The sequence below is a fragment of the Mustela putorius genome, unplaced genomic scaffold, assembly GCF_011764305.1.
Source record: "Mustela putorius furo isolate JIRA1106 unplaced genomic scaffold, ASM1176430v1.1 tig00003858_pilon_pilon_pilon, whole genome shotgun sequence".
In the NCBI taxonomy this organism is placed as follows: Eukaryota; Metazoa; Chordata; class Mammalia; order Carnivora; family Mustelidae; genus Mustela; species Mustela putorius.
In genome coordinates, this window is record NW_025422010.1 from 4964190 (window position 1) to 5034119 (window position 69930).

Here is a 69930-nt window from a genome sequence, read left to right on the forward strand (position 1 = left end):
TCACATGTTAAAAACCAAGCTGTAGGGTTATTTTATGGTGTTATTACCTTTGTAAAGAAAGGGTCATGTCTTGCCTTCCTTAGTTCTTGTGTTCTTCCTCCCTTCCCACCACCTTTACGGACACACGAGTTCCCTTGTAAGGGTGTTCCCTCCCTGTGTATCAGTGACACGTGCCCACAAGGCTGACACCCATCCTTTTGTTCTCATCAAAAGGATGCCCCACAATGCCCCTTGACCTTTAACCCCAGCGGTGACATTGATTTTATTTTTTTTTAAAGATTTTATTTATCCCTTTGAGGGATAGAGACAGAATGAGAGCACAAGTAGGGAGGAGCAGAGGCAGAGGCCAAGGGAGAAGTTGACTCAGCGTAGATCTTGGGAGCTTGATGTGGGGCTCGATCCCAGGACCCCGAGATCACGACCAGAGCTGAAGGCAGATGCTTAACCAACTGAGCCACCCAGGCGCCCTCAGTGGTGACATTTAGGGATGGCCTGAACCATCTTTATCAGGGGGTACAGGATGAGTCCCTGGTCCAAACCAACCCCAACCCCCCGCTCCAAGGACCCAGTGGGCCAGGCTTGCTCTGCCCTGGCCTCTGAGCGACCCTCAGCCAGACCTGGGGTGAAATGCCTCCCATGCAGCCAAGGAGCCAGCCCTCCAGAAGGCCTGAAGCCCTTGGGGCAGCAGGCGGGATCAGAGGCCTCAGCCATGCTGTGTACAACTCCTTTCCATCCCTACTTTATCCAGGGACCCCGTGTCAGGGATCCTCGTGAAAGTCCTGATGCACCTATTGGGGAGGCAGCGTAGGGAGCCCCTTGCCTCCCCACTATGCCCAGAGCACCACAAGAGGTCTGTTTGGCACCCTTAGTTTGGAAGCTGGGACTGATGGTGACTGCTGGAGGTGGGCTCATCCCTACATGGTTGGAGGGAGAAGAAGGGTATGGGGTACCCATGGCAAAGGGTCAAAAATCAAAAGCCGAGACTGTGAGCCACCCCCCTGGGGCACTCTGCTCCCTAGAGGGGCAGCTCAGGTGGAGTCTGGCTGGTGGTAGTGGAGGGCGTACCAGTTTCTCCATCTCCAAGTTTCACTGTGACCCCCTGAGGCTCCAGCTTTCCCTCACCGAGCCAGAGTCCTCCGCATCTCAACTCAGCTGTTGCCTCTAGGAAGCCCTCCAGTCACTGTATGGTTCCCAGGAAACACAGCCAGCACTGAGGCCCCGGCTGCCTGCCAGCTTGGCATATACAGCCAGGCCTGGCCCTGGGGAAAGAGGAAAAGCTTATCCCTGTACACTAGGGGGCACCTGCCTTGGGAGGACAGACCGCCATGGGCAGGGAGTAAGACATTCTACTTATGTGAGGCAGCTGGCTGGGCGAGGGCCATTTCTACCAGTATCCAAAGCTATGAAAGTCTGGTCACGTAATCCAGACTCAGGCCAGCCTCTCACGAGCGTCTAGGACTTCAGCCAGAAGCCACTGCTTTGCTTTTTCTTTCTATGGCTGTTACTTAAGCACAGTACATATATTTTATCACAGAAGTCACACATGCTTGTTGGGATAAAAAAAGGTAGACAGAGGGACGCCTGGGTGGCTCAGTTGGTTAAACAGCTGCCTTAAGCTCAGGTCATGATCCCAGCGTCCTGGGATCGAGTCCCACATTGGGCTCCTTGCTCAGCAGGGAGCCTGCTTCTCCCTCTGCCTCTCCCTGCCATTCTGTCTGCCTGTGCTCGCTCTCTCTCCCTCTTCTCTCTGACAAATAAATAAAAAAATCTTAAAAAAAAAAAAAAGGTAGACAGAGATATGTAAAGTAATCAGTGGTTGTTTCTGTCCCACCACACTCCCAGGAGACCCCCCCGACGGGGCTTAGGCACAAACCCACCAGAGCAACCTGCCACAGGCGTCTTTTTGTATCCTGCCCCGTGGCTTTGGGGGAGAGGTCAAGTGTGTCCCCAGGGCTCTACTCCCTGGGGAAGTCTCCACCTGAGCTGGGGTCACCATCACCAGGCTGAAGCTGAGAGGGTCTGGCTGGCCCAGTGTCACTGAGTATACCAGCTTCTGGTCAACCCCACAGGACCCATGGGGGCATGTCTGTGACATCCTGCCCAGATCTACAGTTTCTCTCTCTGTGTGGGGCCCCTCAGAAAGGGCTGCAGGGAGGCCAAAGTCAAACTCCTTAGGATAGCTTCATCTCCAAGACTTGGCCCAGAACCTGTCACAAAGGTCCAGGTCCTTGGTGACCTGCCACCTCCCCTCAGGCAACCAGCCACCATATAAGAAGCCTGTTGAGGGTGGGGGCTCTGTCACTTTCTTGTCCTCAGGTCTAGGGCCGGCAGCAAATATCCTCTTCCACGTGGGGCCCCTGAGCTCTAATCTGCTCAATTTCAAACCCTGCCTTGATCTCTCCAAGGCAGCAGCGAGCTTTCCCCTGAAGCTCTACCCAGCTTGTGGGGACCCTGGTCTCCTGAGGCTTCCCTGCACCTCTCAGGCCCCCACACAGGTGGCAAAGACACGGGTCTAGATTGTCAGGAGCTTAGTGGGTGCCAGACCTGTGCTAAATACTCCTTGGCCCATCGACTCTTGGCAATGACCCCAAGGGATGGGTACGGTTCCCATGCGTACTGTTGGGTACTGTTGGGTACAGATGGGTACTGTTCCTGTTCTCACTTCCCATGAGAAGTCCCAGACTCTCTCTGGTCCTAGATGTTGAGCTGCAGCCCAGCTCTGTCATCCATGCCCTCCGGGTGCAGGGTTATGCCTGGGTCATAATGGGAGCTGGGGTGGCCACTGCTGTTATTTGCAGTCTTCCTGTGGCATGCACACCTACTTTATCCTGTTAAGGCATCCTGAGCCGGGAACCCGCCCCCCTTCTTCATGTGCAGAATTCTATTTCATTTACCACAAAGACATACATGTTTATCCAGCCTCAACCCTATCATTTTTTTGCTTCCCTTCTGCTGCCAGGGGCTGAGCGTACTCTGACCTTGGCCCCCTCTCAAGGACTATGCCCCTCTAGGGCTCCCACATTCCTGCTTCCCCGGCTGGGATCCAAGTGCCTTTTCTCACGCAGGCATTGAAAGTGACCAAGCAAAATGGCAGGTGTGCCAGAAGGGGACTGCGTTCATATAAACACAGTACAAAGGATCCAGCAGACAATCTTAACTTCAGGAAACACAATCATGTTTTACTAGCTCTGAAAACAATGAATAACATCCCTTAGCCAAACAAAGCTCAAGCAGAGTCTGCGAATTCTGGCGTGGAGTGGATAAGGGGATAATGGGCCGATGAGGGAATTTACACGACAGGGGAGCAAATACTGGCCTGTGTTTGGTGCAGGCCGATAACGGGAAAACAAGCCCCAAATTAAACAAATGTGAATGAATTCCTCTGCGAGCAGACAGAGCAAATATATCAGTAAAAATGGGTACAGAGCAAGTGGCGAAATGCAGTAAATCAGACTGAATTCTGATGCGGGGGCCACGATTTGGGTAGACGGATGTTTCAGGAAATATGGGTAAGAGGCATGCAGCAAAATCATAACTTTGACAGAGTTCCAATGTCAAATTCATGGCTGAAGTGAAAACAAATATTTTACTGAGTATCCATATGAGACAAGACACAGGAGGAGTTCAGAGGGAGGGCTGTCGGGGAAGAGAGATGGCACATGACTGCAGCAAAAGGGGGGTCTGTAAGTGTCCTGTGATGGCTGGGCAGGCTGCCTGCTAAGGTCTGTCTCCTGGCTGGTTCCTCCCCGGGGAACCCCTGGACCTGCTGGCTGGCTCAAACTTGATGGGGCGGGGTGATCAGCAGGTGACTGCCACATGACTGAATCCACTGAAGTCTGGCCCTCTTGGATCCATCTCCGTCTTCAGAGCTGGAGGACAGGAGCCCAGCCCTCTGCCCCCACGCAAACTCCCACCAGGATCTCTGGACCGGGGGCCTTCCTTCCTTCAAAATATGCCAGCCACCATTCCCAGCAGAATTGGTGTCTTAGCATTGGCTGAACACCTGTGAAAAACTCAGTTGTTTTATTTATGTACATATTCAGCTGGCTTCTTGAGGGCCAGCCTCGTCTCTGCAGGGACACTGAAGGGTAGATCAACCGCCCTGGGGACCTGGTGCACGGTGATGCTCAGCCCCACCCTGCCTCAGTCTGGAGGTGAGCGGACCATCTCACCAACCACCATGTGTCCTGCTTCTGTGCCCTCTCCCCAGCTCACAGGCTTCCTTGAAGCAAATGCCCTGTGAACACTTTCCCTTTTATAACAATTTGCGTACTATACAACTCACCCATTTCAAGGGTTCAGCTTAATGGTTTTTAATATAATTTGCCAGGTTGAGCAAACATCACCACTATCGAGATCGGGAACCTTTCATACCCAAAGTCCATACCTATTAGTAGCAACCACTAATTTACTTGTGGTCTCTATAGACTTGCCTATTCGGACACTTCATGTAAATAGAATCACATAACCCATGGCCCTTGCATCTGGCTTCTTTCACCTAGCATAGTGTTTTCTAAGTTTCTAACATGCATCAGTACTCTATTTCCTTTTTCTGGCCAAGTAACACCCCACTGTGTGAATGTGCTGTACTTTGTTTCTCTTTCGCTCATCAGTGGACACTTGGCTTGCTTCCACATTTTGGTTATTGTGAATCGTGCTGCCAGGAGCCGGAATTACTCGTCACTGTCTCCAAGGCTGTTTGCCCCTGGCTGAGGCGTTGGTAGATGCTGCAAAGAAGGTGGAAATTGACTGAAATGGACTGAAATTTACCAGCTTCTTCATCCACCTGTCCCCTGGAGACTGCAAGTGGTTTACTAGGCTCCAGAGTCCCAAAATAGTTGCCTGAGACAGTTCAGTTGTTCATTCATTGGGGAGATGACTTCCTGGGGGCTCCCTACTCCACTGTTTTGCTGCCACCATCTTTGAATCCTTCGCTTTTGAGCCATAGGTTACAGAATGAATGTTTTACTGTAAGGCGTGAGGTGATGAATCCAATGTGATCTTCCACCTGCATGAGGCTGGACTGAGTAAGCCTAGGGATTGTCCCAGGTGGCTAGGGTGCTGGTGCCAGGATGGGCCCTGCCACTGACCACCGCCTGACAATGGCTACCTCATCTGTGAGTTTTGCCTGGACCTAGCCTTGACCTTGTCAACTTTGTTTTGGCTTAGATTCCACTCTGGTATTTCCTGAGTCAGAGCAGGAGTGGAGATGCCTGGCATGTTGGGGGAGATGCATGGGACCGTTAGACTGTGGGCATTTCATGTGCTCAATCATTTTGCCAAAAGAATATGTGATACGGATGGTCATGAGCCTTCTCCATTATCAGGACAGTGACAGGTGCCACAGCTGGTGGTACCAAGGTACTCCTTTCTCCCTGTCCTGCTCCCTGGGTAGGAGCAGATAGAATCAACAGGATTATTCCCCAAATGGGCTGAGCATGGTACTGACTCCTGGTGGGGAGGGTTAGGGTTAGGGACCTTCTCCTGCCCCGAGTTTGCTGGCAGCATGTCGCCAGTGTTGACTGGTGTGTGCAACTGAGCAGCAGGCACAGTCTTGCCTCATGGACAGTGTTGACTGGTGTGTGCACCTGTCCATGAGGCAAGACTGTGCCTCCTGCTCAGTTGCACTGTTTCCCCTGATGCACAATGCCTGGCGGGAGGCTGATTGCTGAGAATCTGGGTCCAATGTGGTACCTGGGTACAGATGCTCTTGGGAGAACACTGCACATTGGGCAGTTGGTATCACAACAGAGGAGAGAATGGAACATCGAAGGGATGTCTGCATGGAAAGCAGGAGTCAGGATGCTGGGCAAGGGCTGGGTTTGGTCCACGGTGATTCAGGGGTCAGGGCAGGCCCAGAAGTTGCATCTCAAACCCACAGCCAGCAGCCTAGAGCCAGAGGGTCAAGGTTCCCACGTCATACGTGCTCGCTCCCTCCTTCATTCAATAAGGACACATTAAAAGGCAGTGTGGGGAACAGGGCAGCTGGCTGGGGCTTGGCAGGCAGGGTCACCAATGTGAAAATTAATAATGTTGCATGGAGCACTGCGAGTTATATTCAAACGATGAATCACGGAACACTACATCAAAAACTAATAACGTACTGTGTGGTGACTAACATAAGAAACGAATAATAATAAAAAAAAATTTTAAAAATGACCTAGATAGATAGATAGATAAATAAATAAATAAATAAATAAATAAATAAAATGAATGGAAAGTGGTTTAGAAATGGAGTCAGGAGGCCAGCAGGGGGCGCTCTCACACCCAACAGGAAGAGGAGCTTCCTGCAAGGCTGGGCTGCTTTAGCTGCCTCAGTACCCCAGTAGGAGGTTTTTCTCCTCCTCCACCAACGCCCAGGGAAGGAGAGTGTCGCAACTCAGCCACTATACTTCAGACTCCCTGTTTATTTCAAAGGACTTCTTTGTTCATAACCGTTCCTTCCCAATTGCCCTCTCTCCTCTATGAAAGAGTATTCCGTTCCTTTGTTCTCTCCAGACTTGCCTATGGTTTTGCCCCATCTTCCCTTCCCCGAATTGCCATTCTCTGCTTTTCCAGAATAAACCCATTTTTTGTTGGCAAAATAACTGGAAGCTTTATTTTTAAGGTTTAAAGCCTGCAACTAATGCAAGAAGAGGGAGTTGTAGCCAAGCCGATGCCTAGCCAGGGACATGCCTGCCAAACGGACCCTGAGGAGTAGAAGGGAGGAGCCTGGGGTGCAGGGGGAAGGACAGGTACCTGAGAGCAACATGCAAACAGTGGCTTTGAGCTCAAGGGAGGGGGTTGGGGGGGCTGGCAAAATGACCAGCGTGGGTGAGAGAGGGATGGAGGGTGTGGGCAGGGGCCCAGCTGCTGATGATGGGTGAGCCAGACTGAGCCATGCAGCTTTGCCATGATGGCAGTAGGGAAGCCCTGAAGGGTTTTCAGGAGGAGGGAAGATCATCCCTGAAAGGAAAGAGGGGGAGTCCGGTGGCCACCCCCAGCTGCCAAGGCTGACCTGCTCTTGGTGAGCTAAGTTTCTAAGCTGCTGAAGGGATCCCTGAGTTCCTGCCTCTAGGTCTTGACTCACCTGTCTCTTTTGTCTCTGCTTTTTTTCTCTCCAACCTCAGCAGGAGCAAAAGTGCGCAGAAAAACCATGACTGCTTCAGAAAGCCTCCCTCAACCTAGAGCAGTGATGATGCTGTCCCCCAGGAAGCTGAGTAAGGTGTGGGGGAAGGAGGAATCGGGTGGGTAGAGGCCACTGATAAACATCTGCAGTGCCCAGATCTGCCCCACAACAAAGAATTATTCAGCCCCAAATGTCAACAGTGCCCAATGACATCCAATGCACTGAAATGCATGAAGCATATAGTGAGCCTGTCGAACAAGGCAAGTGAGGCTGAGCGAGGCTGCCACCTACAGTCAGACCCAGCACCTGCCCGGGTGCCCGAAAGTCCTGATGAGATGTAGGAGGGGCCAAGGGGCGAGTGATGGGGAAGAGGGTGCTCTGGTTGGCAGTCAAGACAGGTCCCTCCCAGGAGATGATATTGGAGCTCTGTTGGCACGTCACCCATGATGTTGGAAGGGAGGACATCAGAAGCAGAGGGGCAGAGAGGGGGGGAGGCTTTTAGGAGTGAAGGGAGGCCTGAGGGAGGTGGCAAAGCTAAGGCTTTGCTGTTGGCCCCCATGCGCAGCAGCACTGAAGCGGTGGGGCTAGGAACCGTGGGGGCTGCAGGGGTTTCCAGGGGAACCTGGAGGTCCATGCTTGTGCGTTGGGTGGGCAGTGGGACTGGGAAGACGGAAAGAACAGAATTGCGCAAGCCCCTAAGGAGCCCCCTTCCCCTCGCGCCCTAGGCCTAGGAATGAGGAAGAACAGCTTCCAAAAATGCCCCTGTATGGGAGAAGCGGCACCGCCTTCCGGCCTTGCTGGCTTCTACACCCTCCCCGCCTCAGCAGAGGAGCCCGGGTGTGCAGGTGCGCGATGGCGCAAATGCGCGGGCTCCGGACCCACAGGGCCAGCCTAAGGACTTGGCATACCCAGAGGGAAATCGTATGACTGGTTGCGTATCCGGTCGCAGGAGGCGCGGGGTCTCCTAGGGGAAATATTGAATCAGGAATAAGCAGCCAAAGCGACAGGGTCTCTTTCGGGGATGTGGCCACAGGCTGAGAAGGAGGGTTTCAGGTGAGCTTGGCGCCGCTGGGTAGCGGAGGCTGCCGCAGAACACGCTCCCTTCGGGAACTCGCAGGGGTCTGGCCTCCTAGGAAGGGGGCGCGGCTTGGAGCGCGGGGCGGGGCCACCCAGCGGAGGGCAGTGGTCCTAAGGCGGGGCGGGGTAAGACCTCCCGAGGAGACCTAGCGGCTGGGGGCGCTGGGCGCGGTTTTCATAACAGTGGGTAGGGGATCTGGGGCAGGGCATCTGGCGCAGGGCGGGGCCGCACTACAGCAGGCGCGACTCCGAGCGGCTCTGCCCTCCAGACTTGGGGGTCCGGCTCAAGGGCGCGGGGCGGGGTCTCCCGAGGAGAGGGCGAGGCTCAGGGTGTGGAGCGCGGTTTCTCGGACAGAGCGCGGTTTCTCCAACCCAAGGCGCGGGCTCTGCGGCGAAGCAGGACTTCGCTAGACGACTCTGCGCCAGGGATGGGGCGGGGCCTCCCAACGAGGAGGCGTGGCTCAGGGCGTGGGGCGGATGTCCACAGGAGGGAGGGCGTGGCTCAGGATGGGGGCGCGCGTTCTGGGGCGGTGCAGTGTCTCTCGAGGAGAGGGCGTGGCTGGGAGCGGGGCGGAGCCGGCGGGGAGGGGCGGGGCCGGAGGGAAGTACTTAAGAAGTCACGAAGTGAACGGATGCCCCGCCATGGCTGTGAGGCGCATCGTTTCTGCGTTGCGCCGCGGCACTTCCCGCATCGCCCCGCTGTCCACCGCGCCGGCGGCTCGCGAGCAGACTGCCGCAGGCCGGGAGGCTGCGCCAGGATGCGGGACTGCCGAGGCCGCACGGCCGCCGGTGCCTGTCGTGGACTTCGGCAACACTCAAGAAGCGTACCGCAGCCGGCGCAGCTGGGAGCTGGTGCGCAGCTTGCTGGTGCTGCGCCTGTGCGCCTCGTCCGCGCTGCTGGCGCACCACGAGCAGGTGGGTGCGCGGGCGCGCGGGCGGGCGGGCAGGTGGGTAGGTGGGCAGGTGGGCAGGTGCGCACCAAGGCGTGCAAGCAGGGACACGTGCCGGATCCTCTGTGTGTTGCGGGAAACTTCATGAAGTTTTACTGTAAAGCGCGGGCCCCTTGAGCATCGCTTGTAGCCGGGAAGTCAGGAAGGGAGGTGTTTCCTGCATTCCTTTTTGGGCCTCGTGAATTTTCCTATATTCCAGTCACTACTAACTAAAAACAAAGACCAGTTTCTGAAGCTTTAAGGTATATGCTGCTTGCAGTAATGCAAAGTTGTCACCAGAAATTTAAATGGAGTGTCTTCCGTGTGGCCCGAAGGGAAATCTTGGTGATGTCAAAGGGCTCATGGCCTGGGAACCCAGAGTTCTCAGAAGATGTGACTCAGGAGTTCACTAGATACAGCCATTCCGAACAGTGTTGGGGGAAATGGGAAGCCACTTGAACTACAGCTTTTATTACTTCAACATAGTGACTTGTGGAAAGTGTGAGGGCTTTGGGGAAGTAAAAAGCAGAACACCGTCTTAGCCACTGTCAGTCTGGACGTATGGAAAAGGCAGTTTTTCAGGATCCTGGGAACAGTTTGCAAGGGTGCTGTTGTTGGTGCTAAGGGTCTGGAAGGCTCTTCCTCAAGTGAGACTGTGCTGAGTGTGTGGTATTGCCTATCTTGGCCCCTGGAGAAGGCTGGGGAGGCTGGACCAAAGAAGAGCACCAAGCCACACTTGAGGCTTAGGTGAAGATGAAACCACAGTGGGTGGGAGGTGAGGGTACAGGTCAGAGTCAGAGTTGGGAGGGTCTGAGGGCATGGTGAGGCCAGCAGAGTGTTGGACTGGCTCTTTCCAGAAGTTGTACTCTGATGCAACCTGGGACTGATGGTAGTGGAAGTGGAAGGGGAATGTGGAGGAGGAAGGGATAGAACTGGAGAGGTAGAGGCTTCTGGGAAGCCATCTGTGTTTGTGGTAGACGCGGATGCCCTTTGGCAAACTGGTGGCTGTGGAGTGTCAGGCCAACTGGTGAGGAGGGTGGAAAGGGACACTCACCGGTCAAGGAACCTGGCTGGGGGGATGGTGAAGGTGATGAGAACCCTCTGGGGAGCACCAACGTCTGAGGGGCAGCCTGAAAGGAGCAGCAGGTTCTGGGGGTGCAGTGGTCAGGAGGGAGGAGGTGGCTGGGGGGTGGGAACACCTAGGAGAGGGAGTGGCTGGCTGTGAGGTCTCTGTGGAGGGCAAGGGCAGGGACTTGGCTCCTCAGTTGAGGTGTCATGGGACTGCTGGGTGGGACTGCGATGCAAGGGGCAGGAATGGCGAGGGCTGCCGTCGTGTGGCTGGAAGGGAGGGAGTGAAGGCTTGGATCCATCCAGGCCGTATTTCTCCCATCTCAGCACCAAGCATTCTTCCTTTGGATCAAAGCCAGAGGAGAAGCTAGCAGAGCTGGAGACTGTTGGGTACTGTGGGTGACCGCTGCCCAAGGGCCAGAAAGTGCTGGAGTGCAGGGACCCCGGTGGGTACCTGAAGGTGTGGGAAGGCTTCTCCCAGGCTTCCCTCCCATCCCACCTGTGCCCTGAGGACACCTTCAGGGAGCCCACTAAGGGTGCTCTGTGTGCCCCCTGGAAAACCTGTTCCACCCCAACATTGCCAGTGGTCACACTGGTGTCGGTGGCCTTGGTGGCTGGCACTGGAGGAAATGGGGCAATGGGGCAGACACCAGGCTGCAGGTTGCAGAACCAGTACTTACTTACCCTGTCCTCTGGCCTGGGGTAGAAATTCCTCCTGCTGAGGGGCACGGGTCTGTGGACCTCCTGGGGAGGGGGGCAGTTGGGGAATCATCAAATCTCTTCCCAGGGAGTGTCAGCCTAAAGCAGCCCTGTTTGAGCTGCTGCATTGGTTTGGGACCCCCTCCTTTGCCAGAAGATAAAGGTTCAGAAAACTCAGGTCTTTCATGACGAAGTCTCCTGTGCTTGGGTGTAAGCCAGTGCAGACGGGGGTAAAAGAAGAGGAAGGGGACAGCCTGGATGGTGTTGGTGGCCTTGGAGGACAGGGAGGAGAGAGAACCGGCTTTAGCTCTCCTTACTCTGCACACACCTGTTTGAGTCTTTTTCAGTGAGAACAAGTATATGTGTTCCTAGGGCAAGTTTCTAAGCCCACGAAGGATGCCCCCATCTGGAGAAGAGTGTGGGCTGCCTTCCTCTCAGGCTGTGCCCCCCAGGGATACACCTGATGCTAGGAAGTTTTTCAAGGGATGGCTTTGCTCTGGAGTTAGCTTTGGAATCGCCAACCCCACCCCATGTGCTTCCATAGCCTTCTGTGATGGGCTGGCTTCCTATTGCCAGGGTGGGAGGGTGAGTGACCTGATCAGTGACCTGGGCAGCCTTCCCTGCCATTCCTTTTGAGCCCGCCTCCCCTTGGGGAGCTGGTCAGTGCAAAGTGTGGGGGCGGGGGAAGGTGTGGGAGTGGGAGGTTACCAGCCCAGGGCTCCCCTGGGCCAAATTCCAACATCTGCCTGGATCCTGCTTCTTTGATTAACATTGGCTGTGGCTGCTTTCATGCTTCACTAGCAGGGTGGAGTAGTTATGACCATTACCGTGGAGCCCACACAGCCTACGTTATTTATCATGTGGCCCTGGACAGGAGATTTGGCTGGCCCGAGAGTAGACAGCTGGCCTGTTTCTGCATGGGGTGGTTCCTGACCCCTCTCAGGACTAACACGTACCATAGCCAGGTGATGGTATTCAGGTGTCCGATTGTGCCCCACCTACCACTGGGGTGATCTTTGATATAATCAAGACCCTGCTTTTCCTCTGGCCAGGCTGTTGTGGCCCATGGATTCCCTGACCTCTGGCCTGGGCTATGTGGGGCCAAGGCAGTCTTCTCCGTTCTCCCTAGTCGGTCTCTCATTTTCCGTTACTCATCCTCTTTACAAAAACAGTGAGATGCAGTGGAACGGAGTGCACAGAGAGGCTGTGGCAAAGCAGAGGGGATGGCCTGGAGACTCAGGTTTATTCCTAAGGGTCTCGACCAAGTGCCAACCTGTGATTCCAGCCATGTCTCCCCTCTGGCCAGTGTGGGGCTGCTAAGGATTGGTTTGGGTGTGAAGGTGTTGGATTTGCGCATACTTCTTTTTAGACAAGGGATTGTCCCAAAAGGGGTTCTGTTATCCATTGGGTTTGGCAGACCTCAGGCTTTTTCTGTCTCAGAGCTAAGCCTGGGGGACAGTGGACACACAGGAATTCCCAGATGTGCTCTCCCATTAGCCTTCCCTTCCAGCCTCAGAGGACTCCGCTGTCTTCATTCCTTCCTGCCCTGGCTATCCCAGTGCAGGGGATCTGTGCAACTTCTGTGTCTTGGCAAGCCCTCCTCTCTGGATCTAAGTTAGCAGACATCTCCCACCCATCATGCCCTCACCACTGTTCTGAATCACTTTGTGGAGGTGACTTTCTTCTTCGAGGTTCCTCCCCTGCTGGGATATAAGCTCCTTATCTGTTTTGTTTAGCCTACTGGGCACAAAGCAGCGGCTCAGGACTTGGAATGAATGACAGCAGAAATTGGGGATGTGGCAAAACGTGATTGGAGGAGAAAGCTGAGTGGTTTATGGGCAGCTGTCTTCCTCAGGGGCATGTCCACTCGAGCTGTGGGTTTGCTGTGGCCCTGGATGATGGTACTGAGTCCCCAACTGGTCCTACAGTGGGCTCCCATCTCCCAGACTCCGTAGATGCTCACCTGGCTTATTGTTAGCCCAGGGCTCACTCCAGCTGAAGTTAGACTCCTGAATTTAGCCTGTGCTCCTCTGCTCGGCAACCACTGGAGGGCTGGCCCCTTGCCAGGCACTGTTTTAGGGACTTGGAATAAGCAGTGAACAAAACATTGAAAAATCTGGGTGCTCGCCTGCTAGGAAGCTGTATCAAAGTCTCCTCCCACCCGGCATAACCCGCTGAGGTGTGGATACAAAGAATGTTAGGATGAACACGCGCACTGAGATTCCCAGAGAGACCTGCTATTCATTTCTTTATCCACTGAGTGATGGTCAGACACCCGCTGGGTGCTGCTGGGGTCACCTGTGAGCATGCAGGGCAGGGAGGTGAGTGGCTGTTGGCGGGGCTGGGGGGCGTGCCCTGGGACCTTTTCCTCCATGAGGAGTGGATTGACAGTAGCTACAGGTGGAGAAATGAGCTGCTGCCAGTGGTGTCCACTGCTAAACCAAGGCCGGGAGTCGAGTTTGGCCCAGGGGAGAGTGTGCCAAGGTTTTATGGTTGGAGTGAAAGGGGTGGGGGAAGCAAGTGTGTCCTGCTGGGGACAGGGTAAGCCGGGCAGCCAGGACAGCCCTCTCCTTCTGCCTTGCAGCTGCTCCATCTTGCCAGGAGACTTCTGGGGCAAAGGCTGTTCGAAAAGCTGATGAAGATGACCTTCTATGGGCAGTTCGTGGCCGGCGAGGACCAGGAGTCCATCCGCCCCCTGATCCGGCACAACAGGGCATTCGGAGTGGGCTCCATCCTGGACTATGGGGTGGAGGAGGATCTGAGCCCTGAGGAGGCTGAGCGCAAGGAGATGGAGTAAGGCGCACCTGGGCATCTGGTCGTTACCCTGAGGCAACCTGGGGCCAGCTGGGGCTGGGCTGGGAGAAGGCTCCCCCCAAGGCTGGGAGAGCTTGGTCAGCCTACTCACCAGCGGCCTGCCTGGGCTCTGCCCGGGCTCTGCCTGGGGTCCTGGCAGTTTTGTGCCGTGAGAATGACAGCTGTGGGCTTTCTCAAAAGGCCTCCTGTGCACAAGGCTGGAGGAGGGGCGGGGACTGGGGAAGGCAAACCACAGTCCAGGGCCCGATGTGGCCTACTTGCCTGGTTTTGTGCAGTTTGCAAGCTGAGATGGGTTTTTTTTTTTTTTTCTTAAATGATTGAAACAAAGCAAGAATAATATTTTGTGATACGTGAAAAGTATTTGAAATTCAAATCACTTTGGCTCTAGAGGGGCAGAGTTGAGTAGCTGTGGCAGGTGCCATATGGCCCACAAGGCTGAAGATAGATGCTGCCTGAGCGTTTATGAAAGATGTTTGCTGACTCTGGCCTAGGAGGAGCTCTGGCTTCCTGTTCCTAAAACATCTCTTCAGAGGGAGCGCTGACCTGCTGAACAGGGGCCCACTGCCTCAGCCTCGCCTAGCTCCTTTCTGTCTTCTTCTTCTTTTTTTAAAAATTGTCTTTGATTTCTTAATTTTCTTTTATTTTATTTTTAAAGATTTTATTTATTTATTTGACAGTGAGAGAGCACAAGCAAGGGGAACAGCAGGCAGAGGGAGAGGGAGAAACAGGCTCCCCACCGAGCAAGGATCCTGATGTGGGACTCAATCCCAGGGCCCTGGGATCATGACCCGAGCTGAAGGCAGATGCTTAACCATCTGAGCCACCCAAGCACCCCACCCTGCCCCTTTTAAAGACTTTATTTTTTTTTAAAAGACTTTATTTATTTATTAAAGAGAGAGCATGAGCCAGGGAGAGAGAAGCAGACTCCCTACTGAGGAGGGAGCCCAATGCAGGGCTCTATCCCAGGACCTTGGGATCATGACCTGAGCCAAAGGCAGGTGCTTAATCAACTGAGCCACCCAGGTACCCCTTTTGGAAGGGTTTTCTGATCAGAGGGTGGGCTCTGCCTGATGAGTGTGGAGCCTGGCAGGCCTGGTGTGTACCCAGGGGTCCCAGAAGGGAAAGGCAGCCAGGAGCAGTGTGGCAGGCTGACCTAGGGTCTCCTCCTGAGGTCACCAACTTGCTGCAGGACCTGTTCTCTGTGCAGTGAGCATAGGGACAGATAGGTACCTCCCTGACCGACCCTCTGGGCCACAGAACAAAATTAGAGAACGAGGCCACCCTCTGCTTCCTGGAGAGGTGGCCGCACAGGAGATCCAGACAAGACCAGCCCTTCCTCTTTGCAAAATGCCCATTTCTTATGCTGGTACCTGCACCCCTCCATGTCAGGCCTTTGCTTGCATTTGGGGCCCTTAGTTCTGAGAGCAGCTGTGCCTGATCATGTGAGGCTTGGGACAAACCTGCTGAGTAACCTGTCCTGTCTCAGGCTGGGGTGTTTGCTCTGGCTTGGGGACAAGAGAGGCGGGGAGTAAGGAGAAAGGCATCACATGAGGCTTCTGCCCTGGGAACGGAATGTCCAAGCCAAGCAGCAGCAGCAGAAGCAGCAGCGGATTGGCCTGGGGAGCCCAGCCCCTGCCTTGCCATTTGCTGTCTTAAAGGGGGGGTTCTCCAGCTTGGCACCCCTCTGTGTACTCCTTGTGGGGCTGCTGCCTTCAGTGGGGCTGCCTGTTGAATGAGTAATGAGTTCTCTGTCCCTGCTGTGTCTGGGTTGAGGGCTGAGTGGTTTCACAGTGGGATTTTCTCCCTTTGGTAGGAAGGCTCCTTTCCCAGGGCAATCCAGCTGGCTGGCTGCCTGTTCTGCGGGGGGAACATGGGGAGGTGGGCCGGCCTTGCCCTGTCATGGAGCCAAGGAGCCTGTGGCCTAGGGCGACCCTGATGTTTGTGCCTCTGATGCTGTAAGAATCCCCACTTGGTGGACTTTGGGATGTGAATGTTGGCTCCTCCCATCCTAACATGGGGACCACCATCCGTTGTTGGTGACAGGTGTCAGAGACTCACACCCGGCTCTGCTGCCAGGTAGCTCAGTGCCTTTGGAGAGCTATACTGTCAAACTGCCTGGCTTACTGGGTGTTCCTGTTCTGGAGGGGCTCTGAACCATGCAGTCCCCATCCACACAACCCCCATGCGGAGAATTGCTTCTGTGCCCTGGTAGGGCAGGGAGCAGAGGTCTGTCTCGATAGTCTTGTCTTGAGGCCCATAGACCCTGCTCTGGGGAGTGATAGAGAGGCTACCACCCCAAGTTAAGGCCATAGGAGTTGGGGAAGGGAGGGCACAGGTGGCATTGGGCCTGCCCTGGGCATGAGCATGCAACGCACAGAGAGGATGGACATGTCTGAATGCACAGGGTGCCCAGTAGTCTCCCCGAGGGTCTGAGTAGGGGGCCCAGGAAGCAGGAGATGGGAGGCTGTAAGTGCTGGACAAAGAGAGTAGCCATCTAGGACTGGGGTGGGAAGGTGTTTCCCAGAACACCTGCTAGAAGGCAGCGGCCTGGGCCCTGGCTCTAGAAGAGCCCCGCAGAATCTCCCCAGCAGGCTGAGAGCTGTGGGGAACAGGGGCTAGGGTATCTCCCGATAAGTGGCTGTGAGAAGGACCCCCAGGGACAGTGTGGACCGCAGGTGTGTCTGTCGTGGCTCTGCAGACCCAGGGCTAGCTGGCAGCTCAGAGCAGTGGCAGCTCTCCCCGGGGCTGGTGGTGTAGGGTGCACAGAGCACTTGGGTGCTGCCTAGAGTCAGGGTCTTGGGGGGCCAGGGAGGTAGGTGTGCAGATGGGAAGGAGCCCCATTGGACTTCTCTGCGCTTCTCTCCCTCCGGTCACCTGCATTCCCCAGCGGAGACCCAGAGAGGGTTCTCCTCACTTTTTGCTTTGTTCTAAAAGGCATCCGACCAACACATCCCCCAGTGTAGGAGGTGGAGCTTGGAGGCGGCCAGGGGGATGGACGGTCAGGCCTTACTGCCACCTGTCCCCTGGGCCCCTGGGATTCACCCTCCTCTGCGCTCTGCCCCTAGGTGCGTTCTCTTCTCTCTTTCACATCCTGGGCTTCGCAAGTGTGTGTGTGTGCACAGTTGCGAGTTTCCCCTGGTGATGTGACCCTTCTCCCCTCCACTGCGCCTGGCAGCTGCCATCTTAGTCTTCTCGTGACCCACCCTCCAGGCCCGGTTGAGAGTGTGGCCTGGATCCTTGCTGGTGCCATCTGCTTGGATATAGGCCGCTACCCTCTGACCACACGGCAAGGCGGCCAACCCGGTTCTCCTGCTCAGTCCATTGCTGAAGTGCTTCCTGTCTGGTCTGTGCCCGGGAGGCTCATTGATGGAAGCAACCACAGCCTCTGCTTTCCTGCCGCTGGGCCTGCTGGTGGCGAGGAAGGGAGTAGCCAGTGCTCCCCTGTGCCTTTGGAGCCTGGCTGGGCTTGGAGGGTGGGCAGGCCAGTGCTGGGCTACTGGGGGCCTTTTAGATAATGATTTCCCATGTGAATGGAATGCAGCCCTGCCTACAAGGCAGTAACCTTGGAGAAGAATACCTGTGTTTCTCTGAGCCATGGGCTGTGTGGTTCCAAAGATGATGGGGCTCGAGCCATGCTTCTGCCTGTTTGTACCTGGGCCAACAGCCTGGGGCTGTTCTTATGGGGCCCCTTGTTCCCGGTGGAGATGTTATTGCATGGGGCCGACCTCTCTCTCATGTTACAGAGTCAAATGTTGTCACACAGTGATACCTCACCCTCTTCTCTTCTGAGCATCAAGCACGTGTGTCTAGCTGGCATGAAGTGGCTCCTGTTCCCCATCCCCAGGTTACGGCCTTGTGGGCTGTGCAGCAGGGTGTGGGGGGCCTCCTGCCCCTGGAGTCCTGGGTCCTGACCTGGGGCATCCTGGCTCAGAATTGCTAGGTATGGGCACTGGGGTCACGCAAGAGCCAGGGTCCAAAGGGAGGGCTCTCTGGAGGGTGGCCAGCTGCCCCCGACTTGCTGTAGGAGTAGGGAGGTCAAAAGCTCCCTAGGTTGGCTTTTTGACTCCACTTGAGGCCACTGCAGGTGTGGTTATCTCTCAGCAGCATCGCTAGCTTTACCTCTGTTTCAAGTGGGTGGGTGGGGCAGGCGGGAATAGGTCTCCTTTTCCTGTGAAGTATGAGCAGAGCCTCAGGGACCCCAGGGTCTGAGCCTCTGAGAGGTCACTGGATAGCCACAGGGCTTTGGCTGAGCTCTTTCTGTGGGAACTGACTTAAGAGCCTTTAAATACAAAGTCACATGATATATGAAGCCCCTCGAATGCCACCCCCCAGGCCTGGGTAAGAGTGATGGTGAGCTGCTCCTTCCTCTGGGTGGGCTTAGCCGGGACATTTGCTGTCCCAGACAGCAGGACCGCTGAAGGGTGGACAGTGTCCACTGTGATTCTGGCAGGGGTCCAGGATCGGGGTGCCGTAGGGCAGGGGCAGGCCTGATGGGGGTGGTGAGGGCACAGCTGAGGGACTGCAGGGAGGCCAGGGTGGCGGGGCTGAGCCTGAGTTCTGGGCAGAGGAGCCATAGTCTCAGGCTGGCCTCACTGTCCTGTCCTCATGAAGGTGGGGGGTGTTATTTGAGTATGATGGGAGGGCTTGCATTTTAAAAGAAAAATTCTGGTTGTCGCTTGAAAGATACACTGGAGGGGCAAGAATGAAGCAGGGGGCTGTCAGGTACTGGCCGGAGGTGGAGCTAGCTGTGGGCCCACCCAGGCAGGAGTCCAGAGCCGGGCCTAGGGCTCCTGGTGGTTGGAGGGGCCTGGATGTAGGGGGCATGGAGCAAAACGAGGAGCCTTGCTCCTCACCTTTGGGAATTCTGTGCACTGGTGGTTGCTCAGGTCCATGCCTTCTCAGCGCTGGCTGGCCCCCGAGGCTCCATCTTTCTTTGAGAAGGAATGGCGCCACAGCTAGCTTTCTTCAAGCACCTGTTCCATGCTTTGGGCTGTCAGCTAGTTGTACTCACTCCTCACCTACCCACGAGGAATCTGAGGCTTCTCCAGGGTGTAGGGCTTGTAGGCCCAGTGGGTCTGTGAGGCTGCTGCCCCACCCTGCTCAGGGAGGTGACCCTGCAGGCCTGGGTTGCGTGTGTGGGGAGGAAGGTGGGGCACGTGAGTCACTCTTAACCTGCCTGGGCTAACCCAGCCCTTCTTTTCCAGCCCTCCTTGTTGGGTCAGTTTCAGTGCTCAGCCTCTGGCTTCCTCTCACCCGCACCTGCTCAGAGGGAACCTGTGCTTGTCACTTGCTGCCTGAGGTGGCCTGACCCACCCTCACCCTCTTCTTCCTTCCCACAGGTCCTGTACGTCAGCTGTAGAGAGGGAGGGCAGTGGTGAGTAAGAGGAGGCTGCTCAGGACCAAATACTCTCTCTACTTGTCCCCTCCCCTGTTCCCAACCTCTCCCTGGGAGACCTTGGTTCAAGGGCACAGGTGAGACTGGGGGCCGAGGCTTCTCCCTGCGTACGCGTGACTTCTCCCTGTACGCTCCCAGGCTGTTGCCCTGAATCTGCTGACATACTCAGGACGCTCCCAGGGGTCCTGGTCCCCTTGGCCTTTGGGGGGTCTGGCCTCTGCCCTTTTGGCCAGGTTTGCCATGTGACTAGGGCTCAGCCGGGGAGAAGGAACAGTGAGCGTAGAAGCAGGGAGTGATGGGCAACACGGTGCAGGGAGGCCTCATGGCCGCCGGGGAGCCAGTCCCGAGGGCAGGGGGCTGGGGACCTTCAGCAGGTCCTGCTAGAGGCCGGGGAAGCCCTGTGTTTGCCCAGAGTTGGGTGGGACCGAGAGCACTGTATGCAGCCCGTGTGTGCTCAGGCCACATGCTTGCCCCTCCAGGTACAAGTAAGAGAGAGAAGCAGTACCAGGCCCACCCGGCCTTTGGAGACCGCAGGGACGGAGTCATCAGTGCCCGCACCTACTTCTATGCCAACGAAGCCAAGTGTGACAGCCACATGGAGACGTTCTTGGCCTGCATTGAGGCTGCAGGTGGGGCCCCCCCTCTCTGCTGGCTGGACACCTGCCAGGGAGGGCTGACCCCCCATGTGTGGAGATGCTGATGGCTGAAAGCGAGGCCAGGCTGGAGCACTCGCCTGGGGCTTCCCCTCTGGGTGGCCTAGACAGTCAGTCATGGGGATGACTGTGGGTGACACCGGGGAAGCCGTAGGCTAGGCTACAGTCATACCGGGGTCACGCCTGAGTCCAGCCCTGTCCAAGGAGCTCGGCACCCCCTGCCTCTTCCCAGTGCCTGGATGGGAACCTCAGGAAGGCTGTCAGCCGGCTGAGCTGCCTTCTGTCTGGGTCAGGAGCTCGAACCTAGCCACATGTGGCACTTGGGTTTGCCAGTGGCAGCATTGTTCCAGGAGCTGGTACCAGGGAGGACTCCTTCCCCACCCCTGCCCCCACCTCTGGGAGGGGTGCTTGCCTAAGGAGACAGTCAGGTGGGCATGCCCCAGCCCCACCGTGTGGCCCCAGCAGCCCTTCCGTCAGTGGGCTCTGTACCTGCTGAATGTTGGAATGGGTGGGAGTGAGTGGTGCTCAGAAGCGCCCTTGTGCGAGCAGGGCTGGGGAGATGCCGGCTGGTCAGGCAGAGACTTGGCTATGCGGGTCCCGAGCAGGGGGGCGCCTCCTTCCTCTGTGCCCGCTCTGCCTAAAGCAGACATCAGAGAAGTGAAGACAGGTCATGGGTTTCTGGAAGGGAGAAGAGAGGCAAGTGTGGTTGAGCACCCTTTGTGTCCACCCTCTATTCTGCTGGGTGGTTCTGGGTTCTGTGAACCCTAGGGCTCCCCCCCAGCCCCATGGGCAGCCTGGGTGGATGGTATCATGGGAGAGGACTTGAGGCAGGGGCAGCATGACCCAGTCTTGTTGGCTCCTTTGTCCACTGGCTTCCGGGATCCATGTGGCTAACCAACCCTGCCAAGTTGCCTGTTCCAGCCTCTGAGGTGGGGTGCACCCATGTATTTATGGGCTCAGTAGGAACATCGTCCTTCTGTCTATAAGTGGTTAGGAAGCCAGCCCAAGATACTTGGCCACTTGGGCTCTCCCCTCATGTTCAAGGCTGGGTGGGGGGTGGTGGTGGCTGGGAGGGGCCCCTGGTGCCCCTCAACCTTAGCCTGAGCTGGCCGAGCTCCCACTAGGGCTGCTTCTGGGGAGGGTAGGAAGGCCTGTTCAGGAAGTGTGGCTGCTGTGGACATGGCCGCAGCCCCTGCTAGGGCCGGGTGGGGAAGGGAGGAGTGATCTGCTGAGGCCTTGGCACCGTTAGCAGTCTGACTACTGGATCATTCAAGGCACCGTGGTGGTCTTGGGACCCATCTGGAAGGGAGACCCAGTACTGTGTATGTGGCAGCTGATTGGTAGGAAGGGGGCCATGCCCAGCTATTCGCAGTCCGTCACCTGTCTGGTGAGAGCTAACTCTTGAGGGGCTCGGATGCTGGGCCCAGGCTCCTGGACCTCCCCGTCCCCATCTAGAGCCATAATGGTGTGGCTTCTGACAGGCCAAGCCAGTGAGGACGGCTTCTCAGCCATCAAGCTTACTGCACTGGGGAGACCTCAGTTTCTGGTAAGTGCCAGAACCTTCCACCCGCAGAATTGGTTAAGAACTTGGGGTTGCTGGGAGCCGGGCACATAGGTGGAACTGGGAGGGGGCCCAGGGGCTCTGCAGGGGTCTTGGGGGTAGGAAGCTGGGCATGTGCCCGAGACGATGGCTCAGGCCTGCACTCGTAGCTGCAGTTCTCAGATGTGCTGACCAAGTGGAGACGATTCTTTCACCAAATGGCTGCAGAACAGGGGAAGGCTGATGTAGCTGCCGTGGATACGAAGTTGGAGGTGGCTGCATTACAGGTGGGACAGCCTTGCCCTGGTGGGTGTGAGTGGGTGGGCACTGTTGGGGCTGAGGGGATGGGGGGAGCCCTGCCCAGGAAGAACTGGCCAGGAAGTGTTTGAGGTGGGTTTCCAGAGACCTGTAGCGCGCCCTGCCCGCCCGCACTATGCTGGGGGCTGCTGGGAAGGAATCTGAACACAGGCTGAGGGCATGCTGGGTGGGAGGGTTCGGGGAGAAGGGTTTGCCTTTCAGAGTACTGCAGAGCTATGGGTCCAGGGAGGGGCACCAGGAATGGGTAAGAATAGACCTGTCTGTGAGGCAGGAACACCCAGACTGTATCCCGTTCACATTAATGGTGTAATAAAGTCAAAAGAGCAACAGAGACGTATGGAGGTTGGGGTAGGGGTGGGTAGGAAATGTTAATGAACGGGACTGGGGCGGGTTCATGGGCCTGGCAACTCCTTACTTCCCAAGGAAAGCGTGGCCAAGATGGGCATTGCATCCAGGACGGAGATTAAGAACTGGTTCACTGCAGAGACCCTGGGCGTGTCTGGGTAAGAGTGGGCCCCAAGCCAGGAATTTGGGAGTATCTGCCCTGATTCAGCCATGGTTTCAGCAGAGCCCCAATGGCTTCTCCCACTCCTGGTTGCCCTCCTGAAGAGCATGGGCCTGGGGTGATAATGCTGAGGGACCTTTTCCCTGAGACGCACAGGAGTTGACCAGGGAGCCTGGAGTCCCCGGGACCGGGGCTGCAGCTAGCCCGGGGCTGGTCCAGACTATAGCTGGGTAGGAGTGCCCCTGAACTAGCAGGGCTGCTCACAGAATTGCTTGGTTCCTGAGTAAGGGTGCCACACTCGGCTCTCCCCGGGGCCCACATGGTAGGCCGGCAGAAGGTTGGGACAGCTGAGATCCTGCAGGGGCCCACACCTTATCCCGAGGGGTCTGGAAGCTGGGACTGAGATCACCAGGGCCCTCAGGGTGGTAGCAACTGTCCCCTTACATTCAGGGTCTGTCTTCATCCTGGCCTCCCATGTTTGGCTCTTTCCCAAGCCTGACAGGGCCCATGGTGTTCTTCGTGTTCAACCCTGGTTTTTTTTTTTTTTTTTTTTAAGATTTTATTATTTATTTGATAGGGAGAGACACAGCCAGAGAGGGAACACAGGCAGGAGGAGTGGGAGAGAGAGAAGCAAGGTTCCTGCTGAGCAGAGAGCCTGATGCAGGGCTCGATCCCAGGAGCCTGGGATTATGACCTGAGCTGAAGGCAGACGCTTAACAACTGAGCCACCCAGATGCCCCTCAACGCTGTTTTTTTTTTTTTTTTTAATATTTTATTTATTTATTTGACAGAGATCACAAGTAGGCAGAGAGGCAGGCAGAGAGAGAGGAGGAAGCAGACTCCCTGCTGAGCAGAGAGCCCGATGCGGGGCTCGATCCCAGGACCCTGAGATCATGACCTGAGCCAAAGGCAGAGGCTTAACCTGCTGAGCCACCCAGGCACCCCCAATGCTGGGTTTTTAATAGCTGTTGCTGCCCCAGTGCAAGAAGGTTCTTGTTTTGGTTTCCATTTTTATCTGTCTTTTTTTTTTTTTTAAAGATTTTTATTTATTTATTTGACAGAGATCACAAGTAGGCAGAGAGGCAGGCAGAGAGAGAGAGGGGGAAGCAGGCTCCCCACTGAACAGAGAGCCTGACGCGGGGCTCGATCCCAGGACCCTGGGATTATGAGCTGAGCCGAAAGCAGAGGCTTTAACCCACTGAGCCACTCAGGCACCTCCATTTTTATCTGTCTTAAAACTCAACACCGAGGTGGGTTTTGTGGGGGTTGGGCTTGCGGAACTCTTTTAAGGTATGGGCTGGTTTGGGAACTGGGCCCCCCAACATCCTAGTGCCCCTGAGCTGATGCAGCTTCTCCCACAGCACCGTGGACCTGCTGGACTGGAGCAGCCTCATTGACAGCAGGACCGAGCTCTCCAAGCACCTGGTGGTCCCGAATATGCAGGTGACTGACCACGCCTCACTCTTATGTCCTGTCTCATTGCAGTGCAGGGCTGAGAAGGGAAATGTTCCCTGTCCCTTACCCTGGGGGGTAGCTGCCAGGGACCCAGTTGGCTGAGACCAGTGTCCTTCCTGGCCGCACAACACCCCTGTAGTCCAGAGGAAGAGTCCAGATCCTCGAGTGCCCTGCACAGGGGGACAGAGGACCCCATCATCTGTCTTTGCATGCTGGGTCATCCCAAACCTCAGTGGCCTGAAATGGCGGTAATCCTGTTATCCCCCATCACAGTCCTGGACTGATGAGCTGGCTGGTTGTAGCTCAGGGTTTCCCTTGCCATTCTCAGAGGGTGGTGGGAGCTGGGGTCATTGCGGAGGGGTCCCACTATGGGAACAGATACCTTGGGTGCAGGCCTGACCTGGGGCAGTTAGCCCTGTGAGTCAGAGGGTGCTGGCTGGCAGTAAGGTTCTGGGGTACCATGGTGCCAGGTGGCCTCAGGTCAGGGCACAGATGAGGGAAGGGGTGGGGATGAGGGGCCTTGCTGGTCCTGGGGACCATGCCCTGGGTATTGGCGGGGACCTGCACACATGGGCAGGAGGGTGCCCTGGGGCTGGGGGTGTGGTGGCTTTCAGAGGTGGGAGCTTGGAGCCCTGCTGTGGCCTGACTCCATGCTGCCCCAGACAGGACAGCTGGAGCCACTGCTGTCACGATTCACCACGGAGGAGGAGCAGCAGATGACGAGGATGCTGCAAAGGATGGACGTCCTGGCCAAGGTCGAGGACCCTGGGATGTGCACAGAGCGCGGGGTGGGGAACCTGTCTCACCTGACCCCAGTCAAACCCTCTGTCGGACCCCTGTGCCTCTCAGAGAGCCACCGAGATGGGCGTGCGGCTGATGGTGGACGCCGAGCAGACCTACTTCCAGCCGGCCATCAGCCGCCTGACACTGGCAATGCAGCGCAAGTTCAATGTGGGGAAGCCACTCATCTTCAACACGTACCAGTGCTACCTCAAGGTACAGTCCCTGCCCGCCAACTCCCTGCCAGCCCTTGGCTGGGGGGATGCCCCTTGTCTAAGTCCCGTGCTGGTGTGGGGAGAGGCCTCTACCTGAGTGCGACTGACTCTGAGCAGGAAGAAAGGCCCAGGGCCCTGTCCCCATCTGTGTACCAGCCCCTTTTCTGGGACTTGGATCCCAGAAGGGGTGTCTAAGTGGTAGGGGGAAGGTGAAGGAGCCTTTTTACAGTCTGCTTGATGTGCCTTAAGCCCCAGATTTTGAAGGCCTCACAAGTCACTGGTTTTTGCTGCCATTCTTTTACTTTGGGTCCCATTGGATAGATGAAAGCTCTGGCCCCTCCCTATAAAAAGACTAGCTCAGAATTTTGCATGTACCGGAGGCAGCCGGGGTGCTTCTGGGTGGGATTGCTGAGCACAGACCTAGCCTGGGTTGCTCTGGGACCAGAGCATGGTCCCATGGTTGGAAGACATGGTGTGGGATGGGTGTCAAGGCTCTGGGGGAGCGGGGATGTGGGTGGGTGGGTGGGGTCTAGGCTAGTGTCCACAGCATGCAGCACCCCTGCCCTCGAGTCGGTCCAGGGGAGACTCTCGAGTGCACCGTGGCTGCTGGCATGTCATCTATCCCCCAACAGGGTTGTCCCAGGCTGCACAGAAGAATCCCCATTTCTAAGAAACAGATCAAGGGGCCTTCCTCATCCCTGCTTGTCTCCCGGCTCCCCTAAGCACCTATAGGTCAGGTGGCTGCTGCTGGCCCCGGTGTCCCACGGTGACTGTACCCTGTGAGCACCTGGGCCTCAGCGGACACAGGCTGGAGAGGGCCTCATCCCGGTCCTCCTCAGCTGTTGGCCCTGGTCCCCCAGGATGCCTATGACAACATCACCCTGGATGTGGAGCTGGCTCGCCGCGAGGGCTGGTGTTTTGGGGCCAAGCTGGTGCGGGGGGCATATATGGCCCAGGAGCGGAGCCGCGCTGCAGAGATTGGCTATGAGGACCCCATCCACCCTACGTACGAGGCCACCAATGCCATGTACCACAGGTGCGCCAGCCCTCCTTGGCCCTCAGGGCCTCATGGCTTCCTGGGCGGGGGAATGAGAAAGCAGGGCAGGGGTGCTGGTGATGACCCCACATGACGCCCATCTGGAGGGGGAGCAGCCCTGCACATCAGAAGCCTCTGCAGGAGTGAGACCTATGCTTGAGACCAGAACTGATGAGCTCCTCTGCTTTTTAATTTACTGTTTCTGTTTTGGATCCCCTGCTTTTGTTCTTCCCTTTTCCAAAACTGTTAAGGTACATTTTTAGCACAGAAAAGCCGACTGAATAAAACTAAACTCGCTCAGTTCCCCCAGCCAGCTCTTGTTGACACTTAGGACAAGGGAGGGATAAGCCCTGAGTGGCCCTCCTGACTTGTATACAGCTTTTGCTTTTCCTGTTATGCATCGGGGTAATCCAGACATTCTGTGTCTGCTTTGGGTGTGCGTGTGTGGCTGATGTTGCCATGCAGCAGGGACCGGCCGGGCCTGTGCCTTCACTCTAGGAGGTTGTGTGTGCTGCAAATTCAGACCCCGAGCATCTGCCTGGCTCCTGCTTCCTCCCTAGTGGGGCCCTCTACTTTCCCAGAGCTTCCGCAGTGGCCATGTGCGCCATCAGCTTTGGCATCATGTATTCAGCCCCGTGGCCCTTGCTTTTCTACGTGACGCCCATCAGGATCCTCCCGTGTCTGTGTGCAGGCCCACGGTGTTAGCACAACAGCTAGCAGCGTGCCCCTCGGGGTCATTAAGGTGGTGGCTTATGGCACACCTGGACCCCGAGTGCTCATAGGGACACAGCCGTGGCACATTCCTAGCAGTGGGGTTGTTGGGCCCGAGGATGTGCACCGTGGCTGCCACATGGTAGCACCCTCACACTGTGTGCGGAGGGAGGGCCCCCCCAATCCCTTGTGGACTCCTACCCAGAAGCGAAGCTGCAGGTATCACGGGTGCCTGGGCGCCTTTGTCCTGGCTAGTCCCCTGTCAAATGTGTCCAGCCCTGGGTGCTGCTCACATTGTCTCTCGTACCTACGAGGTGCTGAGGAATGACAAGTACAGCCTTGGCTCCACTGCTGTGGCCACGCTTGGGAGGGGCGGGCTTGCCAGATGGCCCTGGGCGTGCCTGCGGCCTCTGCAGATGGGGGCTCACGTGGCACTCCCCTCAGGTGCCTCAACTATATCCTGGAGGAGCTGAAGCACAACACCAGGGCCAAAGTGATGGTGGCCTCCCACAATGAGGACACAGTCCACTTCACGCTGCGCAGGTAGGCACCCCCCTCCAGCTGTCTGGTGCTCCCCAGTGGGGGAGAGGCCCAGGAAGCAGGAGCGCCGGCTTCAGTGTCCTGCAGGAGCCTGCCTCCCATGGCCCGCTGGGTGTTGGCGCTGCAGTGGCAAAAAGGCTATTTGCAGTTCCTCTGGTTTATAAAATTAATACCTGACTTATTAAAGTTGCAAAGTCGAAACTGAAATTTCATTAGGTGATGTAAACAGCTTACTGAAGTGCACAAATACAGCGTGTAACGTCCGCATCCCTCGGGGGACCTCTGGTGCGTCACCTTGTTTCTAAATAATTTCTCTCACTGCCTTAAACTGTATCTGGAATTTAATATAGTCTGTTTTCTCTTTAAACGCCTGTCCTGTGGAGGAAAACTCTGGTAGAATCCATACAAGTCAGATAGAGAAATAAGGTGAAGTAAATTCTTAAGTGTCCCAGTGTCATTACCCTGTTTTTGTGTGTTCTGTCTCAACCAAAGCAGCATCATGTGGGGGGGGTGTTCTAGCCCTGGTTGCCACCTTCCTGGGCTTGAGGCCCCACAGAAAACACAACGGCCCCGGTCTGGCTGGCCCCGGTCTGGCTGGCCCTGGCCTTTCCCAGGTGCAGAGCAGGGCGCCCAAGGCCTAAACTGGGCTCTAGGCAGGAGGACGGGGGAGCAGCCAGGGTGGGGCGCTGCCTGACCAGCTGACTCTGGTTGCCCCCAGCTCAGGCAGGGATGAGGCACTGATTCTTGGCTTATGAGGGCGCTGCTTTTTCACAGCCCGAAACTGCAGCCAGAAACCATGACTTCTAATGCACAGCAGTCAGGGCCAGCAGGCTGGGGACGAGAGTGCTGAGGCCACCGACCGAGGTCCCTCTACCCCCACCAGTCCTCCGGCCCAGAGTCCCTGCCAGGGTCAGGTCTGACTGCTTCCGTAGGGTGGGTGGGGGGCAGAGTGGAGTCCCAGCTGGATAGGACTGTTCTGCCTTCTTCACTCTATCCCTAGGCCCTTCCCAGGTGCTCATTTCCTGCCTCGGCTGCGCCATCCTTATCATTGGATGTCAGAGGGCTAGGGGCACCATTTGTGCTCAGCGCAAAAGAAAAAAAGGTTTTTTTTAGGTCTAGGCTGACTTTTAAAACAAACACCTGGTAAAGTTATAACTCTTAAAACCTGGTTTTCCCTTAGACTTAAAAATATTACGGTGATGGAAACTTGATCAAAGCTTGAACCCTTAGGCACCAGGGTCCTCCATGAGACGATGTACACAAAGAGCATCCCTGCACCCCTGGCCCAGCCCTTGGGGACCTGCACCCCTGCACAATGCTGGGCCCCTGTGTGGCTCAGTGGTATGGGAGGTGGTGCCCTCTTAGGTTTCTGTTACGAACTCAGCAGGCTCTGCTTGGCCACTCACATTTAATGGAGGGATCATGGGTGGTCCACTCAGACCCCAGCTACATAGAGGGCAGTGGAACCCTGAAAGCTGTAACCTGTCCCCAGAAAGGCTTCCTTCTTCCTGTCTTCTGAATGTTCCTGCCCAGGACATGTCTTAGCAGAGGCAGCTTCCTGCCCTGACCACGTCATCCCACCTCCCCCTGGACTGCCAGCTGAGCATGCTGTCCTTTCCTAGCCTCCTAGGCCCAGGTCAGGCTCCACAGATGCCACTATCGTGGGTCTCTGATGCCACATCAGGGATCTCAGTCTGACAGCCTGGGTCAGCCCTGACCACGTGGCAAAGCAACCCAAACAGTGTATTCTGAACAACAGTGTATTCTGGGGGCCAGCAGTGTGAGCTGGGCTCAGCTGGGGCTGCTTTTGCTGGCCTTGCCTGGGGTCTTTCTTGCATTTGTGGTCAGCTGAGGCCTGACTGGACCAAAATGGCTCCCCCTGTTGGCAGGGGCAGCAAAGGGGGACTGCATCACGTGGCCAGTTTCCAATAGGCCAGCCCAGGCTTTGCCTTATGGTGGCCTCAGGCTTTCAGAAGCCCTGGAGAGGGCAAGGCTCTGCCCACATCACATTTGCTATTGTCCTGTTGGCCAAAGGAACTCAGGGGGCCCAGCCTAGATGGCAAGTGGCAAGCCCCCACCTGCTGGGAGAAACTGCAGTCACATGGCACAGGGTATGGCCAGGGGTCAGCAGCCATTACTGCGGGAGCCACCGGAAGGTCCCCACCACCGTAGTCAGGTGGGCAGCAATACAGTGGCAGCTGTACTCTAACAGGGTTCACGTTCACATTCCAGTGAGGACCAAAGATACTTAAACGAGAGACCAGGGCAGCATGGTAGAGATTGTGGCCTGCTTTATACTGGGTGCTCCCCCCTGCCCCAACATCGGAGTGAGACTCTGCGGGAAGGAGGAAAAGGGCTTGTGGGATGTCCCTCATGCCAGGGTGAGGTGTCCTCAGTGGTCCAAGGGCCAGGGGCCTGAGACAGAAGAGGGGGACCCTGGAGACAGTGAAGCGCACTCGTGGCCGACGGCCTGGGTGTGTGTGTGTGTGTGAGGATGGCCCAGGCTAACACGCCCCTGGAAGGAGGTGGAAAGACGAGGGCGGGTTCCAGAGCGCTGGTGCAGATATGTGGAGTCTGGACATGTGGATACAGGAAGCTGGAGGTAAAAATGTGGGAATCCTCAGCACACCCTGGGAATTTCTGTAAGATCCTACGAGGGGGCATGTGAGGACAGGAGGGGATGCTGGACAGGGTTGGGGGCCACCCACCCCAGATTCTGAGCAGCAGTAACAGAAACACGAGCCTCATCTATTCTAAATGTTCCATTAGCCACACAAAAAAAGATAAAGTTAATTTCAATAATACCCTTCAGCTAGCCCAGCATATCCAAAATATTACCTATATTCAGCATTTCAGAAAAATAATGTATTCTTTTTTCCAGTTTTCAAAATTCCGTGTGTGGGATACTTACAGCCCCTCTCAGTTTAGGCAAGCCGACTTCTAAAGACGGTGGCTTGCCCAAAGGCAGTGGCTAATCCTGGTCTATGGGACAGAGCAGCCAGCAGGAGGAGGACAAGAGACTGGGTCAGGCTGAGAGACTGAGGATGTGGCTTTGAAGCAGAGAGGCTCAAAAAGGGGCAGGGGAGGGCCTCTGAGAGCCTGGGCAGGCTTGCCTCGCTGGGTCAGGGTGCCAGAACAGAGGTCAGGGCAGAAGAGAGGGAAGGGGGAGAAAGTGTAGTGGGATGGGGAAGAGGGAACTTGGCGGCCATGGGCTGAGGTGGGAAGGAGGGCTGGTAACTCGGTTTGGGCAGCACGCCGTCTACAGCCATGCCGTACTGCAGGGGATGGAGGCTGTAGTATATGCATGAGGACCAGGTGGCTGGTGGCGGGGAAGGGGCTCACCTGCCACATCGTCTATCTGCAGGATGGAGGAGCTGGGCTTGTACCCTGCGGATCGCCAGGTGTACTTCGGACAGCTCTTGGGCATGTGCGACCAGATCAGCTTCCCATTGGGTGAGCTAGGCCTTCCTGGGGAGCAGGGCTGGGGATGTCTGGGGCCGGGACTCACTGCTTGCACCCGTGTACAGGCCAGGCGGGCTTTCCTGTGTACAAGTACGTGCCCTATGGCCCTGTGATGGAGGTGCTACCCTACCTGTCCCGCCGTGCCATGGAGAACAGCGGTGTTATGAAGGGCGCCCGGCGGGAGCGACAGCTGCTGTGGCAGGAGCTCAAGCGGAGGGTCCGCACAGGCAGCCTCTTCCACCGTCCAGCCTAGAGTTCATGGACAACCATTGTCATCTACCTTCACACTTGGCCTCCAGCCCTGGCCTGGGAGGGGCTCTGGGTGGCCCCAGGCCATTGCCACTGCTATAGCCCAACCCCAACCTCACATGGACTCACTTTTCATGCCTTGACTGAGACCTGCTGGAAGTGGGGCCTCAGGGCTCCTCTGGCCCCAGCTCTGGATGTGGGTGCTCAAGCTGTGTCTGATGCCTGCTAGAGCCACCGTGAACTGCTAGGAACTGCCTTTCACCAAGTGGGCACGACCATCTCTGCCTGCCCCCATGACGTTGGACCTGAAGTACCACCTTCTGCCAGGGTTCATCCAACCCACGTTCCCCTGAGCCCCACAGGCGGGCAGTCGCCAGGCTGGGAAAGCCAGCCTGGTCAATAAACCACTACTGTAGCCCTTAACTTCGTGCCTGCAGTGCCCTCTCCCTTGCACTGTCATGTGGGGTCAGCAGCAAAGATGGAGTGGCTCTGATGGGTCTGCCTCCCTGGTACCATGTGTCCCTGGGGACCAGGCCCACCGTGGGTGGGGTGGACCCACCAATCCCTTCCTTCAGGCTGTATCACAGGTTTGGCTCTGTGGGGTGCTAGACACTCCCACCCCTCAACTCCACAACCCAAGATGACAGGAGGGTCCCTGGGCTTGGACCAGTGCAGACAGGATGCTCCTAGGGGTGGGCTTGGTGCTTCTCTACCTGGAGATTCTCTCCCTCAGACTTTTCCGACTGTTCTGACCAGAGCAAACTCATGGCTGCCTGCCCCCACCTCCAACCTCCCAGAGTGGATTAGATGTGGTCCTAGAATCCTGGGGCTTACCCTGGGGGGAATGTGGCATTGCTGAGCCTGCAGCTCCATGAGGGAGCTCCAGAGGGGGTGCCCCTGGGAGAAGCCTCCATGACAAAGGGGGTGGGGCGGGGTGCATCTGCTGTTTCTTCCCCACAAGCTACAAGGTGAGGGCCCCAGTTGGGTCCCGGTCATGGCAGATATCAAAGAGCTAGCACACAAGTGACACGCAGGCCAAGCTGAGGTACATTTATTTCTCTCGGCCTCACAGGACTTGGCGCTTGCAGTGTCTCCCACTTAGTTTGAGGCTGCACCTGCCAGGGAAGGGGCTGAGGCCAGAACATGGGGCATGGCAAAGGTGGGGATGTGTCCGGTGGAGTGAGAAGATGCTAGGACCTCCAGCCCCACTCTCCCGAGTCTGGAGCGGCCAGCCAGCAGAATGGACGCACTCTTCCTTTACCACACCATCCTAGCTCTGGGCCAAAAAAAAAAAAAAAAAAAAAAAAAAAAGTGGATGGCAGGTGCAGCCAGGGTCCCCCTGGCCTCTCCTCAGAGGGTTGACCCCTCCTGTAGGCAGCTGGGAAGGTGGTGGCCAGATGTTGGGAAGATAAGTCCCACTCTCAGCTTTGTGCTGCCTGTGATGACAGGAACAGGGCTGTCTTCTCAGCCATGATGGGCGGCAGGTGACTGGTGGAGAGCCCTGCTGGTCACAAGGCTGTCTTCCCCACCTGGCAGCCCCTCTGCTGCAGCTTCCTGATGAGCTCCAACAGGTTCATCTGCAGTGTCAGTTCCTAGGACGCAGAAGGGCTGCTGTGACACCAGAATGCCACCCGGTCTCTCCTGCCCTGGCAAAAGCCCCCTTTTCCCTGGGGCCCAGAGGCAGATACTGGGGCCTACAGAGTGCCAGGAAGTGAACCTGCCAGTGATTCCTGGCCATGGCTTGCCAGAAAGGGACAGAAGCAGGGATGTCAGCCTGCAACAGGGCCCACAGGTACCCTGGGCTGGTGCACACAGGTGTACGCAGGGGCGGAGCACATGAGGGTCCTGTGAGGAGCAGGCCTGGGGAAGGCGGGCAGTACCCCCACAGCCAGTTGGCTTGCCCTCTTATCGGCAGAGGCAGTGCGCCCTGCCTTACTAATTCTTCCCTCCTCCCCTCTCCTCACACACTCTGGGGCTGGCTCCCCAGGGGCCAGTGATAAAACCCTAGAGGGAACTGGGCTTTTGGGAACCAGCACCCTCTGGGCTGGGCCAGGGCAGGCCCGAGGGACCGACCTGTGGGTTGGTGGTCACATAGAAGCCAGCAACCCCAGCCTTCTCCAGTGTGCTCTGCTGGTCTGCTACCTTCCGGTCCAGCTCTAAGACAATCTTCTGGTCCATTGCTCGCTGCTCCTCACGGATCCGGTGTTCCACTGCCTGCACAGTGAGGGCGGCTCAGGGGGTCAGCCCCCTGCCTATCGCACACTACCTCAAACACACACTGGTGGCCTGCCACTTCCTCCAACCGTTCCACACTCCCACTGGCTCCAAGACCACTGATGGTGCCCTTACTGCATGCAGGTTGCTCCCTTCTTGGCTAAATGAACCCTGCAGAAGGGCTACCCTGCCCTACACGGAATGCTCTCCTTTCCAGGACCCCCAGCCAGGTGTCCTCCCTTTGCTGGGCCAGGCCTTGCCCAGCAAGGACTGCTCGGGACCACCATGAGCTGGCCAGATGCCAGGTCCACTTCTGCTTACCATCAAGTTGCCAACTATCTCTGGGCCTTTGTATATGTTCCCTCCCCACTGAGGCCGCCCGCTAATCCCAGCTCGGTACCTCTTCCCTGTGCATCCTGGCTCCAGGCTGCTTGGGACCCTGCATAAGCCTTTCTATGCACCCCCACCACCCATAGTTTCTTGCTTACATATGGGTCTCCTAGTTGTCCTGAGCAACTTGGGAGCAGACTGGGTCTCCGCTGGCTGGCCCCACCATCCCACAATTGCCCTGAACAGGCCCAGCCCTTAAAGAGCTACGGTCTTGGGACGCAGAGGAATCACACTCTCTACCTGATCCTGCCACATCCCAACCCCCACAGCAAAGAGCCACATTTGGGGACTCATCAGGCCTCCAATGGACCACCCAAGTTGAGGCCCAGAGCAGCTCTCTACCACAGCCCAGTCAGCACAGCCCAGGTGATACCCACCCGGCCCACACCCCTACCTCCAGCTCACGCTGCTGAGCTGCCTGGAGCACGGGCAAGTTGTGGGGTCGGCAGGCCTGCTGGGCTTCTTGGTGCTTCTGTCGCAGCGCCTGCCTGAGCACTAGGAGGAGAGGAGACCAGAGAAGTCCAGCAGGTGGTGGGGGTGAGATGGAGAGGGGCGGGCAGGGAACACGTCTCACCTCGGCACCTACCCTGGCTGTCCCACCATGGGGCAGCCAAGCCAAGGTGCAGAGATGAAGCCCTGCCTGATGACCCAGCCTGCATGAAACTCTATACTAGAAACGGGTTGGAGTTTGGGGGGATGTCTAATCCCCTGGCTCACTCAGTCTTGCCTTCACCCAGGGCAGGGCCTTTCTCCAGCAGCAAGGGTCCAGGGGACTCCTCTGGAGGGTGCAAGGCAACTGAGGAGGGTGAGACAAGGCAGGCTGGCCAGGGCTGTAGCCAGTGCTCAGAAGACCAAGAGAAGTGGGAGACTAGTCCAGAGGCTTCTGGGTTCAGATGGCCACAGGCCAGCAGTCCTGGGTGTGAGCTGCCCATCACCCATGGGACATTCACTGAGATGTCCAGGAGATGACCTAGGCAAAGTCTGGAAAAGGACTCCTCTGTGGATATAAACATAGATCACCCACAGGAGAACAAGAACTACTCACTGACAGTAAGACAGTAGGTGACCATGCCTGCGTTTGGCAGAGACTCAAGCACAGGCAGGAGACTTGGGAAAGCGGGAAGCAGGAAAGCTTTACGGTGGCCAAAGGGGAAGGTGCATCCTGACGGGAGGCTGCTGGAGAAGCTGGAGGGGGGCCGAGGCAGGGAAAGAAGAAGAAAAGATGATCCCAGACACATTCTTATACAAGAAAGCAAGGAGGTACTCCAAGAATGATGGGGGCACATCAAAAGGACAGAGGCGGCAGCCCAAGAGCTCTCCCACTGACCAAATGTGGCTCGGTTTGAGCATTACAAAGAATAATGAGCTATATTCTTTGGACTTGTGACTGTATGCATCCCACACCTCACCAGAAATATTTACAAAGACAGCCATTCCCACGGCAGGAAAAAAGGTAATACCAATTCTATAAACAAAGCAAAACAAAGCAAAACAAAACAAAACTCTTCTAGAAAACAGAAGAGAACACTTCCCCAACTCACTCCATGAAGCCAGCCTTACCCTAATATCCCAGCCAAAGACATTAAAAGAAACTACAAATCAATGTCCATTATGAACACAGAGGCACATATTCTTAACAATAGTTTAGCAAATCAAATCCAACATAAACAAAAAGGGTAATGCATCTTGACCAAGTGGGATTTATCCCAGGAATGCAGTTTATCCCAGGAATTACCAAATGAGTGTAACTGACCAGAGTTAACCAAAAAGCCATGTGCCCATCTCCAGAGATGCTGAAAAGGGGATGCAACAAAACCCAATGTCCACTCCTGAAACACTAGTTTTTGCCACAAACGTTTAAGCTGCCTATCATTGTGTCTTGACCTGCTGTCCAGTTTACAGGAAACACAGAGGGTGGAGAAACGGTTAAATGACAGCACGAGGAAGCAATGTGGCAGATCCAGAATGGGGACATTCTACAGGTAGAGTGCCCCAGACTCTTCAAAAAGTCAATACCATAGTGAATGAGACTATTCCAGAAGCACAGAGACCAAAGTAACCAGCTACAATGCATAAACCCACACTGGCCTCACGAAGCGAGTTTATGACAAGTTGGACAGTAGGACAGTGGACTGAAGGTCAGAAGACACCCTGGAATGGTTAAGTTAATGCTATTCACCGGGCTCACATAGGAGAGTGTTCGTGATCTAGAGCACTGGTTCTCAATCCTGGGCCAAGGTTGATCACCGAGGATGCATGAAGAGAGTTCTCTTTGTCACTGGGGGAATACACCCCTGTCATCTAGTGGGTAGAAGCCAGGGATGCTGGCTAAACAGCCTGCAATGCACAAGACACTGTCTTACCATTAAGACTTGTTCAGCCACAAATAGCAATGCTGCGGTTGAAATCCTCAGTCCAGAGAGATGCTGAAAACTCAAGGTGAAGCCCTAGGGTGTTACATATATTTAGGGGTATTAAGGCTTGGGCAAAATGTTAATTACTGAATCTGGCTGGAGAGGATACAGGTATACACCACTCTTCCAACTTAGCTGAATGTTTTAACTTTTTTTTCTTTTTTTTAAATAAATAAGTTGGGTAAAAACAAAATAACAAAGGTGGGAAACTGACGGGGCAGGGAGAGATGCCCAACACACCTTGGAGGAAGGTGCTCCCGGAGACCCCTGAGTAGGGATGCCTAGGCGGGGCTAAGGCTCAGGAGGCTTTGGCTTAGGGTGTGGTTCGGGTCCCAAGGGTGCCACAGGGCATAGCGCAGGGGAACTCAATGAGTAGGTGGTGGTGTGGCCCTCTGCGCTGCCGAAGGGGAACTCACCCTAAAGGGCACGGCAGAGCTGTCAACACTTTGGGACATCACTGGGGGTGGTCAATCTCTACCGCTGACCGCCACTACCGGGGATCTGTCGGTGGACTGACCAGGCAGGGAGGCCTTGGGCCTTCCTGCTTGGAGGAGGGTGGAGACACAGGAAAGTCCGGGCAGGGAGTGTCTGGATATTATGATAACAAGGGGCTGTGCAACTGAAAAAAATTTAACTGCCTTAACCCCTTTGTCACACACACACAAAAACCGCTAGCAGTCTCCAAGCCCTTGACCTGGTCAATTGTAGGGATATCATCTAGGCGACACCCAGGTTAGGGCTCGGCCTGCACAGAGACCGAGAGCTAAACTCCCGGAGGAAAAGCGTGCGTCGTCCCGCCGCCCCCGCGCACCTCGGTGCTCATTCTGCAGCCGCAGGCGCTGGTTGTACAGGCTCTTTTCGGTGAGGTGCTGGATCTCCAGCAGTCCCTGCACGATCTCGAACACGGTGCCGTCGAGAAGCGCCAGAGCCAGGTCGCTGAGCGTGGTGTAGGACAGGCGCTGCTGGAAGGAGCTGCGGGCAGAGGGGGGCGGTGAGCGCGGGCGGGACCCAGGGCCATTTCAGCCGCCCGTTCCGCCCCGCGGCCGCGCACCTGGGCAGCTCTTTCACGAGGCTCTGCAGCGCAGACAGCAGCTGGTAGTGCCGTTCCTGCTGCCGGGCCCCGTCCACCGCCTCCTCGAAGGCGCCGGTGTAGCGCTCCATAGTGCCCCGGCGCCGCCAGCCGCCGGCCGGAGCAGGGTGAAGCCCCTCTGCGTCCGTTCCTAGTGCGGCGCGTCCCGCCCACTTTACGTCCGTCGGGAACGCGGTACGTCCCGTCCCCTTTTACGACAGTTAAGCACGGCGCCGCCACTCTCTTCGCCCTCCAGAACGAGGCTCTCTCCGCCCCTTTCCCGAGGTTCCTTGGAGGGTCCTTCATTATCCCCGCCTCTTACCGTGCCGTTTTGCCTTCGCGACTTCAGGGGCGTGACACTACAGCCTTGAAATCGCGAGATCTCAAAGAAGCCCGCCCTGCCCGCGCAGAGCCGGTGTAGACCCCTGTTTTGGGGGGGGAAAGGGGGTAGGGAGGGGCCCCGTCCGGCGCTTGCCCCTGCTGGGGCGCCGGGTGGCCACTGCTGTCGCAATCTGTTTCCTCCCGTTTGCTTTTTCCAAAAAGGGCTTGAGTCACTGATCGCTGAGCTCCGCCGATACAAGCGGTGTGACCTTGAGCCATTTTCGTCACCTTCAGGCGCCGGTCTCCTTGTTTTCCATTCATTGGACATTTGTCTGTGTTGCGTTTCCAGAAAGCCCCCCACCCCAAACACACACACCTGCGCGGGGTCTGGGAGCTCCAGCAGCAGCGGCACCTGCGCTCTGGAGGAAGCGCCTGGCTGAGGAAGCGCCTGGCTTCTGCGGGGATTGATCCCCACTGCCTTTCCCAACCCCAGCACCTTCCGGGGGGATGCCGTTCCCCGCCTCACCTGTGCCTCCATCAGTGTTGTGAAATGTCAAAGAAAACCTGGCCCAGTGTCTCAGTCCGGCCTTGAGATAAGTTTCCTGGAATCCACAATCACGGTTTTCATAAGCCACAAAAATCTACAAAGTTTGCATTGCTGAATGTCTTGCTGGGCTCGTGGGGCCAGGGGATTCGCACTGTGTCTTTCTCATCTCAGCGGGAGGAGGGTGTTCAGTGCTGCCAAAAATAGGGATGGGGCTGCTGTATAGCGAAATGTAAAAGTAGGTAGACTCCTGAAGAAGACAACCAGAAAGAGGGATTGTGTGGCTAACTGAGGCAAACAAATCCAACTGGCCATGGACAGAAAGCCCAGACCTCTGGAGAAGAGGGCATGCTTAACCCCTGGGGGCTCTGTAGGGTCAGGGCCAAGGAGAGGAGTCAGCCTAACTTAAGTCATTCCCCAGGATGATCCCTTGATGAAGACTCGTTGACCAAACTTTGGGCACGCTCCTCTGAGTGCTCTTCTGACTAGGCCTGGTGCTTGATGATGTGGGAAACAAAGGCAGACGAAAATTAAGTTTTCTTACTACTTACAGCCTATTGACAAGTCCTTGAAACAGGCAGAGTGACAGAGTGACAGAGGGACTCAACTGCCTCAATATTAATATTTTGCTAAGGGGCAAAAACCAATCCTAGCCCAATCCTCCCTCCGCCCGGCCCCTGGATCCTTAAGTCTACTTAACATACAAAAATTCCTTTAGAAATTTCCTTTATCTCTAAATGCCCGCCCCCACCCAGGTACATGTTGGCCCAAGCATATGACCTGATGATATACATCTGAAGGGTCTTATGACCGAGGTTTTATTAGAGGTAATAAATGACATTTTCCCAATGATAGCTGGCCCCCTCAAGGTCCTGGAAGCCTTGCTTCTAAGTTCTTTATAGGCTTAACGCTATCCCTAAGCTCCTCCCTATTTGAAAGTATATAATGGGCCACTCCTCGTGACCCTAGTGCAGCTCTTTCTGCCTACGAGTCCTGTCCTCATGCTTTAATAAAACCACCTTTATGCACCAAAGATGTCTCAAGAATTCTTTCTTGGCCGTGGACTTTGAACACTACTGTTCTTTCCTATATCACTTGGCCTTGTCTTCAGCCTGCCTGGTCCAGTTGTAGCAAGAATCCTGTTAAGTCAGTTTAGAGAGAAACCCTTACCCTTGATATCTGATTGACCTTGAAACTGATCAAATTCTTTGTCCCCCTACTCAAGAGGACTTATGTGGCTGGGCGGCAGCAGCCAAAGGAAGAGTGTATTGGGGTACATGTTCCAGGGGCTCCTGAGGGCTTGCCCTAAGAGCAATAGGGAGATCTAAAGGTTTAGGGGCATAGGCAAGATCAAATTTGCCTTTCACAAGTTACTCGGCAGCCACCATGGTGGGATTTGAGGTGACAGGGCTTCAAGTGGGGACGGGTGGAAGGAGGGCAGCACACGGAGATGGGAGGGTTTTAGAGCCATCTGAGGTTCTACTGAAGTCCCCACATGGTCCTCATAGTTTTCTCCAAGGTGCTTCCTCAGTCCTGGCAGGGTTGGCTCTCCCTTCCCCACATGTTCTTGTGATCCTTTTGGGCCTGGAGCCAGGAATGAGTAGAATGAATGAATGGCAAGCAGGCACAAGCCACAGCGGAGAGCACCCGGGCACCCTGCGCTGTACTTCTGACTGGTGACAGGAGCCGGAGCTGCCATGGGGGAGCTGAGCAGCTGCGAGTGGCTGCAGGAACGGACTGAGTCTAGGCCTGGGCACTGTCACCTCCCTGGAGCTCATTGGCCGTGGGCAATCACAGCATCTGGGTGAGGCTGCCCACCTGAGTCCTGGAGGAGATCTAGATGGCGGGAGGTGCTGGGATTTCAGTCTGGGCCCACCTCTTTGTTCCCCTTCTTTGAAGGGCACCCGCATGAAGCCTGCTCTGGCCAAGTGGGTGACCCCAAAGCTCCTCTGCCCAGGCAAGCTTGGTGTACCTGGTTGCTCCAAATCCTGAAAGTCCAGGTGGGCAAAGTCAGTAAGGTCTGGATTTGGAAGCTGCTCCAGAGCCTTGCTCTGCTGCTGGAGCAGGAAGGCCCACTCTGGCAACCCTGGCTTGACCTGCATTAGCAGCACCCCTCCCTAGTGTGGACATAGGTCATGGGTCACTCAAAGCTGGCAGATTCCTGGGCCTCCTCTGGGTCACCAGTGGGGGTCTGGTCTGGAGGGTCTGACCCTCCTAGCTCCTAGACTCCTGGATCCCTAGGGCTGGTGGTGTTGACACCCTGGGAGGTATGTCTGCAGAAACAGGGGGCTGGCATGTAGATGGGACATGCAGACAAAGGCATGAACCATAGCTGGTGTAAGTATTGGCAGAACATTTGTGATCCTTCTAGAACACTGGAGGAGGCCTGCAGAGGCCTCTTTCAAGGCCGCTTGTCACTTACCCCCTGATTCCCTAGGGGCTCTTCTGAGGTGGGTGCTCCCTGCCCAGTCACTCAGAACAGAGTTGCAGCTGATAAAACCCTCTGCTGCCACGAGGAATGGGTTTCTCAGTGCTGGGGTGTCCCACCACCTGTGCTGTGCTTCTGGCCCTTTTATTTCCTTGTCATCCTTTTTGGTGTGTGGGGCAAGAACAAACATGCGATTGGTTTGTCAATGTGTGCTGTAGATTTTTTTTGTGTGTGTGTGTGCTGTAGATTTTCATGAAGTTAGTATGTGGAGAGTTAGCTCATGTTATTATAGAAGCTGACAGGTGTGTCGTCTACAAGACTGAGACCCAGAAAAGCTGATGGTGTAATTTGGTGTGAGTCTGAAGGTCAGAGAATGGGGGAACTGATGGTGTAAATCCCATTCTGAGGGCAAGAGATGTAATAATGAGTTGTTCTAGCTCAAATGGCAAGTCAAAGAAAAAAAAGATTGAATTCCTCCTTCCTCCCCTTTTGGTTCATTCTATTCAGGCCTTCAGTGGGTTGGATGGGGGCCACACACCTGGTGGGGGGCAATATGTTTTGGAATCGATTGATTCAATGGAATTGCTGCTCTGAACTGGAAATGCCCTCAGACATATCCAGAAATATTGTTTAATCTGGACTCCCCGTGGCCAGTCAGGTTGACACATAAAATTAGCCATGACAGTTCTACTCCTTGTCAACGTGACATCCATACACATCTCAAGAGGTCATGATTCTGCCGTAATATAACGTAATATAACCTTTGCACAACGGAAAAGGCACTAACTCTTTCCCTAGAAGAGGAGGTAGGTCCTTGAGTGATGTTTACTTTTCTCCTCAGAAGGTATCATGTAATCTAAACACAATGAGGTGGAATTGGCCATACTTCAATCCCATGATAAAAATTGGTACATCTTATGCTACATGACAAGAGCCCAAGAGAGGGTAAAAAAGATACACACAAACTTATTAATAGTAAAATAAGGAGGAAATACTCATGATTATGGTCCTCGTTTCCGTAACCAATCATGGGGCTGTTAGCTGGTACCTACAGTTACCTTCTTTCTCTCCCCTTCTATATTCCCTTCACCTTTAGTGAGCGCTTCAGCTGGTTTTGTTCTTTACCCAGTGGGTAGACCCAACCCTTCATTCCTGCCTGTTACTTGGGTCATTGTAGTTTTACATTAACCTGGATTGCAGGGCATGGTGAAACTGAGAAAGGCCCTAAAGGACCTCCTGTACTCCAGACATACTGTATCTTACTTCTATCATGGAGTAGCAGTGCAATTTTCCCTTGGTAGTCAGAATTAGTTACTCCAGGCAACACCACAATTCCTTTCCTTTGTTTATTGTTTCGGAGGCATAAAGAGACCAAAGTCGCCGAGTGGCAATCCTAAGCTCCAGGTCAATGGAATCATTGTGTCTCCTGGTGGGAGCTTTTCTTACCTTGTGTTTTAAGACCTTCTGGCCAGCAGAACATGAGGCTGTGGGACTAGGAATCAGAAATATTGCTAGTGGGTGACCTAGGGGAATGGGAGTGGTGACATTCCTATTTATATCCCTTGCTTCCTGGACCTATGACTGCTGGCTGTTGAACAAACAGTACCATATGTGGGTCACTGATTCAGAGACTATACAACCTTCTGGAGAACCATGCCTCAGCCCCATGCCACCCAGCTGGTACTGTAACTGAGTCTTCAAAAGACCACTTTAGCATCCTGTCAAGCCAACTGGTTCAGGATGGTGGGGAACATGGTGAGATCAGTGAATTCCATGAGCATGGGCTTATGACTGCCCTTCTGGGGCTGTGAAATGAGTTTCCTGGTTGGAAGCAATGTGCGGTGGTATACATGACAGTGGATAAGGCATTCTGTAAGTCCATGGGTGGTAATTTTGGCAGAAGCATTGTGTAGGGAAGGCAATCTGTATCCAGAGTAACTGTATATTCCATTAAGGACAGAATGCCACCCCTTCCATGGGGGAAGGAGTCCAGTGGAATCAACCTGTCACTGGGAAGCTGGCTGATTACCCCTGGATAGTGGCACAATATTGGGGCTCAGTGTTGGTCTCTGATGCTGACATACTGGGTACTCAATGGTGACCATATCCAAGTCAGCCTTGGTAAGTAGAAGTCCATTTTGCTGAATCTATATATAACCATCATCCCTGCCACCATGGCCACTTTGTTCACAAGCCCAGTGGGCGATGACAGGGGTGGCTGGGCAAACAGGCTGACTGGTATCCAGAGAAGGGATCATGCTGTCCCCTCAATGATGAAACACTCCTCTGTTGAGGTCATCACCATTTGGTGAGCATTCACATTGGACACAAGTATCTTCATCTTTATTTATTTTTTGCCTGTTCGGAAAGGTGTATCCACATACCTCTTTCCCCACGTTTTCCACCAGTTTTCCAGTCGTGTTCCTTCCAAGTTCCTGACTATCCAGCCAAGCCATTGGCCACAGCCCATGAACTGGTACTGGTACATCTGACCCTTTCTCCTTCCTAGCAAAATGCACAATGAGGGGCACTGCTGAACTGCACACTGGGAGGGTTTCCCTTTACCACTGTCCTTCGGGGAGGGCCCCAGAGAGGGTCTGTAGTATGTTGCTCTCCATTTCCAGGTGGTGCCTGACCATCGTGCAGAACCACCTAGAAACCACACCCGCATCAGCAGTATTGGAAACTCCCCATGCATGCCATGGGTGCTGGCTGGGAGAGAAGGCTATAGCAGGAGTGGGGACCATGGGCATTCGGGCCATGTCTTCATGTAACTTATTGTGCCTTTTGGGATGATCAGTCCCAATGACAGCTGTACACTTCCACTTGATGAGGAGATGCTGCTGTCATGCCTGTTACAGCTTGGTGGATCAGATGACATCCATGACAGGCATCTCAGGGTGCGTGGTGACTTGGTAGTCACAGTTCAGTAGTCAGTCTCTACTGAGACCCAGCAGCAGGTCAAGAACGGCTTCTCAAAAGGAGTGTAATTATCTGCAGGCCTTACTCTGAAATCCTGAAGGCCTGCATGGCGGTTCACCAATAGGTACCTACCAAAGGCTGCAAACAGCATCTGTCTCTGCTCTTGCTGGGTCAAGCACTGGCAGGGATTGGAGGTGAGAACACCTTAGAGGATACTCTGGGGACTGCCAGCCTCAAGGCATAGCCTTCTCCTTCTGGCCAGGCCCTGCATGGCTGACCTCCTGTGGGGGGAGCTGCCCTCTTCCCCAGAGCCTCTCTGGGTCCCTCCCCTTTTAAGAGCACCCCTTTTGGATACTCTTGGGAAAGCCCACCCATGAGGTCCTAGTCCAGGTGGATGACCATTCTGAGTCAGGGTAACTGGGATGGATGTGTCCTCTGGGCACACCTCCAGGTGTGCAGGGCAGGTTGGGTCTGGGGAAAAGGGCTGTACTTAATGCCACTGCAGGGTAAGCTGAAAAATTGTTACAAAACTAAATGTAATATGATATGCAATCCCCCCCCCACTTTTTTGTGGTAGCATGTGGAAGAAAATGTCTTAATGGCTTAGAGTATAAAATCCTTAGTTCAAACAAATCATTGATTTATAATAAAGTGCAGATGAATCTCAAAACTACAATGCTGAGTGTAAGAGGTCAGATATAAAGGCCATATATTGTATGGTTTCATTTTCATGAACTCTCCAGGCAAATCCATAGATACAGAAAGAAAACAGATTGGTGGTTGCCAGGGCCTGGGGAGAGGGTAGAATGGAATGTAAATATTTCATGGGAGGCAGTTTCTTCTTGGAGAGGTGAAATGTTCTGGAATTCGGTAGTGGGGACAGTTATACAGCTTTGTGAATCGACTACAAACCACTGAATTGCTCAGTTTTTAGAGGGCGAATCTTACGGTATAGGGATCATATCTCAATTTTAAAAATTGGATGTTAAATAAATATGTATGTATGTTTTTAAAAATAGTTCACCTGGGGAATGGGTATGACTCTCTGTCTGGTCCCCCCCCGCCCCCGCTACTGAGATCCAGGAAGACCTCCCAAATGATAACAAGCACCCTTTGTTCAGAGCTTGCCCTATGTGGCCCCCGGGGTCAGCCACCAGCATGTGCAGACACTCCAAGGCAGGCAGAGGAGTGGGGAATATTTCTGGTGGAAAAAAAGAGGAAGGCATGTCCTGATGGGAGGGTCAGGCTCACTAGAAGAGGGGCATGATTCGAGAGGCGGAGCAAATTTGGCTTTCTCCTATTTGCTGTGTTGGAAGACAGAGCAATATTGAGGAAAGGGTTGATCAAGACCTGACCACTTGGGACCAGTTGTTGCAGAGACTGTGGTCTGACCTTCCAGGCTGGGAGCTGCAGCTTGTGGGTCAAGGCCTTGCTAGTTGGAGCAAGCAGATTCCTGGGCGCCTGAGTGGATTTAGAATATTCTGTGGACCAGGGTGCCTGGGTGGCTCAGTCAGTGGAGAGTCAGCCTTAGGCTGAGGTCATGATCCCAGGGACTTGGGATTGAGCCCTACCTTGGGCTCCCTGCTCAGTGGAGAACCTGTTTCTTCCTCTCCCTCTGCCTACCACTCTGTCTACTTGTGCTCTCTATTTCTTTGTCAAATAAATAAATAAAATCTTAACACACACAAAAAAGTCAATTCTGTGGACCAAATAGAATATTACTCAGCCATAAAAAAGAATGAAAGTTTGCCTTTGGTGCTGCAAGGTCCATGGATGGACCTTGAGGGCATTATACTAAGTGAAGTAAGTCAGGCAGAAACAGATAAATACTGCAGGATCTCACAATATGTGGAATCTAGAAAAACAAAACTAAACAAAAGCAAACTCATGGATATAGAGAACAGATTGGTGGTTGCCTGAGGAGGGAATGGTGGGGTGGGGGGAGCTCCAGGAGGGCCAAATGGGTGAAGGGAGTCAAAAGACACAAGTTTCCAATTATATAAGTGAGTGTCATGGGGATGCATTGTACACCACGGTGACCAAAGTTAATAATAACATATTGCTTATATGAAAGTATCTAGGAGAGTGGACCTTGAAAGTTTTCATTACAGGAAAAATTCCTATAAATATGTATGGTGACAGATATTAACCGGATGGTGGTGATCTGTTTGCAAAATATACAAAGATCAAATCAGTACATTGTACACCTGAAATTAATATACAATGTTCATGTCAATTATATTTCAATTCTTAAAAAAATTCGTGGACCGGAATCCATGATTCATCATTTTAAGTCAATCAGTCTTCTTGGATGGAGAAACTTCAATGTTTTATAACTACGATTTACCAGAAAAAAACAGTAACAATTACGATAATGACGAACGCCGGTAAGGTCAATAGTAACAATCGTCATTCCCATAAATCTCAGGATTTCCATTCTCTATTCCAGTAAACCCCTTCAATCACCTGTCTTCATAATGTATTTTTTCCTCGGGGTCCGCTAGGGATGCTAGTGCTTCTCCCGGCCCAGCTCAGTATTTCTCAGCAAGGAGTGTCCTTCCAACTCACTGCCTTGGGCAGGGCTGATCCGTGTCCCTGGAGTGAGACATGGAAAAGTTCCCTAGAAGGTGCCTCTGAAGAACGGGCCCCAAAAGGGACAGTGGCCACGCTGAGGGTTCCCTTCCCAGTACTCAAGGCGTCCCTGTGAATGGGGTCTTGGAAAATTTTCTGAGCAGAGCCTCCTACGACTGGAGTCCAGCAGTACAGGGCCGGGCCTGTGGACCACTGTGGTGAAGGGCACTTAGCGCTGGTGGATCCTTACAGCGCCAAGCCAGCAAGCCTGTCGGGAGGGTGTCGGGAACGGGCACTCCCTCCCAGAACTGCAGGCCCAATCTCCGGGCTCGCTCCCAGTCGGCTCCGGAAGGCCATTTGAGCGACCCTGCCTTCTGCGATGGTATCTCGGGGCTTTGCCTGGGGCATCGCAGCACAGTCAGGATCCCTCGACCTTTTTTTTCAACCCCAGCTCCGGGAGTAAACTACATAAAAGGGCCGCGGGGTGGCGCAGTACCACTGAGGTGGACCGCACCGCGGTGGATCTGGGTCCCCAGAACCACCAGGGAGCGCCGCCAACCTTGTGAGCCTGGACTCAACGTTGCGGTTCCCGACGACGAGATGACGGGAAGCAAGACGTGGAGGCCCAGTAAAGCCCTCCGCAGGCCTCGTATCGGTCATCCTGGCCAGGCCACAGCTCCGGAGAAGGGACTTGGAATATTTGGGGGGCGTTCCGAAGAATGGGTCCCACACAGACACGCACAATGGATGGGGCCTCCTATCTAGACTCACCCGTGGGGCTCAAGCTGGTCCCCACCTCCAGAACGGGACTCGGAAAAGCTGATGGGAAAGTCCGGTGACGGGGTCCCACGCAGGCCCGCCTCCAGGCCCCGATACACCTTCCAGGCCATCTGTGTGGGTAGGGTCGGTCCGTGTCTCTGAAGGGGAACTTGGGAAAACTTGGAGGCACCTCTGACCACCGGACCTCGAGAAGGACTGCAGTGCAGCCAGGGCCCTGTACTGTCCCTCACAGACGGCTCCTACCAGATGCCACTACAAGTGGGAGCTTCGAAAACAATTTCAGCAGGTGCCTCTGACAGCTGGGATCCACGCGGACTTGCGGCTGAGCCTACCATGAGCAATCCGGTCCTCCCCGAATGGCCGGGTCCCACCTCCCGGAGGGAGAGTGGGAAAAAAAAAAAAATGGATAGCATGAAGACCCGAAGGCCGGGTCACACGCTTTCCCGTTACCTCCCAGTGGCTATGGTTGCTTCTCGAGGGCGAAGGAGCACCAGCAGGGTCTGGTCCACACCAGCACCCGGGGGGACAGCGACATGGTCATTCCCCCAAAACCCTGCCTGTGCATTCTCCGGCGAACTGATGACGCGCCAAAGCACAGATTCCCAGCAGGACCGAAAAGATTCCGCTAGCGCCACCGGCCTTCTGGAGTTCTGCCTATCGAGCGTTGGCCAAACCCCATTCTTGCCGATTTCTCCGGTATTCCGGGGGAAAGCTATATAAAAGCGGCCGCCAGGTGGCTCCCGACAACCGTTGTTACCGTCAGAGGGCCGTCGCCAGATCTTCCGCCAGCAAGGGTGCACCGCCGCCACCCAAAGGCTCCATCTCCTCAGGGCTCACCCCGGCACGCATCTCTCCGCCTGGGGCGGCGGGGAGGGGCGGGCTGTGGGCGTGCCACGTATCCAGGGGCGTCCTCCTGGGAGCACAAGGGGAACTTGGAACATTTCTCCGAGAGGCTAGCTGACCTGGCACGCTGCCTAGGTTCTCCTGAGCAACTCAGGTGGTGCCCAGGCTCCCAGCAACTCAGGTGGTGCTCAGGTGGTGGACCAGACTTGGTCCATTCTTGGGGGGCTTAGCAGAACAAAGACTGGGAACTGAAGCGTTGAAAGTACTCCTAGAGAACATGGATGAATATTGTCATTTATAATTATGGAGTGGGGAAGGTCTTTCTAAAGCCAGAAAGCCGTAAAGCAAATGATCAATAAACTTGACCTCACAAAGTTTAAACAAAACAGGTCTTTGCACACAGCACAAGCAAAGTCAAATGACAACGGGGTGGGGAACATTTGTGCAAATACATGTAGAATACGATATTGATTTCAGCATTACTTATTATAACAAAACTGGGGGAAAAATACTAGCCCTTTGGAGGGACCAGGTTAGGTAAATTCCAGAACATTAATACCATGCATTTGTGTTTTACTTTATTTTTAATTTTACTGTTTAGAAGAGGCAGATCTAGAGGTACTGACAAGATGTTGATGATGACATGCTAAGTGAAAAGAGCAAGTAATAGAACTTCTCTTGAAAAAAAAAAATGCACGTAAAAGAATACTTGGGAGGGGGATCCTGGCTGGCTCAGTTGGTTAAGCAGCTGGATCTTGGATTTAGCACATGTCATGATCTCACAGGCTGTGGGACTGAGCCCTGTGTGAGGGATCTGCTTCAGATTCTTTCTCCTTTTCTCTCCCTCTCTGTTCCGCCCCACTCTTGTGTGTACTCTCTCTGTCCCAAATAAATAGATAAAAATATTTAAAAAAAACTTACATGGAAAAGCAAAGGAATTAGAATAGCTACACCGATTTTGAAAATCAGGAATAAAATCTCCCGTATCTTAACAGTTCTTATGTGGTTAATAAATTCTGTGTGGTATTGGCAGTAGATCAATGGAACAGTAGAAACCCAAATAAGTATGTGCAACTGATTTTTGGCAAACATGCACAAGTAATTCCTGGGCTGAAAGATGGTCTCTCCGTCAAATGGAAATAGGGTAAGGGGACACCCACAGGCAAACTGAACTACACTAAAACCCCCGACCTCACACCTCATACAAACATTAGCACCAAATAGAGAAAACTCTTATTTATAAAATGTAAAACATAGGAAAAAAAGCCTGTGGGAAAAATTGGGGATCTAGGGCTGGCAAAGAGATTTTAGACTTGACACCAAATGTGTGACCCATCAAAAGAAATGGACAAATTAGAGCTTATTAGAAGGAAAAACCAAGGTTCTATGAAAGATCCTTTTAAGAAGACGAAACAACAAAGTACATCCTGAAGGGAAGTGTTTACACAACCAAATAATCACACGAACGAAGGGCGGATATCTGAAGCTACAAAAACTCACAAAATGCACTGGTGAGAAGCAAACAGTCTGATTACAAAATGGGCAAATGACATGAAGAGGCATGTCACTGAAGAGGATACAGATGATAAAGGAGCACATGAAAAAATTAAAATCACAGTGAGGTATCATGACATATCTACCAGAATGCCTTAGACAAAATGTGGGAAAACTGTCTCAGATGTTGGTGAGGATGTGGAGAAACTGGTCACTCATGCACCGCTGGTAGGGGTATAAAGACATTATAGCTACTCTGGAGGAGGTCCTCCACCCTGGCCCCCGCCCTCCGCCCCTCCCCCCGGCCCCAGCTCTACAAATAAGCAAACCACAATTATAAAAACACGCAAGTACGACCCAGAAACTCAATCCCAGGCATCTATTCCAGAGGAAAGGAAATGGATTCAGGCCAGTCAATGATTGACTCAGTGGGTCTGGTATGTTTAGAACTTGCACATTCCAAAGAAAGGTCTGATCTTCACCTGGCTTCTGGGAGAAAATCTCTAAGCCCTTGGAATGTCTTGCCTGAAAAGAGTGTCTTTGTTATGTTGGGGTCTTGGATGGTTGAAGCCAATAAAGTGACTTGTGGTGGTGGTGGGGGAGAGGGGATTTGGGCCATGCAGAATCATTTTGACCTCCAGAAAGTCACCTTCATGGACTCCTGTGAGAGTCCTGTGAGTCTCTCCCCGCTGCCCAATCCAGAAATGAACACATTTCTTTTGCCTTTGTTCTCTATGTCATTGTGTTTGGGGCTAAATGAGGTAGCACTTCTCAGTGTGGGGCCCAGGATGACTATGTTGCAGAATTTCTTTTCCTTCGGTGTCCGTGGTTCTTGGTCATGCCACTTTGAAGATTGAAGAGGTAGACCAGATAAAGGGTGGTGGGCAGAAAAACAAAGTTCATTGAGAGATAGTACAAAGCTCCCAAAGAGGGAGGGACCACTCTCCCTCCACCCACCGTGGGTCTTTCTAGGGAGTGACGCATTCACCCCAAAAGTGGTCTGGAGGACCTCACCCCCAAGTCCAACAAACCTATGTCCACACAAAATACTGGACATGAATGTTCTTTTTACTTATTTTTATTTATTTATATATTAATTATATATATTTATATAAATATATATTTATATATAAATCATTTATATATATAAATATAATTTATTTATTTATTTATTTATATTTTATTTATATAGAAAGAGAGAGAGAGAGAGAGCGTGCGCACAGGCAGTGGGGCTGTGCAGAGGGAGAGGAGCAGAGGGAGAGGGACAGGCAGACTCCCTACTGAGTGGGGAGCCTGATGTGGGGCTCATTCCCAGGACCCCGAGATCATGACCTGAGCCGAAGGCCGATGCTTAACCAACCGAGCCACCCAGGCCCCCAGACATGAATGTTCTTAGCAACTCTGTTCATCACAGCCCTCAAACAGGAAATGACACAGAGGTACTTCAAAGAGTGAAATGTTGAACAATTGGGTGAAGGGGTGGGCGACTGGGTAGTTGTGGAAATGGAGAGAAGTGTTTGTAGACACGCATCAGAGGAAGAAAGGACAGGAGAGGACAATGGATTGTCTAGGACACGGGGAGATACAGGATGTATAAATGTTTGGGGAGGTTGGATCAGGGTCGCTAGGTGTCGCTAGGTGAACAGTGGTAGATTCTATTTAGATGCGATGTCTGGAGGACCACCAAGACACGGAAGAAGGGTTTGTTAACCTTGAAAATAGAACTGTCAGTTACTTTACCAGCAAAGTGGATTTATTTGGGAATAGAAGGGAATTGCAATTCAGGGCACCCAAGCTACAGCAAAACCACAGGCAAGTCTTGAGAATGAAGGGGAGGAGTGCTATTTTATAGAGGAAACAGGAGTTGGGAACGTCTGTTATAATAAACAAACAAACAAACAAACAAAAAGTCCACTGGAGTAAACTGGGAGTCTGCAGTACAGTGACTCCTCATTGGCTGAGTTGTGATAGTCTTTCATTGGCTGGGCTGTTGCCTGCTGGGCTAGAAAAGTAGACTTCTTCCTTTGGGAAATATAAGGTGAATCTATTCCTATTGAGATCTCCAATTTGCCACACGTGGTAGGGCGTGAGAGCTCCCCCTTCTGGCGGTCCAACTCCTTTTAGTGAGGTTTCCCTTTATTCATTTTCCCAGCTTGGACCTCATTGATCCATTCATTTATAAGATTTTATTTATTTATTTGAGAGAGAGAGAGAGACAGAGACAGTGGCAGAGATGGCCAACACGAGTAGGGGGTGGGGAACAGGCTCTCTGCTGAGCAGGGAGCCAGAGACACTGGGCTCAATCCAGGACCCTGGGATCATGACCTGAGCCAAAGACAGAGGCTTAACCCACTGAGCTACCCAGGCACCCCTGGTAGGACTTTTAAAATAGGTCATATCTGTTAATACATCTCAGTCAGAAAATGTAGGAATTCTGGATGGAATGAGAAATCTAGGGTTTTTATAAGCACAGAGTTAATAATTAAGGCCTTAGAAGTAGACTAGATCAGAGTTTTTTTTTTTTTTTCTTTAAAGCATAGTTATAAAAGAATAAGGACCAGTGTTGATCTCCCATGAGCTTCAAACTTAAAAACCCAGGGCCTATGACTGCAAACAGTGCTGTGAAGGAGCATTGAGAGATGGGGATAAAAGAAGAAGATCCTGGTGTTAGAAGTCAGCAAAAGAATGTCCTCAGAAACAAAGGTGGGCCACCCTGCCTGTTTCTCTGCCCCTGCCCACCACAGCCTCAGGCAAACAGCCCCATCCCAGCCCTTCTTCCTCTCCCTTCCACTCAGACCCAGGGCCAAACTGGGTGGGCAGATCCTGAATCCGCAGGCCTGGACTCCCTGTGTCCTTGGCATCACCCCACATACCTGGCACCCTTAGTCATTCACTCACTGCCCCAGCTGTCCAAAGCAGAGGCCAGCAGCCCAGACCTACTGCACCATAGTCCTCTTTGCAAGAATTGGACCGCTTACCCAATGGGAAGACATTCCCTTCACATGGTGGGGACAAGCCAAGGGGACAACAGCCTTTTGCACCTGGATACAATCTTCATGTGCTCTTGCACACGAGACCAACTGAGACCTCAGGGATGAGTGACATGCTTATCACTATTGTTCTCATGAAACAGTCCCAAAACCCATAGAGGAGATTTTGGCTGGTTGGGGATGCTGTGCAAGAAAGCTAGAAAAACAGACAGACACAGAAACATACACACATCTCAGGGGACTTTGGTACTCTTGCTGGGGGCAGCAACCATGGGAGTAGAAAATGTTTCAAAAAGCAGTGGCTCCCAACTTCTTGGGCCCCTGGGCCCGAGCTGGTTCAGACAGATTCTGGTTATTTTACTGATTTTACTCTGGAGGGTGTGGGGGCTTGGAGCTTCCTAGTCTGTCATTTCTTTCTTTTTTTTTTTTTTTAATTTTATGATATGTTGAATTCTTTTTTTTAAAAAAGATTTTATTTATTTATTTATTTGACAGAGAGAGAGAGAGAGAGAGAGAGATCACAAGTAGGCAGAGCGGCAGACAGAGAGAGAGGAGGAAGCAGGCTCCCCGCTGAGCAGAGAGCCTGATGCGGGGCTCGATCCCAGGACCCTGGGACCATGACCCGAGCTGAAGGCAGAGGCTTTAACCCACTGAGCTACCCAGGCGCCCCATAGTCTGTCATTTCTTGACCAGCACCCTGCATTTTATTCTGTCCACTCTACTCTTTCTCCTCAATGCACAGTCAAAAATAAAACAACAGTAATCTGCACCCATTGTATTCAATTTTCAAATTTGATCAAAGTTTAATAACAGAGGGAAACAGATGTGAACAAGTTTGTTAAGAGAATTTTATTTACCTTATTCAAAGTTATCAAAATATTTGAGTATAGTATATAAAAATTTTAATATATTTAAAATCCGAGGAAGTAGATAAACAATCCCTTATGGTTCCTTCTGGTCCATCCCCCTCCCCTTTCCTCCACCTCCAGGCTGCACAACCTCCCCCCAAGCACCTGTGATTCACCTGATGAAGCATCTGCCTTCCCACTGGTCTAGAAACTTCTCTCACTCATCTCTATCTTCTGTGTTCCCCACATGCCCAAGGCCACTTCATTCACTGACATGGTGAATTATTTCTCTGCTGAACCCAAGGGCTGGATGAAAAAAAAAAAAAAGGAGAAAGAAGAAAATCTCTCCTATCTGTTCTGTGAAGTCATAACCTTAATGGAAGATGGAACAAGTGAGCATAAATGTTCAGAAAGAGATTATTTCCACATCAGCCCCTGACCTGTCATATGGCTAATGTGGTGGTGAATGTAACTGGTATTATTGACATTTCCTTGGTGAGCTTAGAATATTCAGGCCCACAAAGAAACCTGACCATTTGGCTAAAGGTGTATTAACTCAGAAGTAAGAGCAAGTCCTTATTCATTATTTCATTGGCAGGAACCCAGCCACCCCTTGTCCTCTGCATTCTCATGCAGGAACATCTGGAAACTGAGCAGATAAAGCTGATAAAGGAGGAAGAAGCTATAAGAATCCAGTCTTTTAAAGCATAAAAGACCACATAGATAGTATTGGTAGTCCTGAATCCACAAACATTCACCTAGAGTGACCCCTTCCTAACCCAACCCACAGGTTATACGCAGAAGGGTCTGGGACAGACAGAGAGTGAGGCCTCTCCTCTCCCCAGGGTCAAAAGGAAGAAAGGATTGACTACTCTGTATATAGGGAAAACATTCATATCCCCATTGTGCAGATAACAAAATGAAAGTCATAGTTTGTATGAAGTAGAGTATGTCCTCCTAAACTCCATATGTTGAAGCCCAAGCCCTCCATATGATTATATCTGTAGACAGGGCCTTTAAGGAGTCAACTGAAATTAAATGAGGTCATAAGGCAGGGCCTGATCTAATAGGACTGGTGTCCTTATAGGAAGAGGAAGAGGCACCAGGAGTGTGGGCACACAGAGGAAAGACCATGAGAGGACAGAGTGAGAAGGCAGTCTCTGCAAGCCGAGGAGAGACCAAATCTGCTGCACCTTTATCTGGGACTTGTGGCCCCCAGACTGTGAGAAATAAATATTTGTTAAGTCATCCAGCCAACTGCATTTTGTTACAGGCAGCCGCAGGAAACTAATATATAGGGTTTTATACTTTAATTAGATCTGTTCTAAATTATTATTCAATTAACACTTAATTTCTAAGATTAACACCAAATCCTAGGAAACCTTTATACTTGTCACATGGGGATTCTTGTCTCCAAGGTAAGGACTTCACTCTGGAATTTCTGAGTTAATAATTCCTGGTTAAATGTACATGCATTGCTTCTGTAACATCCACTCTAGTTCTTTGGAGCCGCCCTCCTCCCTGCTGTGCCCTGCCCCTACCCTCTGGATGCATCTTGGCTCGTCCACATGTGGGTTTCAGGCAGCAACAGGACAGCAACCCCAGTTCTGCCCTCCGTAGCCTTGGACATGGTCAGGCTATTTTAGATCTATTTAATGGTGGGAGGAACAATCCAAGGACTCATTTCTTGCTGGAGGTTTGGTGACTCTCATCATGCAAATCAGGCACTTTTTAAAAGAACTTTGCATAGGTAAGAAACTGAAGGACAAACATCATGGGTCTACTTCTGGGTACCACAATCCCTGTGGGGCAGACAGGCAAGTACAGAATGAAGTTTAGTTTGGGAGGAAATTGTGTTCACTCCTTCAGATATCTTAATGAAGTGGTAGCTGAAAGCACTTGTGGACTGTGAAGTGCTACTTAAATCAATGTTAATAATTAAATGGACTGCATGGACAAATACTGTTAGAGTGTCAGGACCAGGCATAGATGATAGCCCTTTGACCTGGGAAATACCAAGAAAAGGAACCATTTTTGGTAGTGTTGAGACCCTCTGATTGAGATTTACATGTATTTACTCATTTAATCCTCATTATAAGCCTGTTAGTTATCGATTGGTCATACTTTTAACAAGGACAAGAGCTAGGTTCAGAAAGCTTTATTGAAGTGATGAGATCACATGTCTAGAAAATGACAGAACTGGCATGTAAGCTCAGCTCTGCCTGTCTCTGCATCTCCAATCCCCAAACATGCTGGTCCCAAAGGGTGAGTCCCAGACCTAGGTTTTCCCTGGATATGTCACCTCTGTAGGACAGAGCTCAGGGATGGGAAAAGTCTTATCACACCCTTCACCGTTCACATGCGGACACCAGGTGCCCAGCTTCTCGCACCACAGAGTACTCTCCAAGGTGCTGACCTAACTTCCTAAGCCAGCCCCATCTCTCTCCTCAGTTCATAGATCAGTCTCTCCCACTGGGACAATCCGCAGCCTTTATGACCTCTCAGCACCCATGCTGGTCCAGACCCAAACCCAGAGGACCAGGATATCTCCCTGTCTTAGGGCTGCATCTCTCATAGCCCCAATACATTCTATAAATACATGGCATCCCTCTAGGCCTTGATAATTAAATTATTCTTCCTGCTTTATAGCATTTTAGATATTCACATTGTCTTGAATCTCAGAGATTCTCACCCATTCCTTCACTTTCAGAAAGGGTTCCCCACCAACTACACAGATGAATTAGACCATCTGAAGCAAAGCTGCAGCTCATGGCCATGAACCTACAAATATCCCTGCATCCCTCCTCATTGAAGGTCATATCTATCCCCGGATAAGTCCAGTTTCTCAAATGTAGCCCCTTCTATCTTGTTCTCTATAGAATGTTTTATTATTAATTAGGAGCTAATCTCCTTTACCGGCCTCTTCCCAATCCAACTTTGTAAACTCCTTCAGTCTCTTCTTTCTGGAAACAGATCCTCCTCTGAACCAGTTTATCTCTAGTTCATACCCAGAGTATTTCCTCCTCTTCAAGTGAACCCAAAGAGCTGCACCCAGCAACAATTCCTGACTCCCCTCAGCCTTTGGGGGGCTAAGGATGAGCTCCATGAGGATTTTGATCTTCAGACTTACAAATCTTCATGACAACACCATTACTTCCCATAATCAAATCGGATAAATTTTTCTCAGTCTTCCACTTGGAACCAAAGCAGTTGGTTTGGAGAACTTTATGTTTGTTTCCCTTGTGAGACTTCCTTTGGGGAACTTTGGGGAACTTTATGTTTCTTAGGCTTATTTGATATCTCAAACTTCTGACTGAAAAACTCATGCAATCCAGTTTTCCAGTTTTATCTCTATGGTGACAATGTCTAAAATTTCATGTCTGGATTTCATTTCTGAGGAGCCATCTATAATTGCATGTTAACCAGGAACTTAAAATGAAATACATCAGGATGCCTGAGTGGCTCAGTGAGTTAAGCCTCTGCCTTTGGCTCGGGTCATGATCTCAGGATCCTGGGCTCTCTGCTTGAAGGGGAGCCTACTTCACCATCCCCCTCTCTGCCCTCCTCTCTGCCTACTTGTGCTCTCTCTCTCTCTGTTCAATAAATAAATAAATAAATAAATAAATAATCTAAAAAAAAGAAATGCATCTCACACTAAAGCCAATAAATTCCTCTCCAAAATAAAAATTACTTTTCCTCTAGTCTCTAATCTTAAATTGTGGTTCTACTCTTTATTCAGGGATTAATCTTTGATAGATCTCAGGACCATACCAACACAATTAAGCATGGCCTTTATCTCCACTCACTTCCAGCCTGACACCCATACACATACCCCTGCCTGCATTCCAGTAGTTTCAGTTGCAGTTACAATGTCAGTTCTCAGATACTCCTTCTTTTTAAAATTTTTTTATTAACATATAATATATTATTTGTTTCAAGGGTACAGGTCTGTGATTCATCAGTCTTACACAACTCACAGCACTCACCATAGCACATACCCTCCCCATTGTCCATCCCCCAGCCACCCCACCCCTCCCAACCCCTCCACTCCAGCAACCCTGAGAGTAAGAGTCTCTTATGGTTTGTCTCCCTCTCTGGTTTCATCTTGTTTCATTTTCCCCTAGACATTCCTTCTTTAAATTACTCCTTAAGTGTTGTAACTGTCCCTCAGAACAATGTATTACTTAACATATAACCCATGAGAAATTATACTAGTTACCAAGCATGTTTAGATATAGCCCTAAGAAAAGCATATACAGGCAACAGGCCTCTGAGGGAGAGGACGATATACATCCTTGAAGCCGAGCAGCTGGGGATGCCCAGCTCGCTCAGGGTGGAATGCCTCCTGCTTCATTTTTCCGTTATCTACCCTTCCTCATGAGAGCACCTATGGCTAATTAAATGAGCCCTTTAAATGTGCTTGCTCAACTATAAACTTTATACTGCTTGACCAGATATATTTTGCCTTCCTTCTTGTTTATCTACAAGGAAATGTGTAGCCTTCTTTGGCTCCTTTGTTGATTACTGTCTATATCTAATAAAAATGGGACTGAAGAGTTGTTCGGGGCAACAGTCTTTTCTACTGTTGTAGAACAGCTTTCTTTCTCTTGCTCTCTTTCTCTTGCAACTGACTTGTTTATGCCTCATTCCTCTCCCGTGTGCCGTCAGGAAGCAGCAAAGTCTAGAACCTGCAGGACATTCACTTAATTTCTCATTGTATCTTTATATACTTTTTTGTTCTTTATTTCCTGTATCTCCCACTGGCCTACCTGTAGAAAATCCAGCTGCAGATTCAAAAGGCAAGTTTCCCTTGACTATTACGTGTGAATTAGAAACTCACCAATTCCATGTACACAAGAGCCTGAACTTCTTTCAGATGATCTGTCACCAAAGGCCTGTAGTCAAATTAAACCATCATCTTCATATTAAACATTTCTTGAACAACAAGTATTGGTGATGATGTGGAGAAAAAGGAACACTCATGCATTCTCAGTGGGAATGCAAACTAGTGCAGCCCCTGTGGGAAACAGTACAGATTTGAGGGGGTTCCTCAAAAAGTTGAAAATAGAACTACCTTCTGAAACCCTCAGTTTTTATACACAAACAATGAAACATGCAACACTAAATAAAAACCTAATGAAGTACTCTATGGTGACTAACATAACACAATAAAAAAATAAAGTATATGATTATTAAAAAAAAAAAAGAAAACAGAACTACCCTACAATTCAGTAATTGCAGTACTGGGTATTTACTCAAAGAATGTGGAAACACACTAATTCCAAGGCATACACACACTCCTATGTTTATAACAGCATTATTTACAATAGCTAACATATGGAATAAACCAAGTGTCCATCTATAGATGAATGGATACAGAAGATGTAGTATATATAGACAATGGAATATTCTTTCAGTTTCTGTCTTTCCTGGAAGCTGTTTATTTCTTCTTTCATTTTGAATGACAGTCTTTGTCCCTTTCTGGTCTACTACTTTTAGGGTGTCTCCTTGCTTAGAGGACCACTTTCAATATTTCCTGTAGAGCTGGTTTGGTGTTTGCAAATTCTTTCAGTTTTTGTTTGTCCTGGAAGCTTTTAATCTCTCCCTCTATTTTCAATGATAGCCTTGCTGGATATAGTATTCTTGGCTGCATGTTTTTCTTCTTTAGTGCTCTGAATATATCATGCCAGTTCTTTCTGGCCTGCCAGGTCTCTGTGGATAAGTCTGCTGCCAATCTAATATTTTTACCATTGTATGTTACAGACTTCTTTTCCCGGACTGCTTTCAGGATTTTCTCTTTGTCACTAAGACTTGTATATTTTACTATTAGGTGATGGGGTGTGGACCTATTCTTGTTGATTTTGAGGGGGGTTCTCTGCATCTCCTGGATTTTGATGCTTGTTCCCTTTGTCATATTAGGGAAATGCTCTACTATAATTCTCTCCAATATACCGTCTGCTTCTCTCTCTCTCTTCTTCTTCTAGAAACCCAATTATTCTAATGTTGTTTGGTCTTGTGGTATCACTTATCTCTCGAATTCTCCCCTCATGGTCCAGTAGTCGTTTGTCTCTCTTTTGCTCAGCTTCTTTATTCTCTGTCACTTGGTCTTCTATATTTCTAATTCTCTCTTCTGCCTCATTTATCTTAGCAGTAAGAGCCTCCATTTTTTATTGCACCTCATTAATAGCTTTTTTGATTTAAACTTGGTTAGATTTTTGTTCTTTTATTTCTCCAGACAGGGCTTTTATTTCTCTAGACATTGTTTCTCTAATATCTTCCATGCCTTTTTTAAGCCCAGCTAGAACCTTAAGAATCGTCATTCTGTACTCTAGAAGTAACATATTACCAATGTCTGTATTGATTAGGTCCCTATCCTTCAGTACTGCCTCTTGTTCTTTTTTTTTTTTTTTTTGTGGTGAGTTTTTCTGCCTTGTCATTTTATCCAGATAAGAATACATGAAGGAGCGAATAAAATGCTAAAAGGGTGGCAAAGACCCCAGGAAAATATGCTTTAACCAAATCAGAAGAGACCCCAAATCATGGTGGGGAGAAAGAGGGTTAAAGAGAAGTTCAGAAAAAAAAAACTGAAAAAAGAAAACAAGTGAAGAAAATATATAAAAAAGAAAAAATATATATATTAGACTAGATTAGAAAGAACAGGGTCACCCACTTAATTTTGGGAGTATTTTGGTCTTAAGAATGAAAAACATATATAAGGGTAAACACAATGAAGGGATGGAATATGACTATAAAGATGAAAAAATCTTTAAAAAAATTTCTAAAAAAGGAGTTTATAAGTTGGTTGGGAGAATAAAGAAAAAGAAAGTGGAGAGAATGCTCAGGGTAAATAAAAGCCCTGTGCTAGATTTAGGGTATATTTTGATCTATTAGAAGAAGTTGTATCTCCAATTTTTTTTGGAAGAAAAAACCCTATGTGTATACAAAAAAATAAAGTTAGATACAATGAAGGATAAAATATGAGTATAATAATGAAGTTTCAAAAAAGATTTTTTGTTTTTAATGAAAGTTATTGTTAAGATAAACTAGTTAAGAAATGTTAAAAGAGGAAAGGGTAAAAGTTAAAAAAATTAGCAGAAGAAAAAAAAAGATAAAAAAAATTAATTAAGTTTGCAAGACTAAGGAATCATGGGGAGAAAGCCATGAATTCCATGCTTTACTTTCTCCCCCTCTGGAATTCCGCTGTTTATCCTTGGTAAGTGAACTTGGTCTTGGCTTGATTTCTTGTTGATCTTCTGGGGGAGGGGCCTGTTGTAGTGATTCTTGAGTGTCTTTGCACAAGGCAGAATTGCACTGCCCTTACCAGGGGCCAGGCTAAGTAATCTTCTTGCTGCATTCACTTTCGAGAGCTTTTGTTCTCTGAATGCTTTCCATAGAGTTCTGGAGGATGGGAGTGAAAAATGGCAGCTTCCCAAACTCTGGCCCAGAGGAGCCAAGAGCTCGGGTCCCCACTCCTCAGTGTGTCCTCGGAGAAAAGTGCTCAATTACCCCCATCTCCCTGGCCTCTGGCTGCGTGAGTTCACCCAGCCTGTGACCAAGCATCTCTGTTTCTGGCACACAACTTCGCCTGGAGTCTCTAAACTCCACAGATCCCTGAGCTCTTCAGGGGGGGTCTCCCCGGATCTTGTAGGGTCCCCGCTCACAGAGCAGTGGCCTGTGCCATGGATCCTGGTTCAAAGTAACCCTGAGTTGAGAGCTCACTCCTTGGCTCTGTCTTTGTAGCTGGCTTCCCCGCTCTGTGAGCTCTATGACACTCAGATTCCCCCGATCATTCTATGACCCCACGGGACCTGAGACCATGCTTTCCCTGAGTGGACTTTACCTTGGCTTAGCCTCTGGAGCAAGGTCCCTCAGTGAAGCAGACTTTTAAAATTCTGATTTTGTGCTCTGTTGCTCCGCTGCTCATCGGGATCTGGCCCCTCCCCCCGCAGTCTATCTTCCTGTTACTTTGGATTCACTTTTCCACCGGTCCCACCTTTCAGAAAGTGGTCAGTTTTCTGTTTCTAGAATTGTTGCTCTTCTTCTCTTTGATCTCCTGTTGGATTTGTATGTGTTTGGAATGGTTTGATAAGCTATCTAGCTGATCTCCTGCTACCTGATGTCATCTCAGCCTGCTACTTCTCCACATCTTGACTCTTCTCATGGTCACATATTCTTTCAGTTTCTGCTGGTCCTGGAAGCTCCTTGTCTGTCCATCCATTCCGAATGACAGTCTTGTTGGATATAGTATTATTGGCTGCATGTTATTCTCATTTAGTACCCTGAATATGTTTTGCTAGCCTTTTCTGGCTTTCCATGTTTCTGTGGACAGGTCTGATGTTATTCTAATGTTCCTCTCTCTGTATATAAGGAATCTATTCCCCCTAACTGTTCTTAGAAGGGCTTCCTTGGTAAGATTTATAAGTCCTACTATTATATGCTAGGGCACTGGTCTGTTTTCATTAATCTTGGGACGGGTCCTCCCTGCCTTTTGGACTTGAATGCTTGTTTCCTTCCCCAGATTAGGGAAGTTCTCAGCTATGATTTGCTCAACATACCTTCTAGTCCTCTTTCTCTCTCCATCCCCTCAAGGATCCCAATATCCTTGGGATGTTTCATGACATTTAATCAATCTGGGCCTATTCTCTTGGGTTTTTAGTTGTTTGTCCCAGGCCTCCTCAATTTCTTTCCTTTCTATTAGCATAACTTGTAAATCACTAATTCATTCTTCTGCTTCATTTATTCTAGCTTTATCCAGTTAGAGTATCCAGTTTATACTGAATCTCATCCAGAGCATTTTTAATTTCAGCCTGATTAGCTCTCATTTCTGCCCTTAGATTCTATATTGCCACTAATGGTTTTCTCAAGTCTAGTTATTGACCTCATAATTGCTACTCTGAATTGCTACACTGAAGTCTACCTCTGACATCTTGCTTATAGCCATATCCATTAGGTCTGTGGGAGAGATCATTGTCTCTGGTTCTTTTCTTTGTTGGGAGGTCCTCTGCCTTCAATCTGTTTGAAGGGTGGTTGAGGGAATGTACACAGTCCAAAATATCAAGCACGACCCAGACAAGATTCACCCTAGGGAAATCCAGAGTGATTGGAAGCCACCATGGAAAAAACAAAGCTAAGATAAAACCCAAGACTAAAATTTATAAAATTAAAAATTAAAAATTAGAAAAGAGGGGTGAGTGGAGTGGATCTAAAATTTCTCAGTGGGGGCAAGGGAGGGTGTTTCAGTTCTTCTTGGGTGTATTTTGTTCTCTTTGTTAAAGGACATTACTTCCCAGAGTTACAGGGAATAAAACTGGGAAAATTTATGAAATTGGAAATGTTGGAAGTTCTGCCTAATTGTGGCAGGTGCATTCCTTACTGAGATAAGGAGTGTAAAACAGGCTCTGCTAGGGACTACCCGGTCTTCCCAAGGGTCCAGGAGATTGGCCACTATTCCAGCAGCTTTTGGCCTTAGATATTATTGGCTGGGAATTGGATCTTACAATATTGGATGAGATCTTTTGAGATATGGGCTGAGATCTCATGAGATTTGGATGGAAATCTTGTGAGTTTGGATGGGATCTCACAAGATTTTTACCAAGATCTCATGAGATTCTCCAAAGATAATGTGATATCCACCAAAGGAAGGAGGTGGCCTTTCTTCTTTTCCTGGGGTGTTGTGGGGCTAATAGAAGCAACCTTAACTCATTGAAAGCCTGGGATAGGCCCCAGAGAGCTTCCCTGTGGCTCACCAGTCTTGCTATGGGGCTATTTCTTTCTCTCTTCTCTCCTGTTCTCCTGTTTCTATTACCTCTGGTTGAGTGTGAATAAGCTTCTGCAGGGCCCATTCATCCTGAATTCACTGCTCCCTACTTTCCTTCTCTTCATTCAGGTTGTTGAAACATCAGGGATTTAGGTGTGAGACACCTTGTGTCTGCTGCATGTCATGAATGCAACAAATTATGAAATTGGAAATGTTGGAAGTTGTGCCCAATGGTTGCATGTGCATTCCTTACTGACGTAATGAGCACACAGCAGTCTCTGTTAGGGAATGCCTGATCCACCAAATGTCCATGGAATTTAGCCACTGTTCCAACAGGTTTTGGAGCTAGATCTCACTGACTGGGAATGGGATATCCCAAGATTTGGATGAGCTCTCATGAGATTTGGACTGAGATCTCAAGATATTTGGAAGCCATCTCATGAAATTTTGATGAGATATCATGAGATTTGGACTGAAATGTCATGAGATCTAGAGTATATATCACAAGATTTGGACTGAGATGTCATGAGATTTTCCCCAAGGTAATGTGAGGTCCACCTAAGGACCTCTTTTTTTCTTTTTTTTTTTTTTTTCTGGGGTGCTGTGAGGCTATTAAGCTCTGTGAAATTGTATTTTTTTTTCCAAGAAAAGAACACTATAAGGTTTTGTTTCCTGCTCCCCTCCATCCTCCCTTGTGGTCACAGTGACTTTACATTTCACTTAGTTGAATGGAAAGACTGTGGGGTCTGGAGAAGGAGGTCTGGGTTCAAGTTCCAATGCAAAACCTCACTCACTGGGTGACCTTGGGAAAAAGACAACCCCTTAAATCTCTGCTACCTCTCCTTTCTGCCTAAAAGGGTGGCAATATCCATTATGAAAATTCAAATCAAAACCACATTGAGATAATCACCTTACTCCAGTTAGAATGGCAAAAATGGACAAAGCAAGAAACAACAAATGTTGGAGAGGTTATGGAGAAAAAGGAACCTTCCTACATTGTTGGTGGGAATGCAAGTTGGTACATCTTCTTTGGAAAACAGTGTTGAGGTTCCTCAAAAAATTAAAAATAGAACTACCCTATGACCCAGCAATTACACTACCGGGTATTTATCCCAAAGATACAGATATAGTGAAAAGAAAGGCAATATGCACCCCAATGTTCATAGCAGCAATGTCCACAATAGCCAAACTGTGGAAAGAGCCAAGATGCCCTTCAAAAGATGAATGGATAAAGATGTGGTCCATATATACAATGGAATATTACCCAGCCATCTGAAAGGATGAATACCCAGCTTTTGCATTGATATGTATGGGACTGGAGGAGATTATCCTGAGTAAAATAAGTCAATCAGAGAAAGTAAATTATCATATGGCTTCACTTATTTGTGGAACATAAGGAATAGCATGGAGGACATTAGCAGAAGGAAGGGGAAAATGAAGAGGGGGAAATCTGGGGGATTGGGGAGACAAACTATGAGAGACTATGGACTCTGGGAAACAGACTGAGGGTTTTAGGGGGAGGTGAGGGGTGATGGGTTAGCCTGGTGATGGGTATTAAGGAGGGCACGGATTGTATGGAGCACTGAGTGTTATATGCAAACAATGAATCATGGAACACTACATCAAAAACTAATAATTACTGTATGGTGGCTAACATAACATAATAAGTAATAATAATAATACAACAATAATAAAAGTAAAACTTTCCTAAAACCATTGCCCTATTAAAGATACTTCTTACATATAAATGTCAAAACTTTTAGGTCACTATACTACTCTGAAGCTGTACTAAATCCCACTTTGATGGCCTGTTTCTAAAGATGTAATTTTGATGCTAAGGATATATTTTTTCTTCTATATTTTAGACTTCCAGAAAGCTGATATAATTTCCATTAAAACATTCACATGATTTTTATTCTAAGATTTTTATTCTATGTTTCAGTCCTAACAAAATGGGTCATCCTTATTGTACCTGAGGCAAGATATTATCAGTTACTTTATCATGCTCCTTTAAAGTACATTTTAGATATATTATCATGAACTCTTAGTAATATTAGAGGAGTTCATGGTATCACATCTCTAATGTATATCTGAATTGCTCTTTTTCATCAGATAACATGATTTAGAGTAATGAATGGGGTCCACTCTTCAAAGGCACTCATTTTGAGAGATATTTTCATAATTAGGGTATAAAACAACTAAGAGCATATCATTTAGTAATGATGTGCTTGAATTATTAAATACACCTCTTATCTAAAAAAAAATCATTAGGAAAATGAGACCTAAATAAAGGTAAAGACATCCTATGTTTATCAACTGAAATACTTAATATTGTTAAGATAACATCCCCCTCAAATTGTATCAATCCAAATTGATCTACAGAATCAACGAAATCCCTATCAAAATCTGTGAAGAGAAAAGTTAGTATAGCAGACCTGAGAATGTTATCATCTGAAAATCCTGCAGGCAAGTTTGACCCTTAGCTAGGATCTAAGAACTTGGATTTGGGGAGGGTTCCCACCAACCTAACCCATAAAGGTAGCTCACTATACCTTAACTGTGCAAACAATATGGCTTATGGTTAACATGAGATTTCATCCCGAAACTTTGGGCAGAGGGTGCCTTGAGGACCAGCCTCCAGCAAAAATCCTTGGCACCAAGTAGTAACTAGAGTCCCTTGTAAACATAACTTCACACATATCATAACTCTATACTGAGAAAAGTTATGCCAAATGAAAGAAGTCAGTCACAAAAAAATCACATTCCAAAGATTCCATTTACAGTAAATGTTCAAAATAGGCAGATCTATAGAGACAGAAAGAAAATTAGTGATTGCCTAAGGCTGTGGATAGGATTAGGATAGGATAAGGGTAGCTGGGGTGTGAGGCTAAAGGGTATGAGGTTTCTTTTTCTGGTGAAGTTGATTATGGTGATAGTTCCACAACTCTGTGAATACACTAAGAATCATTGAGCTGTGCACTTTAAATAGGTAAATTATGTGGTATTTGAATTATATTTCAATGAAGCTATTTTAAAAATTAAAAAAATGTTATTTGTAAAGGAAAAAAAAAAGACTCAGAGATCATACTGAAAATTCTATTTACCCAGGGCACTATCTGAAGACAAAGCTCAGGGAGACAATGCAGTGTTTCCGAACTTATGTAATTTGATTCTAAATCATATGTAAATTCTAAATCATTCTAAATCATATGTAACCTGGCAGAGACCAGAAATGTATGTTTTCTAGTGTTCATAGGTGATTCAAAGTACAACCAACCAGGGAGAGGTGCATTGCTATAGGCAATGCAGGGGTTAGGGAGAGAAGGGGTACAGACATTTGGAAGACTTAAACTTGGAAATGAGAAAATAAACTCATTCTTCATAAGTGAAAGTAAAAGAACATAAGAACACAACATGTGAACAAAACATGTGAATTTTAAGAAAAAAATTACCCCAATTATGTATACTTGTGGATATACATATATAAGAATAATTCATAGAAAGAAGTAGGTGCAATCCAAACTTCTGACAGTTTTACCTTTGAGAACAGGATCAAATGTGAAGGTTAAGACTGAATGGGGGAACAGTAGCTGAATTGTCATTCTGACACAAGGGAGAAAATACAAAAAAACCCCACAACAAAGGAGTGATAAGAGACAATAAAGTTAATTTTCCCTCACATATCTCTCTCTCATGAGTTTTGTGAAACTGAATAAAGGAAACTTTGTTTAAAAATGCGCTGGGGGGACACCTGGGTGGTTCAGTGGGTTAAAGCCTCTGCCTTTGGTTCAGGTCATGATCTCAGGATCCTGGGATGGAGCCCTGCATTGGGCTCTCTACTCAGCAGAGAGCCTGCCTACCTTCCTCTCCCTCTGCCTGCCTCTCTGCCAACTTGTGATCTCCATCTGTCAAATAAATAAATAAAATCTTAAAAAAAAAAAAAGCACTGGGAGCCCAGAAGGGGGAGCCCTCACACTATACTACTCTTTGGAGCTCTTTGCAGAACCCGTAGGAAGAGATGTTCCTTGCCAAACCTACATTTTACTCCCCCTGTAGGAGGAAAAATGGATTTTCTCCTTGCCTGGCAATAGCCTAGCCAGTGAGAGATTCAGAATTCAGCCAATGAAAAGCCACTATACTTTGAAATCCCAGTAGACTTTCTGTTTGGCAGCCCCTCCCAACACCCCCTTCCCTTTAGAAAAGAAAATTCCTTTCCTTTGTTTTCTGGACTTGCCTATGGTTTGCCATAACGTCCTTGGCTCAAGTTGCAATTCTCTATTATTTCTGAACAAATCTATTTTGTTGATAGAATAACTAACAGCTTTATTTTAAAGTTAACAGTTTCATTTTGGAAAGTGAAGCATGAGAAATCAGGAGGGGTCAAGTAGATAACAAAATATGGAAAGTATAAAAAACTGTAGGTCACATGAGGGCATGTTCAGAGGGAATGAGTTAGCAAGATGATATTAAATGCAAGGTAGAAAATGTGGGGTGGAGTGAGAATGAGGTGATATAGTATTTAAGGAGAAGACTAGAAGAAAATTAAATAAATAAAAGACCAAGAAATGCCCAATCCATTGTGGTGCTGTCCTTGCCTGAGACAGTTTCCAGAAGAGATATAGGGCTATAAGGGCATTGGAAAATGGGAAAATTTAGTATCACCCTATTACTAACCAACCTCATGAGTAAAACCTCAGTTCAGAGAACTCTAGTGATTGGACTAAAGCAAACTTCATTTGTTCCACCTCTTGTTCTATACCAGTGGATCTTGAGCTTACAACAGTGATTCTCAATGTTACCACACTGTCTGACTGGAACGTTGTTAAAAAATAGTAATGTTCTAGGCATAGCCTAGATATACTGGGGATACATTAGAATCACTGGGGAATAGGGTCTAGTCAGGGATATTTTTTTAAGAAGTCTTTGCAACACCCAACAGAAAAGGACAAATCAGTGAAATCTTTGGATCAAACAAGTTCTGTCAGCTCTCACCTTTATAAGTAGTGTCACTTCACAAGTAGCTCCACCCTGTAGCAGTCACTCTTGATTGCCCACAAACTTACATGCCATGAGAATCCCTATTTGTTCAAGGAGATAACTCTCTTCATGGAGAAATCCAATTTCCAGGTCAGGGATGGAATCTAATTATTTCCAGTCAATAGGGAGCAGGTTGTCCAGTTCTGATCAATGGGATGTGAATGGCAGTCTGCAAGGGGCTTCTTGAGGAAGTCCTTGGTCTTAAGAAGTAGGCCTTGGGACAACAGACCCACATCTTTCTCTGGATGTTGTCATCACTGGAAGAAGCATTGGGAGTGAGCAGCAGTCTGTGGCTATAAAGGACATGCTCTAGAGAAGGTAGATACTCTAGAGGAGGGCTGGGAAGACCTGCATCCAGGGGGGTATGCTGGATCTGATGAATTAACCAATTACGGAACTATCTTATCTCCAGACTCTTCAAATAAGCCTAAGGAAACTTGGAAGCAGGAACAGGGAACAGAAAGATGAAGTGAAACATCACTCAATAGATAGCTAATGCCAGATAATGTTAAGAAGCTGCACTAAATCACCTGGCCCATTTTCATTTATTCCTTTATCTTTTTCTCATTCCCATCTTCAGAAACCCTTGGCACCAGCATGTGCAGCAGTATCAAGAGTCAAAAAACCATCTTGCCCAGTCAGGAGGTTGAAACCTTAAACAGAGCTACTGCAACTCTGGGCAAACTTTTCTTGTAACAAAACTAACATCTTGCCTAAAAAGGAAAATTGGAATCTGAAAATTCAAATCCAGCACTATATTCCATCAGTTTGGAAATTAGCACATTTACTCCACTTTCCAGAATTCTCAATATGTATAAAGCAACTTTACTAATCTTCTTGCTCTGTGGCACCAAGACATGTACTAAATTAGATTTTCAGTCAAACCTCCATTTGCTACCAGGGAAATGGATTAAAAATCAAGCCATTAAATAGATGATGTATGATTTCAGTTGAATTCATTTTTAGCACTTTGCTTTTAAAACAAAAATTATGAGTTGTTTTTTTTTCTGGGCAAGATGGTGGAAGAGTAGGGGACCTTGATTCATCTGATTTCTTGAATTAAACTACATAACTATCAAATCATTCTGAAAACCTATTCAATCTGAGATGTAAGAAAAGAATAGCTGTAATAAAACAAATAGAAAAGTTACCACTTTTTGCAAGGTAGGAGGTTTGGAGAAGTGAATTTGAGGGGATATATCTGAAGATAAACTCTGGGGGGAGGGAGCCCCAGTGAGCTGCCTATTGGAAAGTGATATAACCCCAGAATATAAAATCAGAACCTTTAGAAATCTGCTCCAGTTAGAGATATCCCTTCCTGAAAGGTGCTCAGGTGTGAAGTGGAGCAGAATTGTAGGTGGGAGAGTGTGGTCTCAGAGAGTGGGTTCACAGAAAGAACAGGGGTGCCTGAGTTGACAGAGTTGTAAGCCCAGGAGGAGGCGCTCAGCTCAACTCACCATAAACTGAGAACGCAGCACAATTGGGGAATCCTGCAAAGGGCAGAAAGAGGGCAAGCCCTTTACCTTACTCCAGAAGGATTGGTATGGATGCCCATTACAGGAGTCTGCAGAATTTGGCACACTCAAAAGTAAAGACCGCTTATTCTTGAGGGTTGAAAAGAAGGGGCCACAATCTTTCAGCTCTGGGGCTGAAGATCCAGGAGAGCTATTTTCAGTTTTATCTTCCGAAGAGGTGGGGAGAACCTTCTGTGAACAAAAGCCATATAGAGCAACCCAAAGCAGCTTACACTGAGCCTGGCTCCCAGGAAAGTGGTGGTGCAATTTCACACAGGCAAAGCCACCTGAGAATCAGTGCAACAGGCCCCTTCCCAAGAAGACCAGCAGGAACATCAGGCTAATACCAAGTTTATGGATCACACAGAAATGAAAAATGTCAGTGCTAGGGGAAAATAGTATACAGAATTAAAAACTTTCTCATGAACTTTTAGTCTTTCAGTTTGAAAATTTCTGTTTACTTTTCTTCCTTTTCAACTAGTATATTATTTTATCAAGTCTTCAAGTCTTTTAAAAAATTTTTCATCTTTACATTTACATTTCATAGATATATTCTTCACTTTTGGCTTCCTTTCACTGTAGCCAATTTTATTTTTGTATATGTATAAGTTTTTCTTTACAATTTTAGGATCTGGTGTCATCTAACAAACAGAAAAAAATACACCTAGGGCTGAGTGTATTACACTTTTTGGTCCACTTGTTAGATTATATTTCCTTATTATTTCCTTTTATTTATTCATTTTTGGTTTCTGATCTCTTCAGATTTGTCTAGTGTGTATTTCGCTAGGGTCATGGTTGATATTTTTGATATTGTTCTCTCATTCCTCCATTCTTCTTTGGGCGAAATGCCTAGGGGGAGGAATTCACAACAAAAGAAAAAAACAGAGGTAATACTCTCTGCCACAGATATAATCAATATGGATATAAGTAAAATGTCAGAGCTGGAATTCAGGATAGTGATTATAAAGTTACTAGCTGGGCTTGAAAAAAGAATAAGACACTACAGAATTTCTTAGTGCAGAAATAAAATCTAATCAGGATCAAATTAAAAATGCTTTAACTGAGATGCAGTCTAAATTGGATGCTCTAACAGCAAGGGTAATGAGGCAAAGAGAGTAGGTGACATAAAAAACAAGTTAATAGAAATGAAGGAAGATAAAGAAAAGAGAGAAAAACAACTAATGGATCATGAGGAGGGATTTTGAGAAATCAATGATACCATAAAAGGAAATAATATTAT

General features: G+C 50.4%; 2 protein-coding genes across 4 annotated transcripts; one reads left to right on the top strand and one right to left on the bottom strand.

Moving 5' to 3' along the window:
* The first annotated feature begins 7937 nt into the window (after positions 1-7937).
* Positions 7938-30977, top strand: LOC101675959 (proline dehydrogenase 1, mitochondrial). 3 transcript variants are annotated; one of them, XM_004742645.2, is made up of 14 exons: positions 7938-8161; positions 13466-13674; positions 19035-19069; positions 19570-19719; positions 21225-21289; positions 21454-21570; positions 22025-22104; positions 23468-23549; positions 24224-24316; positions 24411-24557; positions 25417-25592; positions 26748-26846; positions 30208-30296; positions 30371-30977. In XM_004742645.2, exons 2-14 carry the CDS (start codon positions 13517-13519, stop codon positions 30556-30558), a joined length of 1479 nt encoding a protein of 492 aa, XP_004742702.1. In that variant the 5' UTR covers positions 7938-8161; positions 13466-13516; the 3' UTR covers positions 30559-30977. The 3 variants fall into 3 exon arrangements, 2 of the variants coding, with proteins under 2 accessions (XP_004742702.1, XP_004742701.2); XR_006602039.1 differs by lacking the exons at positions 7938-8161; positions 30371-30977 and adding exons at positions 8785-9100; positions 27060-27269; XM_004742644.3 differs by lacking the exon at positions 7938-8161 and adding an exon at positions 8787-9100.
* A 612-nt stretch (positions 30978-31589) lies between these two features.
* DGCR6L (DiGeorge syndrome critical region gene 6 like) lies at positions 31590-36828 on the bottom strand. Its single transcript, XM_004742646.3, has 5 exons — positions 36624-36828; positions 36384-36544; positions 33553-33653; positions 32628-32768; positions 31590-32146 (listed from the first exon to the last, which is right to left on the bottom strand). Exons 1-5 carry the CDS (start codon positions 36731-36733, stop codon positions 32063-32065), a joined length of 597 nt encoding a protein of 198 aa, XP_004742703.1. The 5' UTR covers positions 36734-36828; the 3' UTR covers positions 31590-32062.
* Between the last annotated feature and the right edge of the window lie 33102 nt (positions 36829-69930).

Excerpts from the sequence above, each read along its gene's own strand:
- LOC101675959 (XM_004742644.3), top strand. The coding sequence starts at position 8,828 with ATGGCTGTGAGGCGCATCGTTTCTGCGTTGCGCCGCGGCACTTCCCGC. Across the intron at positions 25,593-26,747 it reads ACCAATGCCATGTACCACAG|GTGCCTCAACTATATCCTGG; the intron begins GTGCGCCAGCCC and ends CACTCCCCTCAG. Across the intron at positions 30,297-30,370 it reads CCAGATCAGCTTCCCATTGG|GCCAGGCGGGCTTTCCTGTG; the intron begins GTGAGCTAGGCC and ends ACCCGTGTACAG.
- DGCR6L (XM_004742646.3), bottom strand. The coding sequence starts at position 36,733 with ATGGAGCGCTACACCGGCGCCTTCGAGGAGGCGGTGGACGGGGCCCGG. Across the intron at positions 32,769-33,552 it reads CTCAGCAGCGTGAGCTGGAG|GCAGTGGAACACCGGATCCG; the intron begins GTAGGGGTGTGG and ends CTCACTGTGCAG. Across the intron at positions 32,147-32,627 it reads ATGTGACCACCAACCCACAG|GAACTGACACTGCAGATGAA; the intron begins GTCGGTCCCTCG and ends TCTGCGTCCTAG.